The following is a 72,089-nucleotide window of genomic DNA, read 5'->3' on the forward strand; positions in this document are numbered from 1 at the left end:
GAATTTCCAACTTTCTTTCCCTTCACTCTCCACCACAGCCATAGCCACAGCCAGTGAAAAAAGCCCATTATTCCCATCAACGACTATAGCAGGCATAAGCACACCACCATAAGGGGTTTTTAGGTGACAACCATCAAATCCAATGAACCCCCTGCAACCATTCTTGAATCCAGATTGCATAGCTTCTAAAGACATAAAAATCCTTTTAAATGTCATATTAAGCAAATCCCTCTTAAGCTTCATGATACTACCAAGATTATATTTGAAAATTTCATTAGCAAACTTTAAAAGCAAAGTGTATGCTTCCATATGGTATCCCTCTAACTCATCCATAACTTTCCTTTTAGCTCTGTATAGTTGTAGGGGACTTGCATAAACTTTGATTTGGTTCATCACTATTGCATGCAATGAATCTAGTGGGACCCCTGGATTGTCTTTTATACTCTGCCCAAGTTTTTTTAGCAATCCATGTGGATGTTGCATCTCTCACAGTGCCACTTCTCACACAATTGTGTGAACCTCTAATTGTCTTGAGTTGATAAGTTACTTTATCAACCAAACGAGAAACATGTACTCTCCATGGACACCCCTAAACTACACATCTAATAATCATTCTTTGTTTCTCACTTTTTAAGTTTTTTTATATTACATCCCTTTTGGATACAAAAATCAATCAAAATATCCCTAAAATGGTTAACATTGAAAAATATATGACCTTCTTGTAACTTAATCTTTCCATCCAAACCTCTCAAATGAAATTTCATTCATACAGTTTGAAAATGACCTAGCCCTTGCTATCTCAGATTTCTGTTGTTCGACATTTATATGACACTCTTCTTCTTCCATATATCCTCTTTGTCCACATACAAGTCATTATCAGATTCAATACCAGTATCATCTCCAGATTCATAGTCTGACATACCATCGTCACTGGGTTATTTTCTTCCTCCACATTCCTGTTCCCATCATCATTGTGAACTGGATTCTTCCCCTTCCCACTATTTTCTCATTCCTCATCTTCAGAACTAAACCCAGATCATACTCAAGCAGTCCTTCATTGTTTTCATTTACATTGGTGTCATTGTCATTCAGATTAGTGTCATCATTGTCATTGACATTGGTCTCATTGTTTCTCACATTACTGACATCATTGTCATTGAAATTTGTCTCATTATTATCCAGGTTACCATCATCAAAGTTATTGTCATCAAAGTTCCTATCATCAAAATCCATGGTCTCAATTAAGCTAAATTCAGGACTCAAGTCAGTGACAACTTTGTCAATATATAAGTCTATCAATTTCTTACTATCATTTACTTTAAACATCTCGAACACATTTTATCACTATCCACAGGCATTCTAGCAGAAGACCCAGGAACAACACAAGACAAATACATTAACAAAGGGACAGTAGGTGGAATATGAGATAAAGCTACTCCTAGTACATCTTTAACAAGATCAAAGATGCTATAAAAATCTAAATCCACACCAGTTATAAAAGTTAGGTTCCTCATGTAGTGAACAACAATATCATTAATTGATTCCATCACTTCAACAATTAAAATTGTAAAAAAATAAATAATAAACAAAAATTAAACAAAATTTACTCTAAACAATGAACTAAACAACTACCCCCAAATTAGACAGAATGGTAATTATAAAAACCCTAAACTAAATAGAGTTATTATAAATAGAAAACTTAAACTAAATATAGAGTAATCAAAAACAGAAACCCTAAACTGATAAGAAACACCAAACCCCTAACTTTTACTTTTTGATTTTGCAAAAAAATCAAGTAGATGTTGTAGAAATTTTCGCACACCTTAAACTCAGAGCACTTCAATGTCGCAGATCAGTTGGTTAGAGTTCCAATTGTTTTCATCCGATGTCGCGCAAACCCTAACTCATTTTTTGCATAAACGAACTTGAATTTAATGCCAAATATGGAAAGCAAAATCGTTTGTTGATGCGATCTTTTGTAAATCTTTCTCTCTCTATATCAATGTCAAATATGCAGAGCACATATAGTCTCTCTCTCTCTCTCTCTCTCAAAGTGTTGAAATGATATAAATTACTTACACGATCTCTTATTGATTAGGCACATGAAAGGACGTCAGTTTTGGGAAGCAAAGGTACAATTGATGACAATTTTCCCTCCAAAAGGTTATGTATAAGGCATCTGCGTATAACTGACAAAGCGACGTCATGTTTAGTCAATAGCATATGGGTACTTTAGTAATTTCAAAAAGCAACGTGAAGGCATTTCAGTAAATTTGACAAGTCTGTTAATGTATTTGACGGTCCATCACACATAAGGGAGGTCCGTGTAGGATTATTTCATTGTTAAGGGAGGTCCTAATAAATTCCTAAACCACAGGAGAGGTCAATGTAATTATGACAAACTATAAGGGAGGTTTGTATAAATTACCCTATATGTTTGTGTGTATTTCTTGTTCACCAGCGAGTAAAAAATTTAATCACAACAATTATAGTAACCATTGCATTTGATCCAAGTGTAAAAAAAAAAGGTAGTTACTAAAAAATACATATAGTAATAAATTTCTTGCTCACCGGTGTGCACGAAATTATATATATATATATGATATTCACCCAGCATATTAAAATAGAGAGTGAATATCATCTCCCAACACACATACAAATAAATGTTGAATAACTAGGCAAATTGGACAAGACCTGCAGAAGAAGAACCTCAGATCTGGTAATGAACCATCATCTATCAGTATGTGCAAATGGGAGCCCAGTCCAGATCAGAAGCCTCGTGTTCAAGGACACAAAAGTAACAAATGCTCAAAAGTCAGAAGTCTCCTCTTCCTGGTTACAGAAAAGAGCACAAAGAAAGATGATACTTTTAACTGAATATGATCCACTCTTCTTTTGGACCATTTAGTTATATCCTCCGAATCCTCCACATCTAAAGAAGCTTGAAGGAATGCAGAAAATAATCATGGCAACTTCCTTACCTCATTTGGATCCACATTCCTATTCGGTTAAACATGTACTTTAGAGCTCCGAGATCAAGAACTGTTCTTTTTAACTCCTCTGTATCACATTCTTTTTATCAGATCAACATTCATAGTGTAGAAGATTGGAAACAAGGGTGAAGCTCCATGTCCAACTGACTTGAAAAGGCTTTGAAAGGGTTGACTTAAACATAACTGTCTTGTTTCCCTGCCTCTTTGAACAGCAGTTGCATGAAAGCACATGGTGTTCCTGTTGCTCCACTTGTAAAGACCTTTCACCTCAATCTTTCCTCTCTGGACCATAGATCCTCAATTAACCTCCAGATTGACTTGTATTTAAGGCAAGTAGAGAGTGGACAAGCTTGTAGGCTGCATAGAGGCCTTTGCTAACTGAAAATGCAGTTTGAAAACATAATGCTTGATCAATAAATCATCCTGATGTAGGACGTTAGTGGTTTAAAGTGTGTGTGTATATATAATATATATGTAATAATAAAGGAGAGACATGTGGGGTCCATACCATATAAATGTGAAGAAAGAAAAAGGAGTGTTCTGTGTGCGTGGAGATACATGTAATTTGTATATATGCGTGTGTTGGGGGGTAGTGGGGCGGTTTGTCCTATAATGTGAACGAAAACAAAGACAAAGAAAGAAAGTCAAAAAGTGAAATAGTGTTATGTAAAACATGAGATGGGAAAAGTAGTTTATGGTGAAACTGAAGACAAGAAAGATTTGGTTGAAAAGTTTGAAGCAAAACGTCGGTTGAGAAATCGGCACCCATCTTTGGAAATTGAAGTGAGGAAAATTGTACCATATAATTATTGTTTTTCCAGTTGCAACTTCAAGGGCTTAAGATTGAATAATTGTGAAAGAAACATTGCAACTCTTTTGCTTTAAAGCTTTTTACTTCGTTATTATCTCAGTGTGAGATTCATCCTGAGCTTCCGCTTCTTCAGTTGGTATCGGAGCCTTGATGGCGAATGATGGTTGCAGCAACAACCGCTTTGGCAACGATGATTGCAAAGTGCAGGTCCCTTAGGCAGCCGTGCATACTCAAGAACAATAATTTACTCAATGGTCTAAACAGATTGCTAGTCTCGGGATTGGTGGCAACCAGGTTCATGGTCCAGTTTGGGATCGCGCTGATGATGTTTCTCGCAGCCAACCGAACATGGATTATGTTCCTGTATATCTAGGTAAGTCTCTAACTTATGCGGATTATTCCGATGATGAGTAGTTCGGATTCAAAGTTGTTACGATAGGTCGACATGATCGATGTAGACACGACAAAAACCATAAATTTCCGGACAATTGTGAGTTTCAAGCAAAACTTGATATCCTCAATTTCAATGGAATTTTTCATGAGGAATTCTTGGATTGGCTTGATAAAGTAGAACACTTTTTTGAGTATTTTGACATACCCAAAAAAAGAAAATTCTGTTTGTAACATTCAAGCTTAAAAAAGGTGCTTCAGCTTGGTGGGCACGGACATAGAGCAACCACCAACACAAGGGAAAGCAGCCTATCCGGACATGGCCCAAGATGATACAGTTGTTGAGGGCCAAATTCCTACCACCAGGTTATAAACAGATGTTACCTCACCAGTAGGACTATACAAATGAGTTCGCCTGACTGAATGAATACAATAATTGTCAAAGTGGGAATATGGGAAAGCCAACAAACAACAAGATATATTGGAGGCTTGCAGGTGGCAATCCAAGATCAAATTATAAGGCCTATGAGAGAAGAACCACCCAAAGCTTCTAAAGTGGAGGGGCAACCTTTTCTTACCATAAGGCATAATTTGTGGAGGTATTGAAAGAGTCAGATGAGGTAAAGCGCTCATTGTCAAAATCAAGGAGAAGATTCACTCGTTCTTGATGTATTATGACCACTATTGGTAGAATTTCAGGATTTGATTCCAGATGAGTTGTCATATGGCTTACCACCCATATATGATATTGAACATCACAAAGATTTGTGCCGACACAAGTTTAATAAATCTACAACATTACTGCATTAATCCAATCGAGAAAGAAGATTTTCAAAGGCAAATTAAGGAGTTGGTTCCTATACTGCGTTTCGATGATTTGATGGATAGACCAACAGGTCAGTAGCCTAGCGGTATCAGGCCCCTACTTCCCAAAGGGAGGTCAGGAGTTCAAGTCTCAATGGAGGCATGTGTGTGTGAGTACCAACTAAAAAAAAAAGAAGATGATTTGAAGGATATAAAGGTTGGTATAAAAATCTTTTTGAAGATTGAGTTGAGCAATTATTATAAGATTCGTATTAGGCTTAAAGACAAGTGGAACTTCTTTCAAAACGAAGGAGGGACATGTCTATGTTGATCTTCCTAATACATTTCTATTTTCCCTACCTTTTATGTTGATTTATTTGAATACCATCCACCAGATAAACAGCTTTATCCATAGCCAAACTCGAGGACGAGTTTTCTGGAAGTGAAGGGAACTGATGTAGGACAATAGTGGTTTAAAATATAATATATATATGTGTGTGTGTGTGTGTGTGTGTGTGTGTGTGTGATAATAAAGGAGAGACATGTAGGGTCCATACCATAAATGTGAAGAAAGAAAAAAAGGAGTGTTTTGTGTTTTTGTGTCTTGGGCATTGGTGGGGGGTTTAAGATACTCGGAATGCCGCTTATGCTAAAGCTCTTAACCTTGTGTTGTTTGTTGCAGCGCGGATCAAGAACAAGTCGAATGATGCTATCTCTAAGCATGAAAAGATGTTATCAAGACAAATCTTGATCCACGAGCTATATGTACTTGCGCGTAGTAATAGGGCTCGGGCGACTATGGTGTCATATCGAGACATATGGCTTGAGGGTCCCAAGTGGGAAAAAGGGTTGATCGTGGTATGGAGGATTGAGAGAGAGAGAGGATTGTCAAATTGCGTAGCATAGGGTCGCGACTTGAGATTACATGGTCTTATTGCCCACGGATCCTAGGAGCCCCTCGCAGGAACAAGTGACTCCGGACCCTTAAGGGTATGTTCGCGACTTGACCGAAGTAATCGCAGGTGGTGGATGACAGTTGTCACATGCCCATGCCATGAGCCCTATAAATACCCAATAGGAATCACACGTGGGAACGACACACCAAGGAGGCCCCACTCCTATTCTGCTTCACTTTCGCGCTCTCTCTCTCTCTCTCATTCCATCCACCCTCTCTATTTGCTTGTTTGATTCAATTCTCTCATTCCAGTCAAGCACAAGCCATTTCTCTAGGTCTTTTTCGAACCCCTCCATTTACAAGTATAATATTGAAGAGAAAAATATATGGAGATGAAGACTTGAGAAAGAAATTTTGTAACTCTTTTGAGTTTGAATCTTTGCTTCGCTATTATCTCAGTGTGAGATTTATTTTGAGCTTCCCTTCATCACATTCATAACTAAATCTAGATACCAATATAACAATCTTTAACTAAGCTTGACATACCAGCATGATAACCAATATGAAGTTCTGGAAGAGTTTGGATACCTGGACAAGGTGCCAAACCTGCTTGACAAGATGATGGACTGCATGTGGCCAAAGAACTGCCCAGTCCGATCCCATGAAGTGCAGCACTATGCAGTTGTTTAGCCATAAAGCGCACGGTGTGAGCTTGATCATTAGAGCTAACCTCGGGGCAATTGGGAGCTGGTCTTGGTTGTAGGATATGCAATGGTGGAGATAACATTACTTTTGCCAGATGAGACTTAGTCTACTTGAAGCTTAATGGAGGTCTGACATGTGTCGTACTCAGAAAGGATTACGTGTCTTGTATATCTGGTCAATCTGTCAGCTGGAGATTAAAGATCATCTCTCTTGGGTACTACCAGGTATGAAGTTAATGGAGAGGTAAGAAAACAAATTATGATCACATGTAATGTGTGAATTTGGTAATATAGGATGCACTGAGGTCTGCAAATTATGATCACTAACAATGCGCACAAAGGCAAGAAAACAAATTATGATCACTAACAATATGGAATCCATATTAATTACTCATTAAGTTAGTCAATTAAAGATTCACTAAAATAATGTCAGCCTAGAAGACAAACAAAAAGGAGAGCTGACTGAAACATATCTTAAACAATATATAAACATTGAAATAATGTTGTTGGGAAAGATTGTGACAGGACTAGGCCCACGCTATGTAGATATTGTCCGCTTTGCACACTCTCCATGCTCACGGTCTTCAAAACACGTCTACACATGTAGGTGGTGTCCCCACTTATAAGTATCAGGAACTTCCCCACCAAAAGGGGTGCAATGTGGGATATCACGGAATGAGTGGTAACTTGGTGGCACTAGGGACTTGTGCAAACTAGAACCTCAAGCCAACAACAGAGGGACTTATTTGATATATGTGAAGAAAAAAAAAAAAAAAATCATTGCCGCTTAACCAAATGTGGGGATGATTGCTTTTAGGCTCTACACTCGATCTCACATTGTAGAAACAGGGGAAAATTTTCAAGTTCCAAGTCCCTTTTAACTTTGACAGATCTAGAAGTTTAGTTAAGGCATGGCAAGGCATGAAAAATGAGACGTTTCCCAAATTGTATCAACCAAAATATATGATAAAAGCCACTATTGTTGGTCCAACCAATGTGGGGTTCTATAAGGGACAGAGTGGATTCAAACCTACCATTATCATTCAAAAAAGGTGGCAGCTCCCATACCTGAATCCATGTTCTCAATCTTAACAGCCCAGTCATTTTATTGTTCCACCATGTACTGTCCCTCTACCAAAATATAAGAACAGAAATATAAGAGAAAAGAACTGGAAGTCACCAAAAAATAACACAACCCATTTCTTGTGTGTGTGTGTGTGTGTGTGTGTGTACAAGTTTGAATATAAGAACAGAAATATAAGAGAAAAGAACTGGAAGTCACCAAAAAATAACACAACCCATTTCTTGTGTGTGTGTGTGTGTGTGTGTGTACAAGTTTGAATTGCATAAGTACATTAATGTGACAAAATCCAATAGAAATGTTTATTCAGCTTCATTCATAGCAAATCCATGTTCTTGTAATGCTACATGACCGACCACAACTTTTATAGAAAATACTTTATTTTGATAGATCAATAAATATTTCAATTACAACAAATGAACAATGTGCACAAATGGCTTCCTTATGAAAACATCAATTTTTTATTTGGGTATAAACTGTATCTCTTTATTCTTCGTGATATTTACCACATTTCTAATCTCTTTTACTTATGAGGGTCCACAAAATAAATAAATAAATATTTTGATAGATCAATATACATTTCAATTACAAAAAATGAACAATGCGTACAAATGGCTTTGTTATGAAAACATCAGTTTTTATTTGGGCATAGACGGTATCTCTTTATTCTTCGTGATAGTTACCACATTTCTGATCTCTTTTACTTATGAGAGTCAACAAAAAAAAAATAATAATAATAATAGGCCCTATTATTCCTCCATGTTCCATGATAAACTAATTTACGAATAACAAAACCCTAAACAATTACTAATACTCTCATGATCATCAATAGTCAGAAAAACTTTTAGACAACCTAACAATAATCATAAGTTGGTTGGGAAAAAAAAAGGAAAAAGAAAAGAAAACATGAGCAGAATTACTCAAATCCCATATAATAAATTTAGTAGGAAAAAGAAAATCCAACATATAATAAAAAATTTCAAATAATGGGTTCAATTGATAAATGTGCTTCAAGTTAACAAAAACATACCTAAAAGTTTAGGGCAATATATTATAATGATTTATATTATAATGCCTTAACGCTATGCATGCAAAGTTGTTGGGATTTTTATAAATTTGGAAGTTTCCACTTCAAATTAGAAACTATTAAAACATGGAGGAAGAGTAACAGGTTTTCCAGGAGTGAACTATTATGATAAAAATTATGCATTTCCCATACAATTTTGGCCTCTAAGTTTGACGTGCACAACTTAAGGATTAATTACTCCCTACAATTCAGTGCGTAATAAAGGGTATTGTAGACAATTTTCAGGGAGGACAATACCCCCCCCCCCCCCCCCCCCCCCCCCCCCCCCCACCCCAAAAATAAATAAATAAATAAACTCCAGCCTTACCCTTAATCATTAGAAGTTTAAGAGGGGGCGTGTGGAGCTAACTTAATAAAAGTTCAAATGCAGCTCCATGGAATTGCAAATTCTATACCACAAGGCTCAAGCTCATAGATTAATAAGCAACTAAATCACAAGTGGGACCCGGCAATCCAACAGATATAAACATCTCCACATAGAAGCATTTAGAACCACTAATAATATACATCAAACAGGCTATAAGAAATGGCAAAACCTGCCCAACACAAAAAAAAAGAATCCCTGGTTCCTAAATAAGTAAAAATTCTAACAAGTTCCAAACAGGTACAATTCTTACTCAAAGAAAAAAGAAGAAAGCACCTTACTTTTCTTTCTCATGATACCTGCCGTAATTTCTTCGGTGATGATTGCAGAAGACTGGTGTGACTGATTAACACATCTCACTATCTGCCATTTCTGAAAGCCTGCAGGAAAGACCAATATTGGAATCTTTCACTTTGCAACATAAAAATCATCAAACCAAATTCTTTGGAAGCAATTTCAGATTTGACTACACCAAGCAACTCGCAAAATTGCATTGAGGAGGGCTACTTATCGAGAAAATACAAAGATCAGTTCTGAGGTTTGTAAGGTTTGAGAAAATTGACCCAGAATGAACAATAAGTCAAACCAGATCTACCTGCTTCATTCTTCTGCATCAATATCTGTCGGTCACCAAGAGTTGGCTCATATGGAGCTCTGCAATGGAAAATCTATATATCAAAAAGATCAAGAGTTGGGCAGGATCAAGAGTTGGGCAGGGTCAACTGGAGATGACAAAATAACAGTTACAACTAAAAAGCTCCCACAGAAGTCAGGCTAATAGTACTTGTATTATACATATTAGTAGGAGCGGTGGTGGTAGTTAATAGAAGCAATACTACTGCCTACCGGTAGTAAGTAGCAGTAGGGGTAAACATATGCAAGGAGGGCAGAATAAAGTCTGCCATAAGAAATAAAAGCAGGAAGCTAAATTAGGATTATAAACCAGAGTAACTGTATAAATTACCAAAGATCCATGTAAACCAGAAAAATGGACATTTAGAACAGATCAAATTTTCACATTGTGTTTTACCAAATGAAATAAAATTTGCAAAATTATACAATGCGAAGTTAAGAGGAATCAAGCCTCTCAACTGAATGCAGTTTAGGAAGAGATTTGACTTTTAACATGAATACTGTACATCTCCAGCAAAGGGAAATCAATTTAAATAAAACTCTTGCTCATCCTCCAGGAGATTGAGAAAAAGGAGATAACTGGCCAATTATTGAGGGAACAGTCATTCCTCTGTGTCAATGTCATTATCACCAGGAAGCATCTGCCTTGACTCTGACAGTGAAAGTAGCCTAGGCTTTGCCGAGGCTGCTTCAACACGCCCTTCTGAAAAAGTTAATGCACCAATTCCTGATGATGACCCCAACAACCGGCCAACAACCGGGCTGTCAGCTGAAGGTGATGGTGATAGATTGTATGCAAAAACTCCCATAGGGTGGTCAAATTTGCAATTTTGACCAAATTTGCAGATACCATAACGAGTATAAAAAATGCACAATGACTCTCCCTGTCAAAATATGAAAACCAACTTGTCAATTAATCAATGAGTAAAACAGAAAATCTTCCACACAAAAAAATCAAAGTTGCGACACTAATGCATTCAGGTAGCATCAATGCATGTTCCCACCCCAAACCACAACAACAATTACGGGAGAGAAAAAAAGATGCACCCCCAAAACCCCCTTTCCACTAATTTCTGCTTGAGCAACATCTATACCACACTGCCAAAAACGAGCAGGTTTGCTTTTAATTCCAAAGAGAATAAGAGGCATCAAGAGCAGGTAGTAAATCTGAAATCCTATGTTGGAATGAATTTAGTAGTAGTAATCTAAAAAAAAAAAAAAAAACAAACATCTTTAAATGTGTTTTTAACTAATACCATAAGACTAATTGAGTCGATTACATTTGTTTAAAAAATAAAAAATAAAAGGGAAAGTGCAACACCAGATAAACATCCCTATGAATATGGTTTATGGTTCTGCTCACAAAAGATTGGTGACCTTTTTGTATGAAAATGATTTCTTGTAGAGTAGATCCATAAATAATGCTTGTGTCCCCTAAATATGAGGAATATTTCTAGTTTCAATGTACATATAAGTATATATTAATGGTAAAAGCTCCAGCTGACAAGCGTGAGAACGGATTTCAAGTCTAAGGGAAAGCACTTTTTGCAAAACAATTCTAAAGGTTAGGTCCCACTCAGGATGGCCACATAGGCAGAATCAACACTGTGTAATGGCCTTTATGTATACATATATATGCATAGGTTCAATGATCCAAATTATCCAGTGAACATGATAACATGAGTACAAAAACAAAATGAGATTAGTAGGCAACTCAGCTGTGTAAATGCAATAAATGCGCCACACGGAAACAAAATAAAAAAGAAAATTAAATCATTAACATAACACGAATGAAAATTTTAATTCAGGCAAATAAGGTTCTGACCAATTTTGGGATAAAAGTCCATACATAACATAAAAATTGTTGAGGTATTTATTTGCAAGGCTCAAGTAAAAAGACCAAATACCCTGAAGTAAAGAATACTTCAAAACTGGTAAGACAGAATAAATCACACTTGAGGCGATATGAGGCACCGATAGCAGATAAAGAGATGAACTTAATATTGAAGAAACTCACCGGACGTAAAGGAAGTCCGAGTGGACTCAAGACACAGTCTGGAGGAGGTATTAGTCTTTCTCTCGGATGATGGAACCGACAAACAGCACCGAACTTACAATCTCCAGTCTTCATGTAAAATTGGCATTCAGGTTGGCCAGGTCTCTCAGGAAATACATTCTCCCTCTGCAGTGCATAATATCCTACAGGTACAGAGCCAGAACGGTAGAGAGAAATATTCCCTTGGGGTCCTGCATTTGCTGCTTCACCCTGGCGTGAAGTTCTGTAAATCTGACTATTTCCCATTGTTTGCTGCTGGCTCTCTGAAGATGAAACTGAACCCAGTTGTCCCTGGAAAGAAATCTAAATTGCATATCAAAAGGTATAATAACAAATCCAGTACTAAATATATTTATTAAAAATTTCACAGGGCATTTTAATCCAGCCAAAAACACAGATGACCCAACAGAACCCTTTGGGGATAATAAACTAGTGTAAAATAGCATGGCGTGTAATATTTTACTTGAATGAAAATAATTTATTATTAAATATTGCACCAATCCCATAAATTTTCATAATTCTGTAAAATTTGCATGTATTTACTTTTTTATGTTTTTATTTATAGAAAAAAAAAAATGTTTCAATATTTTCAGTTTTCACAATCAAAATATGTTTTGGTAAATACAAAACGAAAATTGAAGAATTCAAATCATTTAAGTCCATTTTGGCGCATTAAACAAAAGAACTTTTTAATTCATGAAAAATATATCGATCTTAAAAATTAGGTTCTCCATATTCAGATATCTTTCTATAAATATCAAAAAATATATATAATTCTGAAAAATGAAAAATGTTGTATTTTTGTTTTTAAAGAAATGAATAACACCAAATCCAAATTTCTATTGACTTTAAAACTTTTTCTCTATTTTCTATAAATAGAAAAACAGTTCTTTTAAAAGTTTAAAAATGCAGCCTAGAGGTGCAAATTTTCTAAAATATCATAGGGTAAATTACCTTGACCTCCCTTGATGTTTTCGTTTATTACCTATAGATTAACATTTTAAAAATATCTTGGTCAACCTCCCTTGACGTTTGGTTGACTTAACCCTGACCACCCCTGCCATGAATTGACCGTCATCCTCGTTAAAGTCAAGTCAAACAGAAATTTTAAATGACAAAACTACCCTCATATGCAGCACATTTACAAAATTAACCTCATACATCAAATGAAATCACCATTAGTGTCATTAGTAATTAGACAAAACTATCCCTAGCCGCAACATTTTACAGAAGGGGTAAACTTAATATACTTATCAATTGATAATATTTACATAATATAAAAATATTAAAAAATTAAAGATACTTATTCAATATTTATGCATATAAATATACATTTAAGTTTTTAAACTTTTTTTTCGAAAGGTTCAATTTTTTAAACTTTATAATTTACAGAATTTTTAAATATATATATATATATATATATATATATATGAGAATTAAATTATTTCATTTATTCTATTAAAAGTATATTTAATATACAAATTACATATACATATATACACACTGAAGAATATATATATACATATACATATACATATGTCGTATGCAATCAACGCTACCACTTGCTTGCCTTTGGCAATATCTCCACCGTATTGCCATCTCAACTCCTCTCTCTAGACTGCCACCATCTCCACCATATTGCCGGATCTACCCCTCGCTCTCACAAGGCCACACCGCCACCATCCTTCCACTATCACCGCCACTCCAACCTCTTTGTCACTCCACAGCACCATCACAGCCTTTGCTTCTCTCTCACAGCATCACCAATTAATTCCAACAAACTTCCTATAATTATTCATCAACAACTTGTAAATACATATATATATATATACAGATCACCACAACTTGCCACCACCAATTCATTCCATCATCAAACCCTAGCCCTAAATCAAACACAATCTGAATTCTCTTTCTCACATGTCTCTTCCTTTTAAACTGAAGTTTATTACAGAAGATTGATTAAAAGAAAAACAAACGATGGCTCAACAATGGGTTTGTTGAGGGTTTGTTATATCCAATAACTCTCCCTTCTCTCTCTCTCAAACTTATGTGTATGTGAACCATGGAGATATATATGTATATATATATATATATATATATATCTCAAATGCGTGTCATTCATGTCATCTTCTACTTTGATTCTGTACCCACAAATTCTTTCTTCTCTCTCTCCATACAATTTGGGACTATCACAATCAATTGGTATTTGGTTGTGTTTGAAATGATGCACCCAATTGAATGTTTGATGAATTGGGTAAATGTCAAATTCATTGCAGTGGAGATTGTTGAAGAATTAAACTGGAGAATAAAAAAATAATTAATTATTGAGATGGAAGGATGGGAGTGGCGATGTGTTGGGGGAGAGAGGGGCGGTGCCATGGTGGGGAGAGAGGAAAGGGGGGAATGCATTGATGGTGCCGATGTGCAGGGAAGAGAGAGAAAGAAAGATAGAGATGGGGGTGTAAGGTGGTGGTGCTGGAGAGAGAGGAGCCACTGGTGGAGAGAGCAGCAGTGGTGGAGTGGGAGTGCAAGGGTTGATCGGTCATTTAATTTTGATGGCTTACATCAGCAGGAAGTCTTGCACCCATACATTAAAAATGGGGATATTTTGGTAATTGTACAACAAAACTTAACCCTTTTTTAACTATTCTCAAGTCTGACGGGTGTTAGAGTTACTTTTGCAAAACTTTAAGTCAAGGGTAATAAACGAAAACCTCAGGGAAGAGAGAGGGGCGGTGCCATGGTGGGGAGAGAGGAAAGGGGGGAATGCATTGATGGTGCCGATGTGCAGGGAAGAGAGAGAGAGAAAGATAGAGATGGGGGTGTAAGGTGGTGGTGCTGGAGAGAGAGGAGCCACTGGTGGAGAGAGCAGCAGTGGTGGAGTGGGAGTGCAAGGGTTGATCGGTCATTTAATTTTGATGGCTTACATCAGCAGGAAGTCTTGCACCCATACATTAAAAATGGGGATATTTTGGTAATTGTACAACAAAACTTAACCCTTTTTTAACTATTCTCAAGTCTGACGGGTGTTAAGAGTTACTTTTGCAAAACTTTAAGCCAAGGGTAATAAACGAAAACCTCAGGGAAGGTCAGGGTAATTTACCCAATATCATATTACAAGCAATATAAATACCTCAGCTATGCAAGTAACACATGGATTTTAGCTCAAGGTAAATGTTGATAATTTGAGGGTATCACTCTGTGAACAGGCAATTCTAACATTTCTCATTTTTATAGCTTTGGATGTGTAATTTCCAAAACTTCCAGAATTATTCCTAAATTAGACAAAATCAAAGTAGTTGCAAAACAGCTCATTTTAACCTACGCAGTGGTATCTGGAATTGGTATCATTGAGTATCAAGTGCAATATTAAGTCAGTTCTAATGTTTGGGACCAAAATACCCAGAAATCAATCCCTAGACTCAAAAAATAAAAGCATAAAGCAATCCAAATTCCTTAATAGGTTCAATGTGTTAAACCGATTCGTCAAAGCAACCACCAGCACCAATTACACTGCCACAGAACACCACCATCAGCACCTTATTACAACCATATCACAATCAACACACACCATCACCAAATCCCTTAAGTAAGCATGCTTCCCAGCTCACCAACTTTATTCTAGGTTCAACACCTGATGCATCAATGCAAAGTCCTCTCATAGATTTACAGATCCCATCCCACCTAATATACTCCTAAATATATTTCAAGCTACCCAAACAGGGCCAAAAAGGTAGTTTTGCCAAGTTCTTAAAAACTCTAGTCAATCTTTTTTCTTTTTCTTTCTTTTCTTTTCTTTCCTTTTTTTTTTTTTTTTTTTTTGGGTAAGCAGAGCCACACACCCCAAAACATTTACAAACCCACTATTACCCCAATCTTTTTCTTTCTATTTTATCTTCGAGATTATCTACTTTTTCAGATAGGTTATTTCATGTGTCAACAAAAGCAAAACTAGTAAAGCAATTATTCTGGGATCCAAGTATGCTAAGCAGACAGCTTTATAGGATGAATAAAAGGTAAATATCAGTCCATAAAGGAAGAAAATAAAAAAGGAACGCACTTATTCAATAAATCAGCATTAAGAGCAACAGAGGAGAAATCACCCTCTGTCATACCCATACAGACACAGAACCTAATATAATTGGGAAATTGCACATGCTGACTGCTAAGGTAATTTTTATAGATGGGCATGTTCAGAGTATGAAGGAGATTTTGTGACACATTTCCAAACCACAACAAAACACAGTACTCTTTGTACACTTGAGAGATAATTATAGCAGAATTTTTCAGCCACTACAGCCATTGTTCATTTAACTTTTTTCCATTCTAAAGGATCTTTTAAAGGAAGCCTGTTCCCACCAAGCAATCAGGTGAGGAACATCGTTGAAATTTTCAGAACAAAAGAGTAAAGAAATGCTTAGTTGCTTACACGAGGTGCATTCCATCCTGGGACTGACACCACTCCCTGAGGTAGAATCAATTGCGCATAATTTGAAGGGCCTTGCCAGCGCGGGCTGGGAATAAAAGATGCTCTCGACAAGGGCCAGTTTGTCATTCCTCCAGGATATGATTGCTGACCAGTTGTGGGAGAATGGACAGGAGGATAAACTGGTGAGCCACGCAATGAGACCATCATATCAGATGGTTGAGGGTGATGAAATTTGCAAGTGATCCCAAAGTTGCATTGCCCAGTTCTCAAATAATAAGCACATTCAGTCTCATTCTGCAGTAAGTACACGAGGCGTAAAAAATCAATATGAAATTATTAACTACCATATACTCTAAAAGCTTAAACTGTGAGGGAGTAATACATCCATTAACATGCCCCTCGCATACGGCTAGACTCTTTAACATGAGTGGGCCAAAACGTGTATGAATTATATAATTATTAAGGTAATGATGAGGTTCGAATTCAGGATACTCTTAAGTATTTATATACTACTATATTCTAAATGTTTAAATTGTTAGAGAGGGTATAACTTACGTATTTATATCCTCTAACAAAAACTTTTTTAACCTAAGAAGCATGGACAGTAATGAAGTAAAATCGATCACATTACACACATGATATGCAGTGGTACAGCTAGATGCAAATTGGACATGTGCCCACAATTTAGAATTTTAAAATAAATTAGTTCGGATACTTGCCAAATATGCAAGCATGGATTTCACATGGCAAAGGATAAGTCAAAACACAGTTATTTTAATTAAATATAGATAAATTATGTATTTCTCCATAACAAAAGTATAAATTTAAACAAATTTTCCTTTTCTATTATTTTACATTCTCTATTGCATCTCGATATGCTATTATACATGAACTGCGGATTCTCCCAGATTAAAAATTGGTCAATTAAGTCATTATTTATTAGTCTTATTGTTATCAAGCCTTGCCTCAAGTATCAAAAACATGTGGAATTTGATCCTAGAGTAAATCAAAGTTTAGTGCTTAGTCAGATAATACAACAATAAGACAAGGACATGGATTCATTCATTCATGTCCTTCTTGTGTCTGTCTGTCTTCTTTAAGAGTTCATTGTTTTGTCATGTATGCGGTGAACTAAAGTTATATTGCATCCAACCAATATATCACATTTGTAAGAAATAAGAAAGAACAAAAGTAAAATGCAGAGGAAATATGATTAGGATGTGCAACAGCTTGATGAGCAGATTGTATCAGTGCTTGAAGTAACAGCAATAATGCAAGGCGATACAGTTACCAACCGTTATAATGGTCCATCAGGAATGACAGCTATAAGGGCCGTTATATCACGGTACTGACCATTAAAGGGCAAGAGACAGTACCATAACCCACCCCCACCCTCCTCCCCTATTTCTTTTTCTTTTTCTTTTTCTTTTTTCACTTTTTTTCTTTAAATTAGTTTTTCTAATCTCCAATGACACATTATATATGTAGATCTACTTTCCAACTTACAATAAACAAGATCTAAGCTCATATCTTATATCAAAACTTGGGACATTTCATTCAATTGACTTTTACTTTTTTCATTTTCACTCACTTTTATGTTAGATCGTACCTAAATTTGTTATTTGGTGTCAGATCTTGAGAGATTTAAACAGATCTTATTCCAAATCTTCCAGTAATCTTCCAATAACAAATCTATCATCTTACTTCGAATTACCCTTCAAGGAATAAGCTATATACATCATAACATCTAACTGAATTTTTTCTTTCTTTGTGATTTATACTTCTTGTAAGTTGTAAATTATATAGTTTTTGTTTTCTTTTGTTCTTAGAATTCAGATGATATTCTTCAATTTTCTGATTTGATTTTCTTTTGCTGATTTCAATTTTTCTGATCATATTAATATGATTTATTTTATTATATTATATATAGTTCAACTGTTGGGAGTTTTATCTCAAATTCTTAGTCTAATTAGGTTTCTATTTTAGAGTTGTATTTAATTAGGTAATTTCTTGTTTGGCAAGTCTTGGGCTCCAAGGAATTGTAATCCTTGTCCAACAAGAAAATGGGTTTGTAACTCTATAAATGTTAGCAGATATGATAGCCATGATTTATGAAATGACTTACCGTATTTGCAGAGATTTGATAGCCACGAATCATAGCTTAGAATATGCCAAGAATATGATTTGATTTAGATTCGATTTAATTTCCTTTTTGTAATATGAGCATGTGCTCTTTTTATCTATAAATACTAGAGCTATAAATGAGAGATTTATTGTATTTCTACTTGGTATCAGAGACAGGACGGTCCGACTGCAATGAGGGCGGCACCACCCATTCGGGAACGAATGAGACTTATGAAATTGAGAGATATATAGTCTCGCGAGGGGGTTGAGGGTAGAGATAGTTAATGGTTAGTAGAGTAGGAAAAACACCAATGACAGTGGTAGCGAGGGGATAAGCTTGTAGAGTGGTACATGGTGAAAAGGCATGTACGTGGTGATGGTACTCTATTGAATCATATTAGCATCTCTTCTCATCAGTGGATGTAGGCCGGTGTGGTACTCTATTGAATCATAGTAGCATCGCTTCTCATCAGTAGATGTAGGCCGGTTTGTGTTGAACCACATTATATCTTGTGTTTGTGTGTGATTGCTTTAATTGCTTTCGTTGGATCTTCGTGTTTACTGTTTCTAACAGTAACAAATTACTATATTATGTTTAGAATATGTTACTGTATATGCTTAAAATCTATAACTAAAAATGGTTCTAATTTATGTGAATGCATGTCCCCAGTAACACTATATTATGTTTCTAGTTGCAATATAATATAACTAAATATAGACTATGTAGTTACTTAATAATACATGATAATTATGTTATCAAACTGTCAATATTCAATCTCTAATTGATTTTCATGATTTACTTAGATGATGTGATTTATTACAGAGAATGCAGAAAGTGACACAATGGTGAAGTGGGGACCAATTAAAAGGAAAGTATTAGTTGAATTTGCAACCATAATGGATAGAAGGTGGTTTTTAATTTTTTTGAGAGGATCACTAAAGATACAATAACATGTTTAATGGAAAATTTGCAAATTGGAGAGGCAATGGGGGCACCATATGGACATGTTCTAAGAGAAGGTAAGGAACAGATGATGGAGTATCTTAAAGGCTCAATTGAGAGGGGCATAGGTGGTGGTGATGATCATCAAGGAGACTTTGTTAATTTACAAGATGAGGTTGATTCATATCCATGGATAATTATGATCCAAAAGAAAAGTTTAATGGTACAAGAAGGGAGTATAGACAACAGTTCAAAATAACTAGTGGAAGCCATTCTGAATATCAAGCAGGAGACAGTTCAGCTCCTTGCAATTTAAGGTGCAGGGCCAGGGATAACGGTAGTAAGCATGGGCAAAGGCAAGGTAGATTTGGAGGATCGCATCTTGGTTAAGTTGAACAGATACTATTCATAATGCTGGTGGGAGTGGCTTTTAGTGAACTAATCCAGATCTCTCAAGCTATGTTGCACAGAATTGCTCCAGTTCTCCAAAAGAGTAAGGGCTCAAAGCAATACAAAATAACTATGAGACAGAAGTTGCAGGATGTAGTGTCAAAGTTTGTACTCGTTAATCATATACCTTCTCATGTAGTAGATTCTGCATGAATGCAGCCAACTTGTATTGCTGCCAAAGTAGAAGAATAAGTGGAGGGACCTAATGCTTACAAGGCCTCAAGAGTTTGCTTGCCTAAAGAATATGCTGCAATGACGAAGTGAATAAAATCATTCGAGGGCATAGAGAGAGATCTCACCATGGGTTATGGTTAGAGCAGCCCCACTAAGAAACACATAATTAATTTCTTATACTCTACCAGAAATACCATGCTCTGTAAGTCATTTGATGCCTTCAATGTGAAAGAAGGATTGCAGAGTATTATTTTCAATTGCTAGACATTGCTGTCGATGAGGAGCATAATACATGGTGCAAGAGGTGACTGATAATGAGACTACACTTGAGCTGAGGGGAAATTTTTTTTTTAGAAGAAGAAGAAGAACTTGAATTGTACAGCATGATGGCACTAAAATCAGGCACCATGACATGGCTAATAATAATAAATAAATAAATAAAAAGCATGACAAAGGTTTGAAATCAATAACTAATTTACTTTAGAATTATATTTTTGTTTCAAACTTGATGGAGAAAAGTTTACAGATGCACAGATGGTAGAGAATTGCTTCGCAAATAATTTCATAAGCATCATTATCCAGTGTGGTCCCCACTAATCGAGAGTGAAAAAATCTGAAATATGTTAATGGCTGAATACTGAAATAATTTCACGAGGTGGAAGGAGAAGAATTGTCCACTTCATGATGTGAGGAAGATCACTTTAGGAAAGAACTTCTTATCGAAGGTTACAAGTTCAGAAGTGACACTAGTGAAGGTCTTATGGTTGATTGATGGGGATAAGAAGCCCACAAAAGGTTTGAAGCTATTGATTGTGCTATATTGGCAATTCAAAAAGATTCTCATTATTACTTCGAGTGCTGGAGACCAATGATAAAGTGGATTTTCCAACTATATCATTATTTGCATGCTACTGTTATGTATTTTATATTTTCTATTTTACTTATTTAGTTGTTAAATTATTTTACATTTTATACTTTTTATGAGTACCTTTTATGTAACTGTTTATTAATGGGCATGTCAATGGAGATAGCAACTGCAATGGAGAAGGGTAAAGTCATGGTAATGGTATTGTGCCTTTAGGTAGTACTAGCAGACTGAATATTGAAGAGATTATAGACTCGGGCTGTTCAAGAATATTACAAGATCGAAGAACTTGTTCAAGACTTCCGTCTATCTCAGTGCTAGTACTAGAGTCCGTGCAACCACGTAAAGGAGACACAGTCAGCAACAGCAATAATCATCTGAAGACTCCTCAGCTGCTGTTGCGTAAGAACTTTGGGAATTTGGAATTAGCAATTGCAGTATGATCCATGTCAGGACTCAGGGTAATACTAGTCAAAATAATCAACCAAAATACCACCTGTCTTACGGTTATGGTCATGCGCGTGAAGCATAGAGTTACCACCCTCAAGTTCGGTATCACCCTAAACACCTAAGGCCTCTCAGTATTACCCTCAAACACCATGGAACTACAGAGACATTACCCAATTCTGGTCCCCCTACAACTGGGTAAGGGAAGAAAGGACTCGAGACAAACCTGACCTCTGGCATTTAATAAAATAGTTGCTCAGAGACTCAAACTCATACCAATGGCACTGATGTGCAAGCATTTAACTGCTGAACGACCACCACAGAACTATGAGGAATAAGATACTCGGGGCCTTTCAGTATACCTTCAACCGCCACAAAACTACGAGGAAGAGTTCCTGCCTAATCCTTTTCTGCCTAGATTTTCAAACCATTCCACTAATCAGAAGCAACCACGAGAACATAAAATCAGTATTAGTGACAGTGACTTAAAATTAATTGTAAAAATCTATTCCCAATATTAAAGCTTCTCCATTAGTTAAACAAAATCATTAGAAATCATTAAAAACCAAGAATTAGTGGGATTAAAACATGTGTAACAGTATATTTAAGGAAAAGTTGTTGGGTGATCAAAACAACATATCATGGCTCCGGTAACTATCACAGATACCCTATGGTCGTTATACTCTGTCTGTCAGACCTTGACAGTTATAGTTATGGCAGCTTTACTATTAGGTTAAAATAGTTGTTTTCAAAACATAGAAATAAGTTCAAAGAAACGAAAAAGGAAAACTATAAATTCGGACCGGTCGGATCGGATAGCCTAAAATATTTAGGGAAACTCTTCCAGCAATTCCAGCGTTGTCTCTAGGATGGTGAAACTTGCATGTGTCTCCAAATTTGCATGTTCCAGTCTTCAAGTAGTACTGGAGAATAGATCAAAGCAAAAGATTAGTCATAAATAAATGTTTAATAGAGCACCTAGACATAATATAAGAAGCATCAAGATTGAGAAATTGACCAACTTCCACAAAACCACAAACTGGATTCGAACCAAGCTGAATGCAACCTTTAATGGAAGGTTTTAGGAACAACTAAATACCACAAACAATTCTTGGAGAAAAAGAAAAAACAGAACACAACAAGTGATGCAGTGTACAATAATATAAAATAAAATAAATAAAGAAGAAAGAAGAAGAAGAAGAAGAAGAAGAAGAAGGAAATATTGGAACATGTAGCTCTCTTTGACCTTGTGCAATCAAGTTTTAGCTTGAGTCAAATGTCAAAGAGACTGGGAAAATATGTTATTTTAGGTTAATATGCCGCTTTATGTTTCACTAAAATGTCAAAGTTAAAAGTGTTTATATAATTTTAAAGTATTGCAAGACAACGACTGTAGTAGTGATCCTAGTGGTCCGTAAGTCTAATTCTAAATTTATGTTACTGGCTCTTATATGTGGTCCCTAGTAGGTCTGGTCAAGTCTTAGTAGTCAAAGTACCAATTTTGAAGTCCTGCTACTATTATAAGTAGGAGAAGTCTAGCAGCCTCTACAGTTCCTATTTTATTTAGGTTTCTTTTTTTTTTAAGTTTCTCATTTGAAAATTTCGTGTTTGGATTAACTTAAGCCATAAGAATTCATCCTACTAGTTTAAAAGGGAATTGAGCTTAGAAACTCTACAAATAAATGCCTAAGTTTTCAGTTGAGTATATGAGAGAGATAAGTCAGTGAGGATTTTCTCCTGCGTAAACCAATAACCAATTAACCCAATGTGTAACTTAAAACAGTGCAAGGTGCATCTAGTTAACAGATTTTCTCTGCATTAACAAACATATGTACCTATCGAGTAAAGTTTTTCTTTCAACTTTGCATATTGAGACAAGGAGACCCCTTATCGTCTTTTTTATTCCTTATTGTCATGGAGGGATTGAGCAGATTAATGAGAAGAGCGGAGGATTTGGGTTACATCAGGGGGTTTAGAGTCGGTAGAGATGTTGCACATCAAATGGAGATTTCCCATTTGTTATTTGCGGATGATACCTTGGTTTTTTGTGATGCCGATGTCTCCCAACTCAGATATTTGAGGTGCATTCTTGTTTGTTTCCAAGCGGTTTCTAGGCTTAAGATCAATGTTGGAAAGAGTGTGCTTGTCCCTGCGGGGGATGTTCCTGATATTTCATCCTTAGCTGCAGTTCTTGGTGTGGAGTGGGTACTTTTCCTCTTCCTTATTTGGGATTACCTTTGGAAATTTCCTCTAGGAGAGTTGGGAATTCGGACCCAATGATTAACAGGTATGACAAGAGATTGGCAAGATGGAAAAAACAGTATCTTTCGAAAGGGGGGAAGGTCACTCTTATTAAGAGTACTCTCTCGTCCCTTCCCACCTACGTTTTATCTTTGTTTCAAATCCCATGCTCTGTTGCTGAAAGGATTGAAAAAATTCTGAGGGACTTTCTATGGGGTGGAAGAGGAGAGGAGTTTAAGTATCATCTTGTTAAATGGGAACAAGTATGCAAACTTTTGAAATTTGGCAGTTTAGGCATTCAAAAGCTAGTCCCTTTTAATAGAGCTTTATTGGGAAAGTGGTTATGGAGATTCGGTAGGGAACGTCATCGCCAGTGGAGAAGGGTTGTCTCGTGTCGTTTTGTGGAGAGTGGGGGCTGGTCCTCCTGTCCAGTTACTCTCACGGGAGGCGTTGGCGCGTGGAAATTCATTCGGAAGGGGTGGGATGTTTTTTCCTCTCACATTAGATTCAAGGTTCGTGATGGTAGGCATGTTCGATTCTGGGAAGATTTGTGGTGTGGGGATCATTTGTCGTCTCATTCCTTTCCTAGACTTTACAGTATCGCCGAAAATAAGCACGCTTACGTAGTTGACTCCCATTAACTTAATAGCAGTGGGGTTACGTGGGATGTGCGTTTTAGGCGTTCTTTCCAGGATTGGGAGATGGAAGAAGCATGCGTTTTTTTGGAACTGTTGTACAACCAGAAGAATGCAGGCAGAGGCCGTGATAATGTTTTGTGGGTCCCTTCAACTCATGGTAGATATGGTGTCCGATCCATGTTCCTGTGCTTGTCCAATTTCGTTGGGCATGATTTCCCATGGAAGTCTATTTGGCACTCTAAAGCTTCATTTAGAGTCGCATTCTTTGTTTGGACTGCCGCCTGGGGAAAAATTTTGACGTTGGATAATTTGAGAAAGAGAGATAACACCATTGTTAACTGGTGTTGTCTATGTACAACATACGGTGAGTCCGTGGATCACATTCTTATGCATTGTCCTGTGGCATACGATTGTTGGAATCTCATTTTCAACATTTTTTGCGTACATTGGGTAATGCCTAATCACGTCATACAACTGATTAACGCGTGGAGAAGATGCCCAGTCAAAGGTCATGCCCGTGATTATTGGAGGATAGTTCCACACTGTGTTTGGTGGTGCATATGGAGAGAGAGAAATAACAGAAATTTTGAAGGAAAGGAATTGTCTCTAGCAGATTTAAAAATTCATATTCTTCGTTCTCTTTTCTGTTATGTAAGAGGAAGTGTTTGCTCCTTGATTGATGACTTATTTGATCTATTGCATTCTATTGGTCCTTAGGTTCTTTTTTCGCTTTGTGTATTAGGGACGCGTTCCCCTTTTGAACGCTTTTCTAATATATTTTTACTTATCAAAAAAACAAAAAAAAAAAAAAAATGCGCTTGCATCAAAGGTCTTTTCTTCCAGTTCTCATGACACTTGACCAATTGTAGTCCCATATGGGATATTGACATTTCACATTCCCCGTCCAGGTGAGATACATTTTCATATAGGTAGTTTGGTCACTGCAATTTTAATATTTTTCTCCTTTATGCCTAACTTGAATTCAGTTAATTAACTAGGAAAAAAATAATTCAGTTAATGAATTTCACAGCCTCAGAATCTACAAAACCTAATTGCACTTCCCTGTTTTCTTCAAGTTTACAAAGTCTGCCTTCACTAATTTTATATATTATTCACATACGAACTAAATGTTTCAATAATTCTAATTCCTATAACGTGGAAGAAAGGAACTTACCTTATTGCCTTCTACTTATAAAACTTGATTAAAAAAATTCTCCTGTACTAGTTTTCCTGGTACAAGCTACAAAGTACCACCACCCTCAGGGACAACTCAACTCAGACATGACGACAATGGCATTAGTAATGGGAAATATTATTGTCGTGTAACTTGTGTTGGCAATGAACTTTTCTTTTTACAACAAATACATTCATGCCCCCAACAAATACATTCATCACGTTTGTTGGCAAGGACTTTGACAGTGCTACTATCAAACATTTTCTCATTATATTGAAAGCAAATGATGTTAATGGTTTAACAAAATGCAAGAGTTGAGCAAAAATCGTGAAGCAATTTTTGTATTTATTTGTCTAATTTTTTTAATGTGAAACCATTGTAATTTTCATGCTGCAATATGTGATATGGTCAGCCATCAAACTTAGCTATAAGCATGTCTTAGAATACAAAATGAACGCAAAGATGCTTCATCTCATCAAATTTATTGAAGGGGAAAAAGTTCTTAGCATCACTCATTGACCAATAATACTTAAAAATTTAAAACACTGCCAATGGGATCGTGGTATAATGAGTTCAAAATCTGCACCGATATTATTACAAAATCTGGTATCGCTATTCCCTAGCTTAACATTGTGGTAAATTAACTTTCTAAGGCAATGCTATTAATTTAACTAAAAAGTACTATTATAATTTTATTAATTTTACTTACCAAAAAATACTATCTTATTATTGGCAATCCACTCCCGCCACCCCCTCCCCAGAAAGAAAAAGAGAAGGAAAAGAGAACTAGTCATCAAGCAAATGAAATGAAAAACCTTAATGATTATATAACTATAGTCTATAACAGGAAAATTCGATATATAATTATACAGGGAAATAACATACTTCATGCTAACAGTACATTTTTGCCTACAGAAAGCAGATATACAAAACCAATGAAACTGCTGTTTATAGTGTAGAGTGGAAGATAAATACATGCCTCACATTCAGGTTGTCCTATTCTTTCTGGATACTCTCCCTTCATCCTTGTGGTGGCAATAGCCTGATAATTCAATCCCCAGGACAAAAAAAACAAAAACGAAACCAAAAAAATAATAATGTGATGAATCTTAAAGAAATTTCAACCTAAAAGTTTTAGTAGACTGTAATTCGAATTAAAAAATCTAGCAAAAGAAGTAATTCTTTCGAGCACAGGAGTCAGTGAGGGGGGTATGCATACACTTCTGTATGACAATTATGCTCCTCTCGGATTGAGAGTCAAATACATTCATACTCAAGACTGTAAGAGTGTGACTCTCTCTCTCTCTCTCTCATGAGATGAACTATTTGAGGACAATTATTGACAGAAAGAATCATTAAAAGAACCTTTAGAAACATTATTAGTTAAAAGCCAAACTACAATGCTAATATCCTTGATGGTGTCAATGCCGTAAAGCGGTTATAAGTTTTTCACAGGCACTTGACAATAAAATACAGTAACAATAAAAATAAAATACAAAGATGGAGAAAAAACTAGAGAAGAGAAGTGCTGAAGAATAGAAGAATAGACTATCCTTAAGTTGAGGTAACCCCAAGTTGGATTATGTTATGAAAATTTTATTGATTTATTATGTGAAATATATTTTATTGTTATAGGTTAAGTCAATTATGACTACAAAATCACACTGAAAGAATGCAGATCATATTGCAAAGGTTCATGCATCAACCCTTCAACTAAATTAGAGGACTGTAAAAACATAATTATAAGATTCCAAAGTGCATGTTACTAAAGCCTAGTTGACAATGTGCAAGGCCTCTTCAATTATGTATTATAGGATTATAAAAACATAATTGTACATACTTAGTTGGCACGTAGAGACACTATGGAGGCACTATTTCAACCGTCTATTATAAACTCTAATTCCTAAAGTTGACCAATCTAGCCGCAGCTTTTACCAGTTTCCTGTTAGGAGGATGATTGAATCGGCAGGTTGCCCCAAACCTGCATACGCCTGTTCGGATGTAATAAGAACAATCTGGCTCTCCTCCGCGCACAGGATAAGGTCCAGATTCCATTGTTTCGCTTGATCTCAAATTCATTTGCCACAATGCATCTGAAACAACATCAAAGTAGTCAGTTTAAAACTTTAGCATATTTGAATATTATAGTTTGGATATAAAACTGTCATTATATATATATAAATATTCTTATTTCCACTGCAAGATGGTTCATCAATCTATAAAATCTGTTTCCTTTTTTCCTAAGTTGTACCTTTGAGATGAAGTTTTCCTTTTGTTTCAATTAAGAAATCAACCATGTAAAATACAATCCCCTAAAGAAAAGAAAAAAAAAAAAACAAAAACAACGGTGCTGGGGAACAGAATTGTAAGGCCTTTGCATTCCTACAAAACTATTAATAAACCAATCGGTTCTTGGGATATAAATGTATACAAACCAAAAATCATATTGTAACCACAATTGATACTGAGATAGAGAAAAACAAATAAATAAACAAGAATGTCATACAAAGAGAAAAGTTGCAAAGAACACCTGAACTGACAAAATAAATATATACTAGCCCCTTCATATTTATTTAAATTTGCTCTTGCCATGCCATTTGACTTAATGTAAAGCATTTTCCATAAAAGGGGAAAAAAAATATGTGATATGAATTGTACATCATCAAAAGAGTTCCAATTGCATGTGATGGATTTAAGACAATGCAACAATGAAAAATCAAAATAAACCCCAATATATTGCCCCGAAACAAATAAATAAATAAATAAACAATAACATAATGTATAAAGATTGAAAATTTAGCTAAAACAAACATTGATAAAGTGTGATCAGAATTAAACTAATTCACCAAACTGATCGGAATTGCACTAAATCATCACACTTGATCAAAGTACACCAACTCACCACAGCGCGATCAAATTCACCATATTCGTAACCAAATGCAGCATAAAAAATAACCAATTCAGTGTTTGAAATCAACAACAATAAAAATAAATTGCACCTCTAAATTTGAAAAAAATTTGTAGAAATAACACACACGCAGAAAGTGAGGGAGATAGAGAGAGAGAGCAGGGACCTTCATTCATGGAAGGAGGCAAGGAGGTTGCTCGGGACATCGGAATTCTGGCATCAAGCTCCATCAGGAAACCTCCATTACCAATCCGTAACAGTTGTGAACCTCGCCTGAATTCCCATCGGCGAGCTGGTCCCCACCTTAAAACGTCAGTTTCCGGGCACCACGACGATCAGACGTGTATATAGAGAGAGAAACGCAAAGAGAATTTTAGAGAGAGAAACAGGAAGACGGAGGAAGCGCTCTTCTCTCCTCTCCACAAACGAGGCAGAACACGAATAAAAGCCAAACATCCCACCGGACACTCCAGTCATAGTAACTCGTTTTTTTAACCCGCGTCTCAGCAAAAACGACGACGGTTCCTCCCTCACTCGCTCACGTACACCAACACAACTACTCTCCGTACTTATGGGACACGTGCCCTTTCAACATGCGTGTTCGGCTTCTGGTCACGTGATGTAATCAATCACACATGGAACACAGCGGGACTAAAAAAAATAATAAGGTTAAAGTACAGTCACACCTTTAGGTTTGATAAAAAAAATACCTAAAAAAAATTTACCTATTTTTTAGACAAAAATATCCTCTAAAGATTCAAAAATAGACAAAGACGCTCATTTACGTAAAAATTTGACCAAATTACTCTTTGACCATTTAGGAGACTTTTTTTATTTTACAATTTAATAAATTAGACGAATCTATCCTCATGAATAATTTATGTATAAAAAAAAAAAAAAGTAAAAAAAAACTTTATATTGTTCACTTTTTTTCTTTTTTTTTTTTTTTTGTTATTTACTTTATAAATGTCCCAACTTCTTAAAAATGTAGACGTTTAAAATGATTTTTTGAGTTAATACATATATTTTAAATAAATTATATTTTGTTATTACTTCTTTTCTTTATCTTTTTTATTTTAAAATTAAGATGTTTAATCCTTTCATCTAAAAAAATTAAACCAATCTCTTTTCCTTAAAAATAAAAAATATAGTATCAGTATAACTTTATGTATTTTAAATTATATATCAAATATTATGCATTTTCCAATATAAATAAAAAAAAAATAGGTACCAGTATAACTTTATGTATCTTAACTTTGTGCATGCCTTTGTTTTTTTTTTCCCCTTTGTTTTATTATTTTTTTTCCCTTTGTTTTATTATTATTTTTTTCCCTTTTATGTTGGGAAATGCATAATATTTAATATATAATTTAAGATGCAAAAAGTTATACTGGTATTATATTTTTTATTTTTAAGGAAAAGATATTGGTTTAATTTTTTTAGATGAAATAATTAAACATCTTTAATTTAAAAATAAAAAAGAAAAATAAAAGAAGTAATAACAAAATATAATTTATTTGAAATATATGTATTGGATCAAATAATTAGTTTAGACGTCTACATTTTTAAGAAGTTGTGACATTTATAAAGTAAATAACAAAAAAAAAAAAAAAAAAAAGTGAACAATATAAAGTTTTTTTTTTTTTTGGTTACTTATTTTTTATACATAAATTGTTCATGAGGGTAGATTGGTCCAATTTATTAAATTATAAAGTTAAAAAAGTCTCTTAAATGGTTAAAGGGTAATTTGGTCAATTTCTCATATAAAGGGGGTGTCTTTATTCATTTTTGAACCTTTAGGGGGTGTCTTTGTCCAAAAACAGGTAAGTTTCATCTGAGTATCTTTTTGCTAAACCTCAGGGGATATGGTTATACTTTACCCTAAAAATAATTATTTACGACCTGATTTGTAAGATTTTCATTTTTTTGTTTTTTCTCCCATAAGATTTTCATTTATAGAGGGTATACTAATGCCTTATATATGTGAAATTTTTTTTTTTTTTTCCTCTTGTATATCCAATTCACCTTATACCCATTCCATATGAACACAATTAGAGTTAGAAATGGGACATGATCCAGATATGTTTGAAAAATGCGAAGTATTTTTATAATTATTTTTAAAAAAAATGAGATTCAATACAATTTAAAATATATAAAATACTAAACATTTACGTTAAAGTTTCAAATATAATATGATTTTTTTGTAAACATTTACGTTAAAGTTCCAAATATAATATAATTTTTTTTAAATATGATATAAATTTTTTACTTTATAAAGACAACTGATAAGAGCTTCATACACTAAATTAATATAAATGTGTAATAATAGATGTCGAGGCTAAAATTCGCGCAGTCCGATATGATACCGTTTTCCTGCAAGGAAGAGAGGAGAAGATCGATGAACCTTGACAGCACCAGTGTGGTGCCTGTCAAGAGCTCTCCAACGATTAAATTAGTCACGGAGGTCTAAAAAGAAGGCAGGGATTAATAATAGTTTTTTTACGTCGTACCTTCTTTAATGGCTTGATGCCTTATTTATGGCTGTCGATTGAAATCAAAATCGTTCCGCTGATGTCGATGGTTGACCTTATCTTCCGCTTGTGCGAAATCATAGGAGATTTATTATCAGATTTGTCGGGATATGATTTAATCCTTTTGACCTCCTCCGGTTATAGTAGGATTATTCTTACTTGTTGAACCACGTCAGATTTGATTTCATTATCCTTGATAATGAAATCTAATCAATCTTATCGAGGGTAGGGTAGGTTTATATTTTTCCCTATCAGTTGCCCCCCCATCCCAAGCTTGCACGTCTAGCTTTGGAAATGTAATAAATAATAAAAATACTTTTTCTTTTTTTCTTTTTTTTTTTTTTTTTTCAACCCCGGTGAACAGTACCTGCGGGTACTTTCACGTAAATAGTAACTCAGGGAATTTTTTTAAAAAACACCCCCGTGAACAGTACCCCGCGGGCACTATTCATGTGAATAGTAACTCAGAGTTTTTTTTTTTTGGCACCCGAGGGAACAATACCCTCGGGTACTGTGCATGAACAATACCCTCGGGTACTGTGCATGAACAGTACCCGCGAGTACTGTTCATGAATAGTAATAATTTTTTTTTTTTTTTTTTACCCGAGTGAACAGTACTCTTCCTTTTATAAGGGAATAAATTATACGAGTTTCACTCCTTAATAAGGGAATTGAACTTTACGAATTTTACTCAGCTCGTCCCTTTAGTAAGGGGATTGAACTTTACGAGTTTTACTCAGCTCACCTCTTTAATAAATTATTTTTATTTACTATCCCTTATTGTAAGGGGATATTAATTATGGGATTCATCCAACCCAAGTCCTTGTAGTACATGACATTCATTTATTATCCCTTATATTACAGGGATATGGATTACGGAATTCATTTAACCCGGGGCCTGATAATACAAGATACTTATCCCCTATAGTCCAGGGATATGGATGACGGAATTCATTCAGCCCGGGTCCTTGTAATACAGGACACTCATTTACTATTCCCTTATAGTACGGGGATACGGATTACGGGATTCATTCAGCCCTGGTCCTTATAATACAGGACACTCATTTACTATCCCTTATAGTACGGGGATACTGCACGTATAAACTAAAAGGAATTTTATTAAAGACCATCATTATTAAAAACAAAATAACATGTGATGGAGCTACCCTCCATTTAAAATGATTAACTAAGATGCCCCCAGTTTTTATTGTGAATGACTTGATAAGGCTAATTCCAGCCGTGAGACAATTTCTAATCGGTATAATCATCTGAGTCATTCTCATGATATGTGCTATCACTCTGGCTGAAGAACGATTTCTTATATTTGGTATTATTTTCATCCCTGGCGAGAGGAGCTGGCCTCTTCTTGTCATTTCCTTCCTTTCGTGCACTCATGGTGTCTTCAGCGTTGATGTGTTTTTGCGCTCTGACCGGCAACTCTATCATGCTAATGGGAGGTTCTTTTGATAAGGAAAACAAAAATCTGGAGGTTTGGAGTTGTGATACCCCCGGATCTTCGGATGCGGGTTAGCCAGGCCCACGCCCAATTACCCGAGGATATCAAACCAATTAGTAATAAATGAACACAGAATACAATTAGGATAAACAGGAATAAATAAAATTTGCTGAAAAGAAACTAGAACGATTATCCCAAAAACTGAAACCTTGGAATAAATTTTATAAATAAAGAATTATTCTGATACATTCAACTTCTCTATTTTTAATACAACTCGGGAATCCATCTGATGGACCCCTAATAAACTCCAACACTGGAAAAATAACAACTAAAGAACCCAATGCTAAACCATAAAAATAAAATCCTACGTCGTCGGTGGAGTGAATGACTGTATCTGCTCAACACGATCAAGTTCTAAGCCTGGAACCGATGAACACCTGTAAAAATAAGAGTGGGTCAGGCCTACATGCAAATTCTATTCTAACTGCAATCCATACAATGACCCGATACGCAGATACACCCTAAATATCTCAATAATAGCTATCTAGTCCATATATATATATAAATATCCACACTAAGGGACATTCATTGGACTATATAGGGGGTCTCAACCTGGATAAAAGGCAACATGCAAAAATGCACTTAAAGGTGGGCATGAGTACCTAAACCTAACATGGTACACCTCAACCCATCATAGCCAGCTACGCATTCACTGCATATATGCGCCCTAACCAACGACTCTGAAACTCAAGCTCATATCGTAGTACCATAAAAATATATTTAAAATCTGTTCCTATCCATCCATAAGAAATCCAGTTGGCCATTTAGCTTGTGCAGCTTCTTTGACTCAACATAGATAACAAGTAATCCAGCTAGTCATTCAGCTTGTGCAGCTTCTTTGACTTAGCATAAATATAAGTAGGATTTATTTATAATCCATTCCCTTATTCCAATAGGGTAGGTCTTAGCGTTTCTGAGCTAAGCCATCCTAGTATGTCACCGTCCCATACCGGTGCATACAATCCTCCATATCTGTGTAAATTACAACAAACACATAATAGTTAGTAATTTACAGTTCAAAACCATTCCTAATAATTGCAAAAGAGTATTTAGTATTTCAGCAATTTAAATCCAAAACTATGTAAATTACAACATATAAATAAAAGTTTAGCAATTTACAGTCCAAACCATTCCAAATAATTGCAGAAGAGTATTTAGCATTTCAGTAATTTAAATCCAAATTCATGTAAATTACAACATATAAATAAAAATTTAGCAATTTACAGTCCAAACCATTACCCAAATTATTGCAGAACAGTGTTTAACATTCCAGCAATTTAAATCCAACCAATAATCCATCTAATTGCAGAAAAAGATTTAATACTTCCACAATTAGCATTCAGAGTATGCATAGATCAAAACTAATAAGTAAATGACATTTTTATGCATTTAAAATTAAGTTTTATAAACATACTCAACCCCATTAAATTGCTAAAATTTAGTTAAGCAATTAATCCGTCTTCCCTCCGTTAACAGCATAAGAAGTTCATTAATTATTTACTGTTTGTCCCCTTGACTTAAAGATCACTTAAAACAATTTAAAGTCTTAATAACACCCTAAATCACCCATTAAATCCCTCTGTGAAGTCCCATTAATTACCTAGAACAGTTCCACCTTCAAACAGTCTTAACAGTGTATCAAAACGTAACTGGAAAATAAAATTTAAGAGAGAGCCTGCTCCAAAATCTTGGAGCAGGCTCTTTGTGCATAGGAGCCGGCTCTAAGGACCTTAGAGCCGGCTCTAAGAGTGTGGGAGCCGGCTCCCACTTCCATGGAGCCGGCTCTCACCTCCTCTGAGAGTCCCCTGCTCAACTGCACTCCGTTTCTGACCCCTGCTTCAACTTCGGCCAGTTGCAACTTTTCTGTTTGGTTTTAAAACTAATCTTAAGGGTCCTAAGAGTTTCCAGTATCATTTAATCCATTAGCTACACTAGTTAGCATCATTGAAAAATCTTAGAACACCTACCGATTAAACATGCTTAAAGACTAACACTGAAATTCAATAAGCACGAACTGAAATAGAATAAATTGCAACACATATTTAAACAGGATAATACTGACCCCATGAGTTTTATATATAATCCCAGTAGCATTCCCATATTTTGTATTCAATGGTTGCAACCAATTCCAGTATTTACAACCGTACTGATTTAACATACTTAAAGAACAAAATTTAAACGCAGACATGTGCGAATTATTACAAAGTTAATTTCACCACATACAGATTATGAATATAGCATACAATGAACATATATGGTTTCAATTAATGATTAATTAGACCCTAGAGACTATCTAGGTGCACAGAACACAGGGCAAAGGGAGAGAGACAGAATAGAACTTGCTTCTATGGTCTTTGAATAAAAACCTTGTCGTCGTCTTCTAAGGTTTTCCGACGACGTCCAATTCATTGTCAATCTCCTATTGTGCAACCTTCCCTCCTCTTAGGTCCGTCATTTAATCCGCAGTAGAAACCCTAACAACAAATCCCTCTGTTTTCCTTACAGTTTTCTCTCTCTGTTTTCACGTCCCTCTATATGCTCACTGTTCGTGAATAGGGTTGGTGCTTTTAACCCTAAGCAGATTTATAACAGTATATATAGGCATATATACCCTACGTCTATTTACATTAGAGATGGACACCCAACTAAACCCTAATCAGCCCAATAACGTGGTCTATCAAACTAAAACCCTAATTTACATTAAAATGAAATACATTAATAATTTAACATAACAAAACATTTAAAAATTTACAACTAATTTAATTAAATAAAAGAACATAAAAAAAAACAATTAACCAATTAATGCAAATAATTAGACAAAAACAAAATAATCAATTGCACAACCAATCCAAGTAAAGAAAACAATTAACCAATTAATCACAAAACAGAAACCACATAACACATATAGTCACGTAAGCACCTAAAATGCACAAAAAATAAAAATAAAAATTTCAATTATATCCTTTACAAAATTAGGGGTATTACAAGAGTCCTCCTATGAAAGCGGTCAAAGCTACCTTGTCGTCCGCCTCTTCTACCTGTAACATCTCTGCGTTGAATCGGGTGATGTATTCCCGAATCGACTCTTCCTTTTGTTGTTCCACGGTAAACAGGTAGGTAGCCGGCCTCCTATGCCTCTGACCTGCAATGAAGTGGCTCACAAACTGCTTACTCAATTCTTCGAAGGTGTTGATGGTTCCTGGCTTCAACTTGTTGAACCAAACTCTTGCTGATCCCTTAAGTGTAGTGGGAAAAGCTCGGCACATGATTTCATCTGGCACAGCGTGTAAATGCATAAGAGGTTGAAAAGTTTCCAGGTGATCGAAGGAATCTTTGGTCCCATCGAAGCTTTCGAACGAGGGCATCCTGAACTTGCTAGGTTGTGGACATTTCATAACGGCGGGGCTGAAAAGCAAGTTGGTCCTTTGTACCAGGTCATCTACGGCGGCATGACCTTTCCCTTTCATAGCCTGCATTACATCTTTCATTTTCCCCTTGAGATCCTTGATTTGCAAGTCGAGATGGGTAACTTTCTTTGTATTTTCCTTAAGACAGAAGGCTATGCTTTCAGGAGGTCGGGAACTCCGTAGGAGAGATGGGTGAACCACCTCTCTATGTCGGGTTCCCACCTGGCTTTGTTCCACTTCAGTCTCAGTTTGGGGGGAATGATTATCCCTCTCTTCAAGATTTTCATTACCTCCGTTTGGACTTGAGAGATCTTGTCCCGGAAAGTTTTGTTGAGCCGGTGGAACAAGGTGTTGCAAGAGCGTTGCATTTTGCTGGATCAACTAGTTCATATCCTGACTCAGAGTTTGAACCTGTAGTTCCAACGCTGCAAGCCGTGCCTGGTCGTTTGGGACGTCCAGGTTTTTACCCTACATACCCTTTGACCAGAATCCTGCGACGGTGTTCCTTCGGTAACCATACCGGACTGCAAACGTATATACCCAACGAGTAATTGATTGATTTAAGGGAATCGTAATTCCCACAGACGGCGCCAACTGTTGAGGCTGAAATTCGCGCAGTCCGATACGATACCGTTTTCCTGCAAGGAAGAGAGTAGAAGATCGATGAACCTTGACGACACCAGTGTGGTGCCTGCCAGGAACTCTCCGACGATCAAATTAGTCACGGAGGTCTAAAAAGAAGGCAGGGATTAATAATAGTTTTTTACGTCGTACCTTCTTTAATGGCTTGATGCCCTATTTATGGCTGTCGATTGGAATCAAAATCGTTCCGCTGATGTCGATGGTTGACCTTATCTTCCGCTTGTGCGAAATCATAGGAGATTTATTACCAGATTTGTCGGGATATGATTTAATCCTTTTGACCTCCTCCAGTTATAGTATGATTATTATTACTTGTTGAACCGCGTCAGATTTGATTTCATTATCCTTGATAATGAAATCTAATCAATCTTATCGAGGGTAGGGTAGGTTTATATTTTTCCCTATCAATAGATATTCCTTTTATAAAAGTAAATTCCAAGAACATATTTATAATATATTTAAAAAAACAATAGTTGATTCAACGAGCTTACATTTCGTCTATAAAGTTAACAATTGATTGAAACTTCAACATGTCTAATGATATATGCAATACATTCCTGCTCGTCTTGGATTCATTCAGGGGCAATGCCCTTACTAATGCTACGTCAAAAAATATATTGTGCCATAGAAATGAGTAGAAAATAAATTATGGTCATAAAAGAATCTTCAAAATATATAAAATTTGGTGTATATAAATCACGTAGTGCATGTTGTTTCAACCTTTTGAACTTTCTTTATGAAAATGACAGAGGACAAGTTACTTCCTAAATCCTTTTGGCCAATATTGTTTGATAAAATTGAAAATTGAAAAATAAAAATTTTAAGAGCTAAATTTTAAGTACAGGAGTTTTTTAGTGGTAATTAAAAATTAAATATTATTTTAAAATTTTTTGAACTTTTAATGTTCAGTATTAACTGATAAATGATATCTCTACTACTTAAGATTTATTTTCATTTTAAATGATGTTTATTGTTTGTCACTTAAGATTTATCCTCATTTTGACTGACGCTTACAGTTTTCAGCGATATTCAAAGTGCATTATCAAATGCACTTAATTGGATATGATTGATTCAGAATTAACCACTGAATTGAGTAATCAAACGACATATTATTCTCCATCTAACCAAGTTGACTTTTAGACTTAACTCGTTATTTAAAATAGGTTGAACTACATTAAACCCTCATTATTTTTCATTAAACCCTTTTTTTCTATTTTTTTAACCAAAAAATCCTCCCTCAACTATTCAAGGGGGTTAATTTAACTAATGGAAGTTAGTTGAAAGAAAACTGAAATATAAATTGACTTAAATATCCATTAAAGTCTATTTAAAAATCTACTTTGTTTTTTGTTCTTTTATTTATTAAATAACCTAAACGACATCATTCACAAAAATTAACACTTATATTGTTTTTTTTGTTTTAACATTCTATTAGACTGACAAGTTCACATTAGTCGCATGTAAAGAATTTTTTATTTTTTTATAGAAAAAAATGATATTGAAATATATATATATATAAAAGAAGAAGAAAAAAACATGTAGGCATAAATATTAATATAAAAAAGGAAGAAAAAAAATTAGACATTATTTCTCGTAGTGTCCCTTTAACAAATCTATATAAAATGAAAATCAATAAAAACCAAATGAATGAATATACAATATATTTCTCAAATATATGTAGATATGTATAACAGATAAATTTCAAGAAAAAAACCTAGATTTATATTGGTCTATATGGAAATGAAAATATAGTGTAAATAATATTTAATGGTACATATTATATATACCATTATATTATGATACAAATTATATATAATATTATAGTGATAGAAGAGTACGGGTTGTTGCAATGGTGGAAGACATGTGACTAAGAGTGATAATGGAGTAGATATATATGTGAGGGTATATTAAAATAGGTATAAGGACATTTTTGTCTAAAAAATATATGAGAAACTAAATATCCAGACAACCGCCTTTCAGCTAACTTCCGTTAGTTAAATTACCCCCCTTTAATAGTTGAGGGGAGTTTATTGACAAAAAAAGAAAAAGAAAATGGAGGTTTAGTGAAAAACACAAATAAAAAATGAGGGTTTAATGTAGTTCATCCTTTAAAATAACACTCTTGAAAGGATTTCAACTCATGACTCATGCTGTGTTCAGAAGTAATACTTTGGATGAAAAAAAATTAAGTTTAAAGTGTTAACAAAATTTCTTCCGATTCCAAATCCGCTTATAAATTCAATTACTCAAAACATAGCATTAGTTGATTTATATGCTTCTACGTATTAACATGCTTGTTTGTCTCTTATTTTGAAAGTGTGTACGTAGCATCCACGTGAACACATTATTTCAAACACCCATGCAAAACTATTGGAAGACTAATATAATTAAATTCATTGTAATAGAATCCTCATAACCTAAAAGTATATATATGGATACGTGGGGAAACAACACAATACAGGTACGGTAATACTCAAATTTTAAAAAAATAAGTCACGGTTACGACATGATACAGTAATAAAAAATTAATAAATTTTATTTACATATATATAAATTAATTTTTAATTAATTTTTTTAAAATATTATGAATCTAAATGCAATTATTAATATAACATATAAATTTGTTTCACAACAAATAAAACAAGCATTCCTAATCATCAATTAATAAATTTTAAACTTTTTAAAATAATTATACTATGTTATTATTGAAAAAATTGCATTTTAATGTTCAAACTTATTAAAAATGTGTTATAAAGTATCCGAAAAACGTCGAATACGCAGTCGAAATATTTAAGAAGTATATGAAAAGTATAGAATACGTATTAGAAGTAAAAAAAAAAAATGTATTTTAAAATTATGAATACGTTTAAGAAATATCGAACACGTATTCATGAGTATGTGTAAAATATCGATGCCTAACACGTATCCGATATGATTACGTTGCTGTCCTAAAAACATTCAGGGTCATAACACGATTCTCCCTTGCAATGTACTCGAAGTTCACCAGAATAATAAATCTCGATTTGTATAGAAATCCAATAGTATCCATTGCACATAGATATCTAAAAACTTTCAAAACATAATATAGGAAATTTTACATTTCAAAAAAATATATATAAGCATTTTTTTTAATGCCCAAATTATCTTTACACATTAGTGACATTATACCTTGAATATTTTAAATTGAATTTTCCCTTGTTTCTTAGGCACTATAGTTCGTCTTTTTGTCCACAGATGTTGAATGTTGTTGCTCATTTCTTTTCCTTTTTATTTTCTCCTTCATCTCTAGGACAGTACGAGTTCAAGAAAAGTTGTTTAAACAAATAAACAACTAAATCAACGTTGCATAGGAGAGTCCTAGATTAATATATGTTGTGTTCGGTCATTTTATATGGTATGAGAATTAGGGGTAAATGTAAAATATATATTTTTTAATTTTTTTAATATTTGACAAAGATGTAAATGACAGTTGAAGTGGAATTGATGAGTAAGTTATTTTTGTTAAGTTTTTATTATTTTTTTTTTTTGTAAATATTTTATGATAGCTAAATACCAAAAAATAAAAATATTTTCTAAAAAATATTTTACATCCAAACAAACATAACCATAGAACACAATTTTATATAAAATATTTGTAATTTTATAACTATTTTAAAATCAATTTTTAAAAGTTTATAATTTTAAAATTTATTAAAAAAATCCAATATAATGTTTTCTTTTTAGCAAAATTTTCATATTTATTTACGAGTACAATTTTACATACACCGAACCTAATACAATTTGTCCTCATTCTATCCAGATCTGGAAATTATTGCCTTTAAGTTTTGATTTTTTGGTGGACCAACCTATTTTGTTTGTAGATTAGTGGATGACTTTAGTAGAGGGTCGGGATCGAAGGAAGAGGTTCAGGATGTTTTAGGGTTGGTGGCTTTTGTTGTTAGGGTAGCTGGAAGGCTCGGAATAAATTTGTTTTTGATGGCTGGCTTTTTAATCTGCCAAGGGTGGTTTCGTTAGCTTGCTCATCCTTTTAGGAGTTTAAGGAGGCTTTTAGTTTTTCAGGTGTTGATTTGACCCCAGGCCGGCGGCCATCCCTCCCTTTCTCGTTGGTTGCCTCCACCTGAGGGTAATATTAAATGTAATATGGATGTTTCATTTTCTTCGGTTACTCAGATTGGGGGTGGTGGTGTTGTTTTCAGGGATTCTAGGGGAGTTATTTTACATGCAGTGCTTTTTTCCTCTTTTTCGGCTTCGACTGCTACTATAGCTGAGGCTATGTGTTTGCGTAAAAGTGGTTATCTGGACCTCAACTTTGTCTTATGAAAAGTTTTGGTTTGAGTGCGATTCTTTGTTGATGGTCCAGGCAATTGATGGAGATGATTGTGGTCTGGTTGAGCTTCATTCAGTCTCGTTTGACATTTGAGTGGTACTTCGGCGATTCTCTTATTCTCAACTTAGTCATGTACTTAGGCATGGTAATAAAGTCGCCCATGCTCTTGCCAAATTGTCACGTCAACACATTCTCAAGGATATTGCATTAATTTTTATTCCTATTGATATTCTTGCTATTGCAGCCCAAAGATTGTGTATTTGAATAGGCTGTTGGTGTTTCTTTGTCAGGGTAACTAAAAAAAAATAAAAAAAAATAAATAATAGAACGCGTCTTTGGACATCGTTTGTATCACACCTAATACATTTATTAGTCTATAAAGGTTAGAAGGGTAAGGTGTGTGTCCTCGGTATTCCTAATATAAAATTATTAATAAGATGAATTTTTTAAATTAAGATTTCATGGTTTGGAATGTATGAAACTTACAAGGAAAAAAGAGATTTTATCATAAAAGATTCTAAAGGAACAAAAAATTTCTGAATATAATTTTTTTTTTTTTGTAATTTTTTTTAACGGCAAATTAGGTAGTTAAGAAAAATTACTTTCCTTCAAATTTTACTTTTCCTTTTATACAAATTGCTAAAGTTTTTTTTTTTTTTTTTTTTTAAATTCATTTCTATCTAATAAAATGGAGCCGAAAAAATACAAATATTTCTTTATTTATTTTTTCTTCCTTTTTATTTATTTATTCTTAGTGAACGTGTATCGACCTCATCATACACCCACCATTTAAATTAAAAGTACGGTTCGAAAGGAAGATCTCAAAAACTTAACTTTCGGATCCCTATCAACGCCACTATATCCATAAAAGGTTTTTTTTTTTTCATTGCAATTTGTAACAAATTTAAACATGAAAACTTAAAGGATTTAAGAGATGATAGAAATTACATATCAATTTTATCTTTCATTTTCATTTTCATTTAGCGTTAAATATGTTTATTTATTTATTTTCGGCTCCTTGAAATTCACTACGCCACATAAACGCATATAAGATTTTGTTGTAGGACAAACAAACAAAATAATACTGTATCAAATATATGTTGGAAGTAGAATACTAATATCAACTTTCTGGGGAAAAAAAAAAAAAAAAAATCCCCATCTCCGCCTATGGCTCGTATAATCTATAAACGCTCCAAAAGGGATCTTGCATGATGTTTGGAGCAATACTGTAAATGTATGTTTGCTAGAACTTAAAAAAATAAAAAAATAAAAACAAAATAAAAAAAAATCCTAATTAAGATATGGATTGTGAGATGCAAAGATGTGTTAGACCATACTCTTGGCAATCTTGGGTTGTGTTATAAGGGATCATTTATCTCATATCGAATTCAAATAAAAAAATAATTGAATATAAACTCACGAGTGTGTGCATTATTTAATAATTTAAATTTTTAAATAAATATGCAAATATTCACCGGTCATAATCAGGACTAGACCCAATTTTTAATCCTGAGCCCCGTCAAGCAAATAAAAATTACTGTTTTTTTAGTACCGATGAAACATACTTTACTAGTGGTAAATATGGACATCAATAACTAAAATTGTTACTTCTATGGTATAACACAAACAAAGCATTAGCATATATAAACAATTCTTTTCATTCTTTCGATAGAACACAAATCAAATCACAATTCATATTCATAATATTCTTTTCTAAAATACACTGTAATTCTTTACTGTATTTATATAAATATTAAATAGAAAATACTTTGACTATACACTTGATCACACCACAAATCCCTAGTTTTCAAAGCCGAATCCACTTTTGGAGGCACTTTTTTGGAGAACTTGTTCGAACGCAAAGTCTTTGGAGAGACGATGCGCGTCCCCTCTCTCTCTCTTTCTCTCTCACTCTACTAGGTCTTTGAATTGCGCGTGGATCCCATCTCGATCGGTGAGTTTTCGATGCTGTGATCCCTTTTTTGAATTGCATCTACTTTCTCGGGAAAATCTCTAATTTTCCGTTCGATTTCTCTGGGTTTCTCGTGTTTTTTCCAGTGGGTATTGGATTTGGGACGAAGAGCTTGAAATTGAAAATCATGGGTTTGTTTTCAAGCCCTAGGAAGGGTGGTTTCGGTCGTTACCTTTTTGTCATCGGCGTTGTTCTCTTGGCCGTCTCTAGCGTTTCAGCTCAGGTATCGCTCAAGTGCTCTGTGTCCAGGTTTTATTTCATTATGCATTGATTGTTCTGAGCTTGGGTTTCAGGAATCTGGGGCTGATACCGACAGGGATGAGTCAAGTGGATTAGATCTGGGCCGGCGTAGCAAAGTGAGTGTACCCCCTGTTTTTGTCTTGTTTGGTTGCTGAGCAAATTGTTGAAAAAGGGATGAAATTATCATTGTTATGCTTTATGATTTGTCATAGAAACGTTTTATCGGAGAAGGTTTTTGGCATTTTTAGGTGTTTGGTTGCCTGTAATTGCTTTACAATTTTTTTATTGAAAAGGTAAATGGGTTGTAAAACCTTAATCTTTAAGGCTCCCATTTAGGTTGGAAGATTAAAGTGAACGGATCTAAGTTCAATTGACGCCTGAAATTATTAAATTTTAGGTTTAAGTTTTTAACAATCTGTTAATATGAGCTGATTTAAGTTTAATTATTAAATGAGTACAACTTAAATCTAAATTTAATGTTTAGATTTAAGTTCATAAAATATGCATGGATTGATTTGAGAGCCTTTATGTGTGCATTTCAAATAACAAGGTGCAAGGAGTTATTTGAAATTCATATTGACCATGATTCTATTTTCAGAAGGTTTGTAAGACTGTTGTCTATTATGCCATTTTTTTCTCCCCTTATGGAAACCCAAAAGGTACCTGTTTTTACTGTTGAACCTCAAATTCATTAAATTTAGTGGGTGGAAATCAAGGTTTTCAAGGGTTTTTTTTCTTTTTTTTTTTTCCCTTCTTTGCAATCCACAAAATAGTTATTACGTAGCTTGCTTGCTTTTTCTATTTACTAACATTCTGACACAGTTTTTAATAGATATAATATTAAGGCAGCCTAGCCTATCATAACCACATATGGAATGACATAATGTTAGGTTCTTAGTTTGTACCATAGTAGGCAGCAAGGCTCTGTAGAGCTCAAATGAACCCAATGTAAAAAATTCTGCTAAGGCGTTCTCACTTTTTCACTAATATTTCTTCCCCATTACGAATTATTTCTTGAAGATAGCATTTCTGGTCATTTTCTTCCCTTTTTCTCCCCTTAAAATGCATTCCAGACAATGATCAATCCTGTTCTTTTTACTTAAAGGAGTCAAATAATATGTACTGTTCATTTACTACTAGAAATATTAAAACATGAACTGTGAGATTTGAAATGTTTAATCGCCCAATATAACAATGTAAACTAAGTTTTTGAACACTCTTCCTTTGGTTTTGTTTCCCATATTTTTTCGCACGAGCCAACATTGCATGTTTGCCCCTTTCTCACTCCATATTTATAAATGCCATGCATGTGCATCATTAATTTCTTATTTGTTGGGTAAATTTACAACTCCTAACTTTGGTGTGCTTTTCTCGTATGGTTTTATGTAAATTTCTGGGACAGATCGTTATTGAAAAACTTGGGAGTGATTGGGGTGATCAAGAAACTGTTGTTCTACCTATCAATTTGGATTCTGGTCTTGGAGTTCTTGATGCGTTCCTTGCCAGTTTGTCAATGATTATCGTCAGTGAGGTTTGTGCGCTCACTTCATAGTATAAACCAGTTTCATTTATACACTCATGGTCACTACCGAAGTTGTTACTTTTGTATCCATGTCAATTTTATGGTGTTCTCTAAAGGATCATAATTTCAATAAGTTGCATGATACGACTACTCCAAAAGGAAAAAAAGAAACAGCTTCTTAATAGCCCTTTTTAGTATATTTGATTGCTAAATGCAGTTGGGCAACAGAATGTTGTCTTTGGTGCTGCCCCTAGGTGGCTAGGTAGATACTTCTATACCTTGCTCTGATGAATTTTTTAACTTGTGACTGTGCTGCCAGATTGGAGATGAAACTTTCATAATTGCAGCTCTTATGGCAATGCGTCATCCCAAGTCAATTGTTTTGTTTGGTGCACTCAGTGCCTTGTTTGTAATGACAGTAAGTATACTATTAAAAACCATTTACTCTTTTCTATTTCATGTTATGGCAGTTAAAATTAACTATGCCAACTATTTTCCCAATTCTATTTCATCACATGATCTTTCTTTTCCTTCTCATTTATGCTTCTACTGGATTGGTAAACTTTATCTGTTTATTGTAGTATGTGGCTTTAGTGATTATGAAGCAGTGCCTTCTAGTTTTTTCTTTTATGGGAATTTCTATAAGAGCAAATATGTTGTACATGTGATTTAGGTACTTTCCACTGGACTTGGTAGGATCGTTCCGAATTTGATATCGAGGAAGCATACAAACAGTGCAGCTACAGGTATTATTTTTCAATTTCAATTACTAAGATACAATCACACATTCTTTTCCAGTTCAAGTGTGATGCTTTCTTCAAGAAAATATTTAGTAGATTTGGTTTGGTATTTAGTATATATGTTATATATATATATATATAGTGACTCCCAGTAGCAAAACCACACCTGCCCCTTTGTGGATATGAGAGATGTGTAGCTTTACTCATTGCTTGTGCGTGCTATTTTTTAAGTTGTTTGATAGTAGAAGGGCATAGAAAGATTGCATATGGTTCTGTACATTTTGTCTTAGAGTCCGCTTGTAAGGAAGATTAAGTTTCTTTCCTTCTTTTGGTCTTTAGCCGATCAATTGTTGTTATAGGATTGATAACTTGGTGGCCGTATTTTCCTTTCACTGAAACCATATTGCTGTAAGCCTCTTTCTTGGGCTTCTTTGTAAGTTTGTGTATAGTGTTTCCTTGGCCTTAGTTGGCGTACCACATTTTACTTCATTTCATCCTGCCACATCGTGTATATTGAAGTTACGGACTTGTATTCTATGGTTTGTACCATTACCTACTAATAGATCTTTTTTGACCTTACAAGTAGAATACAATCCACGTAGAGAAAATAACCCACATAATAAGCACACCAAAACGAGAAGAAGGAATGTTGAATGAAACTCAAGTCTCCTAAGACTTGAGTTTTACACTGCATCACGAAGGAAATTTAATGCTTGCCATTTGGATCTCATAAGCTAGATAGACACCTAAATTTTGAATTTTCTTTTATGTTTTATATATTTTTTTGATAAGCCTTTTATGTTTTATATATATCCAGTTCTTTATGCTTTTTTCGGGCTGCGGTTGCTCTATATTGCATGGAGATCAGATTCAAAAGGATCCCAGAAAAAGGAAATGGAGGAAGTATGTTTTTGCTACTCAATACTGTTATTCAGTAGTGATTATTAGTTTTTGTGTCACTTTGCAATGTCTTGTTTTATATTTTGTTATATATTTTGATAGGGGCTGGAATACAATGCTTGTTGTTCTTTACCTTTGGCTATAGATATTAGTTTTTATTATGACTATTCTAGTTTTGATGCAATTTGGTGCTTTTGTGTCACTTATTTCACTTTATGTCCATTCAAATTATTTTTATAAAAAAATGATATTTTACTTTTATGCTTTCAAAATGATTATTTTGAACATTTATAGCACATAAATGTTTTTTTTGACATATTATTGTCTGCCAATAATTATCTTGGTCGAGGTTGTGATTTCGGCATTTGTCTTTGAGCCCTCAGTGCCAAATGTCATTGCTGAAAAAATGAACTATTAATGTTAGAAAATGAATAAATTGTCAATGCTGAATACAATGCCTAGCCTGTTGTGTTAGTGACACTGTTTTTTCTCCTCCATTTGTATGTGTATGAAACAATTTTCTTAAAATGTTGCATGGTTAATTATGTATGAGAATATTAGTATCTGTTGCATAATTGTCTTGGTGGTGGTTGTGATTGTGGCATTCTACTTGGAGGTATTGAGTTGCCAATTGCGATATTACAAATTAGATGCAATATATATATTGGTTTTAGTTGAATTTTGTATATGAGCACATATATAAAATGCAAGATCAAGAATAAGCGGAAGATGAACACATAGATTTACATGGTTTGGCACTAAGGCCTTCATCCATGGATCAAGAGCCACTAAGGGCTACATTCGACTTATAGTTGTATTACTTGATGATATTACATTGAATTGATACACAAATATATAGGGGATAAAGGTGTAGACAAAGGGAGTAAATCAAGGAGGAAAGAAGGGAAAAAGGTGTAGACAAAGGGAATAAAGCAAGGACGAAAGAAGGGAAAAAGGAAACATAAAATAGGGAATGGGGTTGAGTGGCCACCTAACCACTACAATATACATATACATACATATATATATATATATATATATAATATATATATATATATATTTCAACAGTTTTGATAAGTAAAGGTCTCTTAGCCACTGGACAATGCAAGAGGAGATGATTCACTGGCTCCTCATCCCTCATACACTTGCAGAATTTTGGAAAAATTGTTTAGCTTTGATTGCATACCGAGACGGATTAAATGTGCAAAGAAGCCCTGTGACACTGGAATCTAAAATTTTAAATAAGCAGTACATCATTTTTGAATGGAAAAACCACTTATGCTGCAAATCTGATTAGTCAGGATGTAGTAGTTATGTTTTTTAATATTCAAATATAATCATTAGATGTACATCATTTACAAACTTTAGAATTAATCTGTATACTGTCAATTCCAGGGTAGAAAGATTTTCTTAAAAAAATTACTGTTTGATTGAAATTAGAAGTGTTCTACTAAACTCTCACTGAGATTATTGCTACATGTGATAGAGTTGAATGAATATGGGATCCCATTTCTGATACAAGTCAAAAGCTTTTACCAGGCTTACGATTTGAGTGCCATATTTTGTAGCCAATTGGGTGCTAACCATGCACGGGCAAACTTGGGTTCATATAGCAGTTTTGGGGAAAGAATCAAGGGGAAAGATATTGCTATGAGTGTTAAAAGAACAGAAATGTTGTGATTTGACGACTAATTTGGATGGAGCACTAGAAGCTTACTCCATAAAACATCACACCCGAATTGATAATCGTGACGAAAAATAATGTTTTGTCATTATGTCTTGAATGTCTCTTTGGGTGGGGAGTCATCTTTCCTTCACATCTCTCAAGTCTCCATTGTTTATTTTGAAAAAATTGTACCATGAAATCAATCTCATCAAATGCTCCCTTCGTCCAAAACGATAATCTTGTTAATGTTGTGATTTTGCAACTGGATTAGCGAGATGTTGGCCAATCTAAAATCATTCATAAAATTTCTGGTTCATCATGTTTTCTTGCAAGAGGCTCATAAAACCCTCTCTCACATAGTGTAAGATGTGTTACTGATTTTATATTGTGCTTGCTTTCATCATTTTTCAAGCATGTCTGATCAGTGTTTGAATAGTTGCACTAGCTAATATTATTGAGTTAGCAATTTTTTTGCCTACTTTCATGCAGTTGTCAAACATGTTGTAATCTTTGTTGTTTGTTCACTTGCTATCATCCCATAATTTCAGGTAGAGGAGAAACTGGAGGCTGGACAAGGGAAAACAACAGTCCGTCGTATATTTTCTCGATTTTGTACACCGATATTCTTGGAGGTATGCCTAGTGTGTAGATACTTGTAGTAACACACTCAAGTCTCATGAAAATCAGCTTACTTTAATGTTTTGTTGCGTGCATTCTCAAGTTACCTAGGTTCTGTAGTCCTGTAATATTGTGGTACATTTTTATTTTTTATTTTGTACATTTTTGCCATTAATTCAAGAGAATTAATTGAAATGTGACTGATTGTTGTGTTTCTTTATGTCTATACTTTGTGGTGCAGTCTTTCATCTTAACCTTTCTAGCGGAGTGGGGTGATCGTAGCCAGATAGCGACAATCGCTGTAAGATAATTTCTTTATCCTTGAATCTTGTTTGTCCTATATATATTCTATTTAGGAGTACATAAACAACATTTATTTGTAAAAAAGAAATGAAATAAAAAGACTGGACCAGCCTAATATTTATATTATTTATTATTGTTGTAGTGTGATCTATTTATCAATTTTATCATGAATCCTTCTTTAATTTATTAAGTTATGTTACCATGAATGGGTGATTGGTTGGTTTCCGGGTAGTTGCCATTTAGATTTGATTAGGTAATCCCAACTCTACAATTTTTCCTAGTTGTTATTGGCTCTTCTTATAAGGTAGTTTTCTAAAAATCTTGAACATTCAGCAGAATTGGTATAGTAGACACATGATGATCTTCAGAAAATGCTCTTGAAAGAATTGTCCATCCCAAAAATTGATAGCCGAATTTATGTACCGTTTTGAATTTTATTTTATTTTTAAAAAAAGTTTAATGTAACGCTCCCACTGTTGGGTAATGGTATTTTGAACTATCAAAATTTTTCTTCACAGTTGGGAATTTGGAATAAAGTGTAACCTTAAAGTTTGTGGTTAATTATCATTTTGAGGTGAAATGCTTTACAAGGACAATTTCATCTAAAAGATTGCGTGACAGGCATTTCTGAAATGAAGATCGGTAGTGCTTTACTTTTTTTTTAAAATAGTGGGCAATTATGAGCCACATCATGCTGTATGCGACTTCAGTTTAAAAGAACTCGTGTTTGTCTTACGTTGTTCTTATGAATATTTCCGAAATGAAAGGAAAAAAACTATATGGAAATGGACATATATTATATGACGTGGATCCTTGAGGTGCAAGATTTGCATGCCTAGTGAGAGGATTTTGTGCTCTCCTTGTTCATTTAGTCAATCAAATGGTTTCCTTTAACCTTTATATTTGAAACACATTCTATTTTGTATGCTGAATTTTATGTCAAAAGCTTGCCGTTTGCTTTTTGTAGCCCATATAAAACATGGTGTTACGCTTGCCTGGTAATTGTTCTAGTAATAGTATGACCTGATTGTAAATTGTAATTGTACTCTTCTCGTCGAAGCCTTTAATTGCAACTACAGATTTGGGCTGCAGGTTTAGAATATATATGTACTCTCTTTCTCTCTCTCTCTCCCTCTATATATATATATATATATATATATATATATATATATATTTTCTGTTTATTAAAAAATAAAATTATTTTTCTCGATTCTGCAGCTGGCTACACACAAAAACGCAATTGGAGTTGCAGTAGGAGCTACTCTTGGACACACCATCTGTACATCATTGGCAGTAGTTGGAGGAAGCATGCTAGCATCCAAGATCTCACAAGGCACAGTAGCTACCATTGGGGGTCTGCTATTCCTTGGTTTTTCATTGTCATCATATTTCTATCCTCCCCTATAACTACAATCTTGTAGACTAACCTGATTGTTTAGGAGCAGTTGTATGCTCATCATATCCACCTTTTCATTCTCTCTTTTTGTTATATTTTACTGAGGAAAGTAAAATGTTCCATTTTTTTAAAAAAATCGATTTTTCTGCATATTCTTTTGTACAATATTCGTATATGAATACGTTAATTATTTTTCCCATTCGATGTTGATGCGTGTTTACAGGAATCAATAATTTTGAATTGATAAACAAAAATGATTGACCCCATCAATGGCTGTGTTAATGGAAGGAGGGAGGCAGGGGGACTAAAACTCCCTCCTGCGACATAGTGTCTCGTCCCGTCTGGTTAGTTCTGTATCTTACAAAAATGTGGTTAGTTCTGTATCTTACAAAAATGTTGTAATGTTCAACATTTTCGTTAACGTACATGACTACTAATTCGCCCGGAGGGAGGGAAATGAAGAGAGTTGAAGTAAGAATGAATTATTGAGGAAGTTATTATCCAAGGATTTGGATCCTCTAGGGTGCATATAAACACTTCTTGTACTTTGTTATACATTAAAACATTGGTTATCTTGCTGCATCGCCTATTATTTGGATGATACAATTTTAAAAGTAGAATAGTTTTACGATTTTAACCCTAAATTTAAACAAAAATAATGACGCGGCAAAACTATTAAATATTTTAGAAATGTTCATTTATCTCATCTTTGGAGATTTGATACAGCGAACCTAAAATACATACTCACCCAATATGCGTGTAACTTGGATGATATACACTCTTGCCTTGAACATTTAACAAGAAAATAATGGAGTATTGATATTTGATTCAATTTAGTAAAAACTCTTATATTAAGAAAAAGGGCAAAGTGCAATAAACTTTCCTCGACTATTGGTGGTTTGCAATAACACCCTCAACTGAATTTTTGCCAAAAAATTCCCTTCAATTATCCAAGGGGTCAATTACAATCTTGGGTTAGTAGAATCCATTTTTCGTGCTATTTACGTAACTGTGTCTATTATTTGTTTTTATATCGTTTTATGCAACAATTATGTTACGTTATTATTTCATGATACATTTTACTCTATGTTAGTAGTTACGGAATACACTCATCAACAAACACAATGTTTCTCTTCATCATAAAAAATAGTATACTTACTTTGTTGACGGTGAGACTATTTTTTTTAGTACTGAAATATTAAATGCTCAATTTAATTCATTACTTAATAGTTAATACAAAATGAGTGCACCTACAAGGTTGTTACATAAACATTTACATCTATGACTAACAAAAACAAATTTGTTACCCTCTCACATGCAATTTCAATTCCAAGAGACATTCAAGATGCATGAATTTTCTCTCTCTAAATTGACAGAGTTTCATTACACTTCAAATATTTCGATCCTCCATTCTTCCATTCCTCCTTTTTATTTATAGACAATTTGCATTATTCTAGAGCATTCTTAACTAACTTCCGCCGCTGGGCCTATCCTCAAGGTGAAATGGTTATGGGCCTGAATCCTCTTTGAAGGCCTTTTTTAGTCAATCCACTACACCCGGTCTGCTTTGTGGATGTCAAGTTTGGGCCCATGTCAATTATCAGGCCCAAACTTTGTTATGCGAGCTGGATCTGGCCCGAGCCGTCTTTGGCATCCTCAACTGCCCCCATAATCACTCCCTCATTAATTAGGGTGTGATTATTTAGAGACTCAATGATAACTTGACGGCTTATGATGATTTGACAGCTCAAGACGATTGCGTGGGGCACCGAGCGGTCGGCCTCGGAATTAATGTCCCTTTTGATATTCGAATCCCTTCAGCTTTCTGACGTCTCGGCAAATGGGACCACTTTCCCTTTAAATACCTTTCTTCCATGATCGAAGCTTTTCTTGTCGCATCTCTTACATCATGCTGTCAATCAATTCAGTCCACTTTCTCAAGGCGAACTGCATCTTTTCCGGTCACATCTCATCTTCTCCGGCGAATCTTGTGAAAGATTCTTCATCTTCAGTTTCCTTGCAATATCCTTTGAGGTTAGTCTTGTTGCCCCTCTCCTCCTAAAATCTCTGCACTCTTTGCCAAGGCTCATAATCTCTTTCACCATGCCCATCGATCTAGATATTATTCGCATGAAACTCCATCTTCCCAATAATATTCATGTTAGGGAGTGCCCCACAAATGTAAATATCAGAACTGGTGAAGGCCTTCTTCCCGGTGAAACCTTATTTTGCCTCCATCATTTAAACATTATTAGATTCCCTCTACATCATTTCTTTTGTTATGTATTCAATAGGTTGAAAATTTTTCCTCTCCAAGTTAACCCCAACTTTTTTAGGGTTCTATCTATTCTGTTGCTTCTGAATCATGACAGAGGTTTGGATCTTGATTTAATTGATCTTCTCCTTTGTTACAAAGTTAGCAAGATCAGGTTGGATAAGGCTTACTACCATTTCTATCCGTTCGAGAAAATGTCCTTCTGTACGGACAAACTTAAATTTGAAAAAAGGGTGAAAAAGAGGCATTGTTGGGGTTCGGGGAGCTTGGTTTGCTCTAGCAGCCAATGAATATCCTATCTCGAACGCCTTTGGCGAATGTTCTGTCTCTTCTTATAAGAAGTCTAAGACTCATAAGGCTGACTGCCCTTGTGAAATTTGCATTCCCCGTTTTTGTTCTTTTCTTTGCAATTCTCTGGGTATCACTTTGGATAATGAACTCAGTTACAGCATTTACAGGGATAGGATCACATACCTGAAGGAACACGTGCTGAGCAACGTCCCCTCTTGTTCGGAGCTTTTCACATCTGAAAACCTTAGTGACATTTCAGTCCTCGGTTGCACAATGAGTAAACTCCAGATCCCTTCCTTCAGTAGGAAGAAGGCTCCTCCTAGGGCTGTGACGACTCCTGCAGCTTTTTCTTCTCCAGCCTCAACATCGTCCTCTGCTACTACCTCCAGCACTACTCCAAATGCAATGAATACTAACCCAATCGTCAATGTTTCTTCTGTCAATCCGAGCACCGCTCCTCGGACTCGGGGCCCCTCTGCCCCCGCTACATCCACTCAAGACAAAGAGTGAGGAAAAAGGCCCCAACCTGACAGTGAGGGCAATCCTGATGACCTTCCTTTGACGAGGAGGGTTTGGACTTCTGGGCCGAACGTGCCCATACCCGCCCAGATCAGACCGGTTGCTCCTTCTGGATTTGGCACGGCCACTGCTTCTGCCTCTAGTGAGGCTTCATGGACTCCTCGATTCATCCGAACAGATGGATCGATTGTTAAACTGAGTGACACCATGTTCAAAGATGGCCTAACCACCATGGCTTATTATAAGAACATGTGGTCCCCCAAAGATGTTGAGGTTGCCAAAGCTCTTTCTCAGAAAGAAGTGTTCAGTCGTTTTTCTTTGGCTGTTATGGAGGTAATTCCCTACCATGGTCTTAGTCACCTCAGAAGTATCTTCATTTTACAATTTCTCTGAACATACGTTCGGCTTAATTAGTATTTATGTATTGTTTTGCAGATTCTATTTGGCATGATAGCCTTGTAAAAGCATGTTGAAGCTGCCAACGTTAAGGCATGAAAGTTCGCCAAAGACGTTGAAGTAGGTCACAAAGAGAACTAAATCATTAGCATCAAAAATGTTGAACTCATGGTGCAACTGAACAAGGTTGAGAATGAAAGGGATAGTCTGAAGAAGGAAGCAGACTCCCTTCAGGATGAGAAGAACGCCCTTCAGCTTGAGAAGAATATATGGCAGATCGAACGTGAGTCGTTTAAGGCTGAAAGGGACAACCTTCAGCGCTTGTTTCATGACGAACAAGCGGAGCGCATGACCTTTGAGAAGAGGGCTCTAGATGAGCGCAATGCCTTGCTTAGCGTTATTGGCAAGGTTAATAGCGGGGTGACAGCTCTGCATAGTCGCTTCTCCAGAATCGGAGCCCTCAGATATGCTGAAGGGTTCAAAGAGGGTTATAATGATTGTCTTCCTGCTGAGGGTCAGACCGGTTCCACTCCAGATGACATTAACAATGAACTCAAGATCGATCCACCAGGAATCTATACTGACCCAGACTTCTCTCCTGCCGAGCATATCTTTGATGAATGCCAGGAGATTGTATCTTTCGGGGTTATACCTGCCCCTCATTCTCCACATCTGGATGCTCCTCCTCTGTCTGTCGTGGTTCCATCTGCAACTGCTGCCGAGGGTGGAACCCTACAGAATCCTTTGTTTATCGTGGTTCCATCCGCAACCGCTGCCGAGGGCGAAACCCTGCAAAATAAAACAGTGATCCAACTACATTACCCTCATCACAGTGATGCTGCAGCCACTGATGGGGAAAGGAACGCCAGCAACCCTGAGGGGATTGTTGAAGCTGAGCGGGTTGATGAGGCTGAGCGGGTTAATGAGGAGATGAGCATAGCTTGATTGTACTTATATTTTCTTTATATCATCTTCTTTGTAATTCTCACAACTCCTTATATAAATGAAAATGATGATTTCTATTACTCATGATTTCAAACTTTGCATCATTTGTTAATAACTGTTTGTATGAATGAATTGCCATTTATTTTGCATCCTTCGTCTATTACTAATTGGCAAGTATTTTGAATCAATCAGAAGTTAGCAGCGGTCAGCCATCCACAAGCAAATGGTCAAGCTGAGATCACAAATAGAACGATCTTCTCTTGCATAAAGAAGAAGCTTGAAGATGAGAAAGGGAAGTGGTTGGATGAACTCCCGAACGTTCTATGGGCATACAGAACGACACCGAGGCGACCGACCGGGGAGAGCCCGTTTGCCATGGCATATGGTACCGAGGCAGTAATACCGGTGGAGCATCAAGTTCCCACTGTTCGAAACCTAGCATGGAATCAGGAGCAGAATGATCATAGGCTGAGGTTTAACCTCAATTTGCTTGAGGAAAAGAAGAATGCTGCGGCAGTATGGCTTGCGTTATATCAGCAAACACTTATGAATAGCCATAACAGGAAGGTGAGGCATAGGGATTTTGTACTTGGTGATTTAGTTCTGAAAAGAAAAGTTGGAATTATTAAGAAAATGATGTCACCTTGGGAAGGACCGTATAGAATTGCGGAAGTTATAGGAAATGGGCCATATGTGTTGGAAACTATGGCTGGCGCAGCATTCGATCTGATTCTACTTGCCTCATCCTTTCGTTCGGGTAAAACACCATTTCGGATATATGCCATAATTGGATCTATCCAGCTTCGCTCATATGGTATGACGTTCACCTGCCATGGGTCCGAGCTTGACGACTCCTCCGAGATAGATGGCTAGCACAGCACACCAACTGGAATCACCCTTGCCAATGTCTTACCCGAGCTCGATGCACTGTAGGCCAAACGGTCGGCATCTTCATTGTGCTCCCGCGGCACTTGAATGAACTTGATCTGATCGAAATTGCTGGCCTCGTGCATAAAGGCTAAACGGTATGCTTCCATAGTTTGATCTTTGGTACCATACTCCCTAGTCACTTGTGGAATGATCAGCTGCGAGTCACTGAAGGCGACTAAGTTTTTGACTTTTAGTTCCTTGGCCAACCTTAATCCAGCCAGTAGCGCTTCATACTCTGTTTCATTATTGGTTGCCCTAAACTCAAGTTTGATTGCTTGGCTCAGCACAGTGCCCTCTGGTGTTTGCAGTTTGACCCCGATTCCTGCCCCCATTTGATTTGAGGAGCCATTAACGAAGAGCTTCCATGAGGATTCTTCCAAACATGCATCTGGCTTTTTCACATCACACTCTAGTAAGAAATTAGCCACTGCTTGCCCTTTGATGGCCGTTCGAGGTTCATACGTGATATCAAAAGAGCTTAACTCTATCACCCACTTCGTCATTCGTCCGGACAGATCGGGCTTATGCAGGATCACCCTTATGGGAAATGTGGTCAGAACGGCTATTGGATGGGATTCAAAGTAGTGCCTGAGCTTCATTTTTGCATTTACCAAGGACAAGATCACTTGTTCGGCCTTTGAATATCTTCTCTCTGGCTCGGCCAATGTTTTGCTTACATAAAAGACTGGAAATTGCTTACCCTCAGCACACCGGATCAGAACACCGCTGGTTGCAACGCTAGAAACTCCGAGGTATAAGAAAAGTTTTTCACCTAGTTTTGGGGCATTCAAGACTGGTGGGTTTCGCATATATTCTTTCAGATTGGTCAGTGCCTACCTTTGTTCATTCCCCCAGGACTGCTTTCCGTGACCTCTGATTGTATCAAAGAATGGTTTACACCGATCAGATAACTTGGAAATAAACCGACTCAATGCTGCTATGCGTTTGGTAAGAGCTTGAACTTCCTTAATAGTGCACGATTCTGCATTTTTAAACAAAGCTTCCGCTTGGGTTGAGCTGACCTCAATCTCTCTATTGTTGACCACGTGGCCAAGGAACTGCCCTGATCCCACGCCGAACGAGCACTTTGTCGGATTTAATCTCATTCCATACCTTCTTAATACATTGAACACTTCTTGTAGATGCTTCAAATGATGTCCCTTCTGTTTGCTCTTTATCACCATATCGTTGATGTAAGCCTCCACTGTTTTGCCCATTTGATCCTTAAAAATTTTGCTAACCAACCTTTGGTACGTAGCTCCAGCATTTTTCAATCCGAACAGCATGACCTTCTAATAATAGATCCCTTATTCGGTGATAAAAGAAGTTTTTTCTTCATCGTTTGGATCCGTAGGAATTTGATTATAGCCTGAATAAGCATCAAGAAAAGTTAACCGCTCATACCCTGTTGTAGCGTCCACAATTTGATCAATCTTCGGAAGTGGAAAGCTATCCTTCGGGCATGCCTTATTCAGATTGGTGAAGTCAATACAAACTCTCCATTTTTCATTCTTCTTCTGCACTATAACCACATTTGACAACCAGTTCGGGCATTGTATTTCTCGAATGAACCCAGCCTCCAATAATCGGTTTACCTCCTCAGCAATGATCTGGTTGCGTTCCGGGGCGAACCTCCTCTGTTTCTGCCTCACAAGCCTGACGCTCGGATCAACATTAAGGGAATGACAAGAGATAGAAGGGTCGATCCCTGGCATGTTCGAATGGCTCTAAGCGAACACATCTGCATTTTGAGAAAGGAAATCAATTAACAGGCGTTTTTCCTCATCTGAGAGTCGCGATCCTACTTTTATGGTTCGGTTTGGCCTCAAATGATCAATTTGAACTTCGACCAGAGGCTCTTCGGTCAGCATCGTGGGCTCCTCCTCCCTGCTCATGCTGAGGGGAGGTTCCTGTAATTGCTATTGCGCAGCAACAGATCGGATGTGAGCCTTTTCCTTCCCTGCGGCTTTCAGAGTTACTGAGTAGCATTCCTTTGCTACAACCTGATCCCCATGAATATCAATCACCTTGCTCCTGTCTGGGCTTAGGCATCTCATCACTTGGTGTAGGGTTGAGGGGACTCCCTGTACCCTATGGATCCATCCTCTCCCCATCAACAAATTGTAGGAGGGATAGCTCTCCACCACCACAAAACTTTCGACTAAGTCCCTCTCAGCTGTTCGGACCACCAATTCAACTGTGTCGATCGGTTCGACTCGTTTGCCATTAAACCCCAACAACGGATTTCCTGTAGACTTAAGCTCCTCTGGCTTAATTTCAAGCCGATCAAAAGTGACTTTAGGCATGATATTCGCACTGCTACCCGGATTGACGAGCACTCTTCATACTAAGTATTCTGCCACTGTCAAACTGACAACTAAGGGATCCTCATGCGGAATCTGAACTCGTATCAGGCTTGTCTTATCGAACCTTATCTGCACGGCTGAGCTTTGTTGGTGCAGAGTGTTGACACTGCCTACTCGCCTCTTCATTTGCGCTTGGCGAAGGCATGTTCGGAGCAATTCCTTGGATTCTGCAGTCTGCTCGGGTCGGACATGGATTGCGTTGATAATCCGTACGGGCTGAGCATTATGGTGGTTTAGTTTTTGGTTTCTTTTGACCTGCTCAGCTAGACGATTTTGCTCTTGCGCCGGCCCTTGAACATACCTTGCAAACTCACCTCTGGCGATCAGCATTTCCACTTGCCTCCTCAGATTCCTGCATTCGTTAGTTTGATGACCAAAATCACTATGAAAAGCACAATGTTTAGATTAATCCCTCTGCTCGAGAGGTTGTCTGATTGGCAAGGGAGGACGAAACTTATCTTTGTTTTCTTGGTAAAGCCTCGCCAATGTAACTTTGAGTGGGGTAGTTCATCCTCTCTGGGCTTTTTCTCTGCTTTCCAGGAGATCTGACGCTGCGGCGGGGGTTGTTTGGCTTTGGACTTCGCTTCTGTGGAGACGATAGACGTCTTCCTAACGTTAGCTGCTTCCTCTTCTTCCAGATGAACGAAACCATCAGCTCTCTTGTTCAGCTCGTTCATCGTCTTTGGTGTGTTTACCACCAGACTTGTATGGAACGGAGTCCCTCGGGTCATTACTAGCTTGAACGTTTGAACGGCTGTTGATGGATGACATTCCATAACCGTACTTTTAACAAGGTTAAAACTGGTGAGAAAGGCCTGGAGCTGCTTATCCTCATGCTGCTTCATTGTAAACAAACTTGACACATCTTTTGCCGGACGTTTATTTCCATAATACTGACTTATGAACTTATCACACAAATCTTGAAAGCTAGCAATTGAACCTTGAGCCAAGTTCTTGAACCAAAAGACGGCTTGGGCTAGATCTAGCTCACATAACAAAGTTTGGGCCTGATAATTGACATGGGTCCAAACTTGACGTCCACAAAGCAGACCGAGTGTATTCCCACAAAGCAAACTTGACGTGGTCGTGGGTTCGATTCCCACAGACGGCGCCATTGAAGATGCATGAATTTTCTTTCTCTAAATTGACAGAGTTTCATTACACTTCAAATATTTCGATCTTCCATTCCTTCTTTCTCTTTTCTATTTATAGACAATTTGCATTATTCTAGAGCATTCTTAACTAATTTCCGCCGCTGGGCCTATCCTCAAGGTTAAATGGTTATGGGCCTAAATCCTCTTTGAAGGCATTTTTTAGTCAATCCACTACACCCGGTCTGCTTTGTGGACATCAAGTTTGGGCCCATGTCAATTATCAGGCCCAAACTTTGTTATGCGAGCTGGATCTGGCCCGAGCCGTCTTTGGCATCCTCAGACATCTATCATAGCAATAACTAGATTTGTTACTTCTATGGTTATAACACAAACAGAGCATTAGCATATATAAACAATTCTTTTCATTTTTTGATAGAACACAAATCAAATCACAATTTTTTTTTTTTTTTTTTTTAACATTGCAATAAGAAACAGTCATACGACATCTATAAAGCGCATCCAAAGATACAACCGTATGCAAAGGCCCAAAGACCCTGCACCCATAAAAACAGACCATCGCCCAGTCCATACAAAGACCCATAGACAATTGGTCCTTGTTAGTTGCAGGCCATAGAAATGGGCTTAAAGCGAGATCATACAGAACATCAGCCCAAGTGAAGAAACCCACCACAACAGTTGCAAGATTTACTGGATAAGGGCTTCATTCGACCTATTATTTCACCATGGGGTGAACCGGTGTTATTTGTTAAGAAGAAAGATGGTACTATACGGTTGTGTATTGACCACAGACAGTTAAATAAAGTAACCATCAGAACAAGTATCCATTGCCACGAGTTGATGATCTGTTTGATCAGTTACAAGGGGCAAAGGTGTTTTCTAAGATTGACTTGAGGTCAGGATATCACCAGTTGAAAGTAAAGGATAGTGACATTTTGTAAACTGCTTTCCGAACTCGATATGGCCATTATGAGTTTTTGGTAATGCCTTTTGGGTTAACAATGCTCCAGTGGTGTTTATGGATTTAATGAATCAAGTATTTCATCTGTATGTCGACTCGTTTGTTATTGTCTTCATCGATGCTATTTTGATTTATTCTCGGAGTGTGGATGAACATGAAAAACATTTAAAAATTGTACTACAGATTTTATAGGAGAAACAACTTTTTGCTAAGTTTAGCAAATGTGAGTTTTGGCTTGATAAAGTTGTATTTTTGGGGCATGTGGTATCTGGGGATGGTATTTATGTTGACCCGTCAAAAGTAGAAGCAGTAGTGAAATGGGAAAGGCCAACTAATGTGACAGAAGTCAGAAATTTTCTGGGATTAGCAGGTTATTACAAGAGGTTCATCTAAAGGTATTGCGTTGCCATTAACGAAGCTGACCCGAAAGGAAGTAAAGTTTGTGTGGGGTGAAGAATGCTAAAGAAGTTTTGAAGAATTGAAGAAAAAGTTAACGTCAGCCCCAGTGTTAACTGTTCCGTGTGGTGGTGAAGGTTTTGTGATTTACACTGATGCTTCACATCAGGGTATGGGATGTGTTTTGATGTAGAATAGAAAGGTAATTGCATATGCTTCGAGACAATTGAAGAATCATGAATTGAACTATCCTACACATGACTTGGAGTTAGCTATTATTGTTTTTGTTTTGAAATTATGGAGGTATTATCTGTATGGTGAGATTTGTGAAATATTCACTGATCATCAGAGTTTGAAGTATTTGTTTACACAGAAGGATTTAAATTTGAAACAAAGGCGTTAGATGGAGTTAATCAAAGATTATGATTCTAATATTCACCATCATCCTGGAAAAACCAATGTAGTAGTAGATGCTTTGAGTAGGAAGTCTTCAAGGAAACTATCTTGTGTACAGTGTGCACGGGTGGCAAATATTATGGAGTTGAGACTGATGGGAGTTGAATTGACAATTATTAATAAATGAGCATTGTTTGCACATGTTACGGTGAGACCTTTGTTGCTTGATCGAATTAAGGAGTTGTAAAGTCATGATGTATTCTTGGATAAAAAAAGAAACGAAGCTCAAGAAGGTATGCAAACTGAATTTACAGTTAGGGATGATGGGACTTTGTATTTTAAAAGTCGAATTTGTGTTCCAAATGAAGTTTCTTTGAAGAAAGATAGTTTAGATGAAGCCCACAGTTCTATATATGCTATGCATCTAGGAAGTACTAAAATGTACAGGGATTTGAAGGAATACTACTGGTGGAATAATATGAAGCGTGAAATTATAGAATTTGTAACAAAGTGCTTGGTATGTCAACAAGTGAAAATTGAACATCAGAAACCAGTGGGGTTGTTGCAGCCATTACCAGTTCCATAATGGAAATGGGAGCATGTAATAATGGATTTTGTGACGGGACTTCCAAGATAAAAAAAGGGGACATGACTGCATTTGGGTGATAGTTGATAGATTGATGAAATTATCTCATTTTTTGGCAGTGAAAACTACTTATTTTACCAAGGAGTATGCTCATTTGTATGTTGATGAGATCATATGTTTGCATGGGGCTCCAGTTTCTATTGTTTGTGATAGGGATCCGAAGTTCACTTTTAGATTTTGGTGTAGTTTGCATGAAGCCATGAAAACTTCTTTGAAGTTCAGTACAACTTTTCACCCGCAGACAGATGGGCAGTCAGAATGAATTATTCAGATTTTGGAAGATATGTTGAGAGCTTGTGTACTGGATTTCAAAGGTAGTTAGGATGATTATTTATCATTGATTGAATTTGCTTATAATAATGGTTATCAGTTTACTATTGGGATAACACCATATGAAGCATTGCATGGGAGGAAATGTAGAATTCCATTGTGTTGGGGTGAAATGGGTGAAAGAAAGTTATTGGGTCCAGAAATGATTGAACTTACAACAGAAAAAGTGAAGATAATTCAGCAGCATATGAAAGTAGCATATGATAGACAGAAAAGTTATGTGGGTGTGCAAAAAAGAAGGGATTTAGAGTTTGAAGTTGGTGATTTTATTTTTCTTCGTATTTCTCTCTAGAAGGGTATTATGAGGTTTGGAAAGAAGGGTAAATTAAGTCCCAGGTACATTGGACCGTATAAAATTCTGGAACGGATAGGAGCAGTAGCTTATCGGTTGAAATTACCAAAACAATTATTAAGATTACATGATGTTTTCCATGTGTCTATGCTTTGGAAGTATATATCAGATCCATCTCATGTTTTAGTTGTGGAATCGATAGAGTTGAAGGAAGATTTGACTTATGTAGAGGAACTAGTACAGATTTTGGATCGCCGAGAGCAAGTGCTACGGAATAAAACTATATCACTGCTAAAGGGATTGTGGATAAGTCACATAGTTGAAGAAGCGACTTGGGAAAGCGAGGAAACTATGAGAATGCAATATCCTCATTTGTTCAGTATGTTTCATGCATTTTAATTTTGTGGACGAAATTAATTAAAGGGGGGAAGAATTGTAATATCTCGATACAAAAATTAATTTGGTTAGCATAATTTAATTTTAATTTGTCATGATTTATATATAAATATTTATTTTGTGAATTTTACATTTTGTATCAAGCTTACTAATTACAACCCAATTGGAAATAATATTAATAATATAACTGATGGAAGTGGAAGGAGTGATACATTTGTGTTGGTGGAATACCATGAAATGGGTATGTACCGAAGTTGTGTGTGAGTGTGTTTGATACCAGGTGGTGTGTGTGTGTGTGGTGATTGTAAGTGTAAATGGGTGTGCCCATGAGGTGATAAATTTTTATATATAAATGCACAATATATATTATCACATGAAGATATATATGGAGGTTTTCACACTTCTCTTTGCTGGTGCTTGAAGTTTCTAGATATATATTATTTATGTTATTAAGTGGTTTAAAGGTTTGAAGAAAACCTTGTGGTTTGACTAGTATATACATAATAATATATTATAAGTGGAGTAAAGCTTCAAGCTTAGTAAAAGGCAAATTTCTGCCCGCACAAGACAGCATGCTCTTGGACCTTTGAACACGTGGGTATATGTGTGGCAGCATATGTGTAGTGTGTTTGCTTAGCTTTTATTTTTATATAAGTAAGCTTCTAATAGAAGCTGTGTTAACCGACTGCACACAAGAGGGTAGTATATATGTTTAAAAGTCTTGTTCATTGCGGATATAGTTATGGACACACTAATAGACTGAAAATAGTGCCCGTTTGAGAGCAAGCAAAAAGTGGAAAATAAAAGAAGAGGAAAAAGGGAACGAATTCTCTTTCGAATTCTTGTTGACCAGTACCAAAGGTAAATAATTTCATATTTTTTTATTATTTTTCAAATGAGTTGTGTAATAGTATAACTTGATACAACTCTTGCCTACTTGTAGTTACTTTGCTGAAATTTAAGTTATATACTGGTGAAAGGGATTTTAATTACTGTGAGTATAAATGGTAGGATTTATTACGAAGGCCATGATTATTATTTTAATTCTCCTTGGAATAAGAATAACATGGTTATGGGTGTTGTGTAGATTGCATCTATATATTTATTTATTTCACCTAACTCAAGTATGAATTTATTTATGGTTAATTAGATGGAATGGTGAAGTTTGAGATTTCGTATAAAGAACTGTTATTACAATTTTATTTATAATTGTTGGGATTGTTATAAAAGTGATGATTATTATTTAATTTTATGTAGAAATAAATATAACTTGGTTATAATGTTGTATAGGCAAGGAAAAGGAGACAGAAAATGCAACCATATGGAAGTATAATTAAATAAATTGAAAAGTAGCTAAGGTGAGTGTACTCACTGGAAGTTTATACTTGGATGTGTTTAATTGAAGTATTAAAGCTGTTTATGTGAAATGAAGATGAATATATATAACTTGATTATATTATAGAAGGTTCATACTCTGGCCTAGAAGGAGAGTAATATTGTATATAAGGTCCATACTTTAGCCTGAAAAGAGAGTAATATATTATATAAGGTCCATACTCTGGCCTGGAAAGAGAAAACTATATTAAATAAGGTCCATACTCTGGCCAAGAAGTAGAGTACTATATTTAAATAAGGGCCATACTTTGACCAAGAAGGAGAATATTATACTATATAAGTTCCATACTCTGGCCTAGAAGGAAAGTACTATATTTTAAATGCCTGTAAAGCTATAAGTTATATGTTATGAAGTTTAATTTAAGTTATCAGATAATATTTGTTTATATTACTCTGATGTAGTGGTGTTGCATTCACTGGGCTTTAATCTCACTCCTTCCATATCTATATTTTTCAAGTATCAGGTTGGGTTGCTACTACCAAGTTTAGAGTCTTGGGTGTGAAAGGGGAAAAGAACAATGAAATGTGTTTTATATAAAATGTAAATATTGTAGTAGAATTTAATATTGTGACTTGTAGTTAATTGTTTAGGTTTCTTAGAGCGTGCAAGGTGGATTTATAGTTTATCTTTAATTGTAAACTTTTAAGTAGGAACTCTGATATATGATGACGTCATGTATGTATGAGATTAATGCAGATGGTTAGATACATTCTAATTGTTTCATTTATTAAATATTGTTTATTAGGATGGGGTGTGTCATTTGTTGTTGATAAGTCATCCGTTGTGACTGATTTACCGCTTGCCGATAATCGGTTGTTGGAACTTGCCGATAATCGGCAGTCGGTAACTAACAATATTCTGGCAAACTTTGCTGCCGATTTTCTAATAATATTTCCTGCCAAGATTGACAAGACTGGCTAATTTCGGTACTGGTTATCGGCAGCCTTTCATGTAACAGAGGTTGTGATACAGGGGTGACCTATTGATTTACCACCTGGTAAGGATAAGGTTTCCTGTACATAGGCTAAGCACGTTTACGCCCTTGAGCTTCTTCGACCTGGATAAGCTGAGCTATCAATTCTTTAATCTCCTGATCAATTTCCCCCATTTCTTATTGTTCTCTCTGAGGAGGAATCGGCATAATTGGTGGGCATTGTAGCATAACCTTTGCCGATTTTACATTTAGCTTAATCGGCATCAATGGTATTTATGTTATTATCGACGGATTGCCGATGGGCATACCAAGAGTTGTGTTCGGCGGGACAATTCCTGCCGTAGTTGTTTGTGGCCCTTGAGAAGTATTTATCAATGGTGAAGAAACACGTTAAAAAATTGATTCATGAGCTGTCAAGATTTCGGCTTGATCATAGCGACTTTGGATAGTCGATGTTTGGGTAAGTACCTCCTATTATGAGATTTATTTGGCATCTTAGTTCTCCCATATGCTGATTTATCAACTGCAGATAATCGGCTACTGGTGACTGGTTTGCCACTTGCTGATAATCAGCTGCTGGTCGCTGATATCTTTCAGGCCAACCATATGACTAATTGGGCACCGACTGCCCCCCGAGTACTGGAGATTGTGATACGGAGGTGACATGCTTATTTACCACTTGCCAATAATCAACTGTTGGCATCTACCAATAATCAGCAACTGGTTGCTGGTAATTGACTACTGGAACATGCCGATAATCGACTGTTAGCGTTTGCCGATAATCGACTGTTGGAACAAACCGATAATCGGCTGCTGTTAGTGACTTGTTGATAATTAGCGACTTGTTGCTAATAATCAACAACTGGTTGCTGATAATTGTTTAGTCGACCATGTGCTTGATTAGAATATTGGTACATCGGCTGATGAACCAACTGCATATTTTTACTATAAATCACTCACCTAGTGGGGTCCCACCGGGCGTGCTAAGAATGTTGACGCTTAAATCGGCTCATAAGATTCGATTCAGAATTGATATGTTGCGAGCGTGTCAGAACCAATTATATGTTTTGAAGTGTGAGTTGTCAACTGGAGTCGCTTTGAGAATATTGACTATTAGGCGATGCGAGGAGAACGGGAAGAGAAATAGATATATAGTGAAAATTAGAGAATAGAAAGGGAAGAGAAATAGATATAGAAAGTGATAGGGAGAAGATATAGGGAGAGAAATAGAACGAGACTGAAATAGAGAGGGAGAGGGAGATAGGGATAGCAAGGATGCTATTTGGGGAAAGTGCTTGAGAAAACAACAATAATAATAAAATGATTTTGAGGGTGCTGAACCTCTATCTCAACATACCTCCTTGATTATTTATAGAATAAAATGTTAACAAACTCATATGCATAAACATTCTAAATATATCAAACTCTATCAAATAACTAATTACTAATTTCAAATAAAATCTAATACTATCGATAACCCAACTAACTATAAGTTTAAAATAAATTAATCATAAAGATAAACATAAATATTTAACTTACATCAACTAACAGATAAATACTAAATTATAATCCCTATCCATTAAATAATTCAAATGCTTCAATCTCTTTTGCCTCTGAATGTAGATTCTGTAACCTTTTCCACGTGTCAATTTATACCCAAATTGATTGCCATGTCATTAATACAAATTACCAAAAAGAGTGTCAACAGTTATTTATCTTTATATCGTTTTATGCAACAATTACGTTACGTTATTATTTCGTGATACATTGTACTCTATGTTAGTAGTTACGGAGTATGCTTACCAACAAACACAATGTTTTTCTTGATCATAAAAAATAGTAAACTTATTTTCATCGGGTACTACTCTTTGTTGACACTATTTTTTTTAGTACCGAAATATTAAATGCTTAATACAAAATGAGTGTACTTGTGATGGCCCAAGTTTTACAAATCCGATGCGTTAATGATGATTTGAAAGTTAACACGATAACGGATCCGAAATGCGGAAGCGAAACAAAGGAAATAAGGTCTCTAGAGATGTACGTCATCCCTAAGACACCAAAGTGATTTTCCATGAAACCATGGAACCCAAAAGAAAACAAAAGCGGAAACAAAGTTTTAAAAACATACAAAGTGAATCCCAAGGGTAAAATGGTCTTTTTACACAGAAATGGTTTCCATCGTGCACACTATTGGAAAGATAACAAAAAATTAATAAAGTTAAACTCAAGAATCGCCTGATTCGGTGTCCGGATGACAAGATATGGAACCTCGAAATTTGAAACAAAACTGAAATTAAAAATGCGCCCAGGGGCATCGGCGATCGATCGTGGTCGATCGCAGAATCCATGATGGATTAAACTGAGACCAAAATCCAAAGTTTTGAAAATGAGAAGTGCCAGTGCGATCTATCGCCACCTCTGCGATTGATCGCCGAAAACTAGGGGTGGCAAATTACGACACGACATGACAATACGATAAGAATACGACACGAGTTAAAAAGGTTTGGGTTTGGCATAAATAGGTTTGGGTTAGAAAAGAGTCGACACGATTAACCCGTTTACTTAACCGTGTCGGGTTAGGGTTGAAGAGTTCAACCCGTATAACCCGTTTATGACCCATTTAACTCAACATGTTATAATCATGAATATGACCTATGTAATATGTTACTTGTTTAAACCAATTACTATGAATAGTTAAATCATTTTAACATAAACCTTGTCTATGCCTTATAATTTTTCTTTTTATTTTGAATATTTAGGTTAATTATGAATTTTTTTTTTCTATTATTTAGTATTTGATTAAACATTAAATGTCTTGTTTTAATAAACAGGTTATTAAACGGGTTAACACGTTTACCTGTTTAATAAACAGGTTGAGTTAGTGTTGAGAATTCTTGACACGATTATTAAATGTGTTGGGTTTGAGTTTACCTATTTAGTATAATACCCTTACATCGACATGACACGAACATGACCCACGAATGAGAATTGCCACCCTTACAAAAAACAAAGAAGGATCGAAGGGGCCTGCGAAGGATCAAAAATGGCTATGCGATGGATCGCGAAGGATCAAAAATGGCTCTGCGATGGATCGCAGACCAGAAGGTTGCACCAAAAATTTTTGGAAAATGTGAGTTTCTTAACACTAAAACACATTTTTTTTTTTGGAAAAAGTTTGTGAAGCAACACCCAAAAAAAAAATGTCATTTTCTAAATGACCATGGTCAAGCTAAGTCTTATTTTTCAAATGAAATGTCCAAAATGCCATTTTGCGCAAACTTTGCAAAAAAATGAAAATGCTTGAAATGAAAAGTACCCATTGCATACAAATATGATGTTTGGCCCTTGTAAGACGTGAGAAAGGACGGAGGTGTTGGGTCGCACCGACTAAACGGAGGGGACTGACCACTCGCCGGCGAACCATCATCATTGAAAGTCGCATCTGTACCAACAAAACACCACCTAGAGCAGAAAACAACAGAAAACCTATGCACCATCCTCACAGATTCTTCCGGCAACAACCAGCCACGACTCATAGTCGATGGTGGCCAGAGGAGAGGCAGCGCTGATCAGATCAAGAAAGATGAGCAGCAAACATGCTACAAGAGCACGTCCAACGCGCAACAACCCGTATAAACACCAACCTTTGATGAACAGAGCACCTCTACTAAGAAAGGAAACGCAGAACTCTGTTGAACAAAGAAGGGAAGGAACAGTGACACTTCTCTCTCTACTATTGGTTCTTCGAATATGAGAGTGTGTGTAAATCACAATTCATATTCATACTATTCTTTCCCATTCTAAAATACACTGTAATACTTTACTCTATATATATATATATATATATATATATATATAATAGAAAATACTTTGGCTATACACTTGATTACAACACAAATCTCCGATGAACGAAGAAGGGCAGGAACAGTGACACTTCTCTCTCTACTATTGGTTCTTCGAATATGAGGAGTGTGTGTAAATCACAATTCATATTCAAACTATTCTTTTCCATTCTAAAATACACTGTAATACTTTACTATATATATATATAATAGAAAATACTTTGACTATACACTTGATTACAACACAAATCCCTAGTTTTCAAGGCACTTTTTTGGAGATCTTGTTCGAACGCAAAGTATCTGGAGATACGATGCGTGTCTTCTCTCTCTCTTTCTCTCTCTACTAGGTCTTTGAATAAATCCCATCTCGATCTGTGAGTTTTCGATGCAGTGATCCCTTTTTTGAATTACATCTACTTTCTCGGGAAAATCTCTAATTTTCCGTTCGATTTCTCTGGGTTTCTCGTTTTTTTTTTCTTTTTTTTTTTCCCAGTGGGTATTGGATTTGGGACGAAGAGCTTGAAATTGAAAATCATGGCTCGTTACCTTTTTGTCATCGGCGTTGTTCTCTTGGCCGTCTCTAGCGTTTCAGCTCAGGTATTGCTCAAGTGCTGTGTGTCTAGGTTTTATTTCATTATGCATTGATTGTTTTGAGCTTGGGTTTCAGGAATCCGGGCCTGATACCGACAGGGATGAGTCAAGTGGATTAGACCTGTGCCGGCACCCCTGTTTTTGTCTTGTTTGGTTGCTGAGCAAATTGTTGAAAGCTGATATTATATGCTCTGTGTTTTGTCATAGAAACGTTTTATCAGATACGGTTTTTGGCATTTTGAGGTGTTTGGTTGCCTGTAATTGCTTTACAAATTTTTTATTGTAAAACCTTAATCTTTTATTAAGGCTCCCCCGGGTTGGAAGATTAAAGCGAACGGATCTAAGTTCAAATAAAGCGTGAAATTATTAAATTTTAGGTTTAAGTTTTTAATAATCTGTTAAGATGAGCTTATTTAAGTTTAATTATTAAATGAGTTAAACTTAAATTTAAATTTAAGATTAATTTCACTACACCCTATCATAATTTGGTTAAATATCACCATAAAATATCTTTTAAAAATAATTATAGCTCACGTTATAACTTTTATTTTGTTTTTCATTCACACTTTAACTATAAAATAATGTAAATACTTTTTAATTTTGTCAAAACAACTCTTTGACCTAAATAATTGGATTAAAAAACTAAAATATATTTAAAATTTACAAATTATATAGATATACCAGACATATCTCTCTCTCTATATATATATACAAAAAAAAAAAAAAGAAAAAAGAAAAAGAAAAAAAAGGTAAGCATATTTTGAGTTCATTGATTGATAGAACCAACCCACTTTTCATTGTAAAAGGCAAACATAATAATAGTAGTTTTAGTGCGCCTCGCTAGGGAGCTTTAGCCAAAAGACCCAGTGGAAAACCCGATCCAATGGATCCAATACGGCATCCACCAAAGATTAGTCCCAATCTCTCTAATATGGATTTTCAACCTTTGCGAATCAAAGATGTGGGATTGGTCATCTTACATGGGATTCACGTTGATCCTCGCCTTGTAGTTTGTTAAAATGAATCCATTTTGTCATTCAAATTCGAATCTACACTCTAGCCTCCATGAGCTCAGCTTGCCACAGGAGTGGAATTCACCACCACAATCACCACCTCCATCAACGATGGAAAGGACAGGAACAACCTTTTATATATATATATATATATATATATGAGATATATCTATAATTGTAAATTAATTTGTAGTGTTTTTAGGGATATTGCAGTTTTTTTAATTAATTTTTTAAGGCTAGTGAGTACTTTTGACCAAGTCAAAGGGTATTTAGGGGCAAAATTGTCTTTTTATATATGTTTAACGGAAGTTATGATAGAAAAGTGAAAATGGATCTGAGTGATAGTTATTTTCGAAAGATACATTGCTATTTGACTGTACCTGAAGGGATGTTTGTAAAATTAACTCATAAATTTAATGTTTAGATGTAAGTTCATAAAATATGCATAGATTGAGTTGAGACCCTTTATTTGTGCATTTCAAAAAACAAGGTGGAAGGAGTTATTTGAAATTCATATTCACCGTGATTTTTTTTTTCAGAAGGTTTGTAAGACTGTTGTCAATTATTAAAACATGAACTGTGAGATTTGAAATGTTTAATCAACCAATATAACAATGTAAACTAAGTTTTAGAACACTCTTCCTTTGGTTTTGTTTCCCATATTTTTTCGCACGAGCAAACATTGCATGTTCCCTGTTTCTCACTCCATATTTATAAATGCCATGCATGTGCATGATTAATTTCTTATTTGTTGGGTAAATTTACAACACCTAACTTTGTTGTGCTTTTCTCGTATGGTTTTATGTAAATTTCTGGGACAGATGGTTCTTGAAAAACTTGGGAGTGATTGGAATGATCAAGAAACTGTTGTTCTACCTGTCAATTTGGATTCTGGTCTTGGAGTTCTCGATGCGTTCCTTGCCAGTTTGTCAATGATTATCGTCAGCGAGGTTTGTGCCCTCACTTCATAGTATATTGCCAGTTTCAGCGAGGTCACTACCGAAGTTGTTTATTTTTGTATCCATGTTGTTTATTATGGTGTTCTCTAAAGGATCACAATTGCTCTGATGAATTTTTTAACTTGTGACCGTGCTGCCAGATTGGAGATGAAACTTTCATAATTGCAGCTCTTTTGGCAATGCGTCATCCCAAGTCAATTGTTTTGTCTGGTGCACTAAGTGCCTTGATTGTAATGACAGTAAGTTTACTATTAAAAACCATTTACTCTTTTCTATTTCATGTTATGGCAGTTAAAATTAACTATGCCAACTATTTTCCCAATTCTATTTCATCATATGATCTTTCTTTTCCTTCTCGTTTATGCTTCTACTGGATTGGTAACCTTTATCTGTTTATTCCAGTAGATGGCTTTAGTGATTTTGAAGCAGTGCCTTCTAGTTTTTTTTCTTTTATGGGAATTTCTATAAGAGCAAATATGTTGTACATGTGATTTAGGTACTTTCCACTGGACTTGGTAGGATCGTACCAAATTTGATATCGAGGAAGCATACAAACAGTGCAGCTACAGGTATTATTTTTCAATTTCAATTACTAAGATAAAATCACACATTCTTTTCCAGTTCAAGTGTGATGCTTCCTTCAAGAATTTTTTTAGTTTGGTTTGGTATTTAGTATATATGTTATATATATATATAGCGATTCCCAGTAGGAAAACCAGACCTGCCCCTTTGCGGATATACGAGATGTGTAGCTTTACTCGTTGCTTGACAGTAGAAAGATTGCATATGGTTCTATACATTTTGTCTTAGAGTCCGCTTGTAAGGAGGATAAATGGGAGGAGAAAGTGGAGGATGAAAGGCCTAGGGGAGAGGGAAGGGAAAGGGAGGAAGGAGGCAAGCCCCTTCCCCATGGGCCCAAGAGTGGGAGGTTAGGAGGAGTGAAACATCTCTCTCTAAATGGTCAAATGCTGCAATACACCTTCACTGCTTTCCACATTTCATCTTAATCAACCAAACAGCATGAGGGAAATGCCAATACTTTTTCTATATTCCAAATTTTCATCCTTCGTATCAAATAGAATGTTGAATGTTCTTATGTCTCCTAAGAC

The 72,089-nt window shown here is 35.7% G+C and overlaps 4 protein-coding genes across 5 annotated transcripts in view; 2 read left to right on the forward strand and 2 right to left on the reverse strand.

The window, feature by feature from the left end:
• Positions 1 to 10,099: 10,099 nt before the first annotated feature.
• On the reverse strand, positions 10,100 to 28,669 carry LOC132311601 (zinc finger CCCH domain-containing protein ZFN-like). 2 transcript variants are annotated; one of them, XM_059809601.1, is made up of 7 exons: positions 28,378 to 28,669; positions 27,239 to 27,396; positions 26,283 to 26,345; positions 22,054 to 22,173; positions 16,248 to 16,541; positions 11,780 to 12,109; positions 10,100 to 10,646 (listed from the first exon to the last, which is right to left on the reverse strand). In XM_059809601.1, the coding sequence occupies exons 1-7, from the start codon at positions 28,439 to 28,441 to the stop codon at positions 10,365 to 10,367; spliced, it is 1,311 nt and encodes a 436-aa protein (XP_059665584.1). In that variant the 5' UTR covers positions 28,442 to 28,669; the 3' UTR covers positions 10,100 to 10,364. The 2 variants fall into 2 exon arrangements, with proteins under 2 accessions (XP_059665584.1, XP_059665583.1); XM_059809600.1 differs by having other exon boundaries at positions 11,780 to 12,121.
• A 13,695-nt stretch (positions 28,670 to 42,364) lies between these two features.
• On the forward strand, positions 42,365 to 50,190 carry LOC132311603 (GDT1-like protein 4). The gene is made up of 10 exons (XM_059809602.1): positions 42,365 to 42,588; positions 42,693 to 42,829; positions 42,900 to 42,962; positions 44,249 to 44,377; positions 44,688 to 44,786; positions 45,042 to 45,114; positions 45,926 to 46,011; positions 48,223 to 48,306; positions 48,534 to 48,593; positions 49,814 to 50,190. Exons 2-10 carry the CDS (start codon positions 42,734 to 42,736, stop codon positions 50,000 to 50,002), a joined length of 879 nt encoding a protein of 292 aa, XP_059665585.1. The 5' UTR covers positions 42,365 to 42,588; positions 42,693 to 42,733; the 3' UTR covers positions 50,003 to 50,190.
• A 7,076-nt stretch (positions 50,191 to 57,266) lies between these two features.
• On the reverse strand, positions 57,267 to 57,653 carry LOC132314165 (uncharacterized). Its single transcript, XM_059813060.1, has one exon. The coding sequence runs from the start codon at positions 57,651 to 57,653 to the stop codon at positions 57,267 to 57,269; it is 387 nt and encodes a 128-aa protein (XP_059669043.1).
• Positions 57,654 to 68,620: 10,967 nt separating this feature from the next.
• LOC132311604 (GDT1-like protein 4) overlaps positions 68,621 to 72,089 on the forward strand; it is a 6,361-nt gene continuing 2,892 nt past the window's right edge. Inside the window, exons 1-4 of the mRNA XM_059809603.1 lie at positions 68,621 to 69,014; positions 70,843 to 70,971; positions 71,121 to 71,219; positions 71,477 to 71,549. Of these exons, the coding sequence (XP_059665586.1) occupies positions 68,952 to 69,014; positions 70,843 to 70,971; positions 71,121 to 71,219; positions 71,477 to 71,549 (364 nt within the window). The 5' untranslated portion in view covers positions 68,621 to 68,951. The remainder of the gene's footprint in view (positions 69,015 to 70,842; positions 70,972 to 71,120; positions 71,220 to 71,476; positions 71,550 to 72,089) is intronic.

The sequence above is a fragment of the Cornus florida genome, unplaced genomic scaffold (assembly GCF_030987335.1).
Source record: "Cornus florida cultivar Cherokee Brave unplaced genomic scaffold, ASM3098733v1 CherokeeBrave_3.0.0_Hap2_Chr06, whole genome shotgun sequence".
Taxonomy (NCBI): Eukaryota; Viridiplantae; Streptophyta; class Magnoliopsida; order Cornales; family Cornaceae; genus Cornus; species Cornus florida.

Bases quoted from the DNA above. Each gene is read 5' to 3' on its own strand.
- LOC132314165 (XM_059813060.1), bottom strand. From the start codon at position 57,653: ATGCCTAAAGTCACTTTTGATCGGCTTGAAATTAAGCCAGAGGAGCTT.
- LOC132311601 (XM_059809600.1), bottom strand. From the start codon at position 28,441: ATGGAGCTTGATGCCAGAATTCCGATGTCCCGAGCAACCTCCTTGCCT. The intron at 27,397-28,377 runs GTCCCTGCTCTC...ATGTTGTTTCAG, and splicing joins GCCTCCTTCCATGAATGAAG to ATGCATTGTGGCAAATGAAT. The intron at 12,122-16,247 runs GTAAGCAACTAA...TATGCAATTTAG, and splicing joins CAGGATGGAATGCACCTCGT to ATTTCTTTCCAGGGACAACT.
- LOC132311603 (XM_059809602.1), top strand. From the start codon at position 42,734: ATGGGTTTGTTTTCAAGCCCTAGGAAGGGTGGTTTCGGTCGTTACCTT. The intron at 44,787-45,041 runs GTAAGTATACTA...CATGTGATTTAG, and splicing joins GTGCCTTGTTTGTAATGACA to GTACTTTCCACTGGACTTGG. The intron at 48,594-49,813 runs GTAAGATAATTT...TCGATTCTGCAG, and splicing joins GCCAGATAGCGACAATCGCT to CTGGCTACACACAAAAACGC.